Source organism: Mesoplodon bidens (assembly GCF_964165515.1).
Source record: "Mesoplodon bidens genome assembly, chromosome: X".
In the NCBI taxonomy this organism is placed as follows: Eukaryota; Metazoa; Chordata; class Mammalia; order Artiodactyla; family Ziphiidae; genus Mesoplodon; species Mesoplodon bidens.
This window is the reverse complement of record NC_138163.1, coordinates 47,373,861-47,445,949: the sequence shown is the minus strand read 5'-3', so window position 1 is coordinate 47,445,949 and position 72,089 is coordinate 47,373,861. Positions and strand designations below refer to the sequence as shown.

At 47.6% G+C, this 72,089-nt stretch overlaps 1 protein-coding gene across 1 annotated transcript; it reads left to right on the top strand.

The window, feature by feature from the left end:
- Positions 1–13,394: 13,394 nt before the first annotated feature.
- Positions 13,395–50,114, top strand: FRMPD3 (FERM and PDZ domain containing 3; the record flags this gene model as incomplete). The annotated part of the gene is made up of 10 exons (XM_081222482.1): positions 13,395–13,502; positions 16,296–16,427; positions 18,151–18,270; positions 21,911–22,047; positions 22,382–22,508; positions 24,541–24,630; positions 26,454–26,633; positions 33,991–34,135; positions 44,773–45,594; positions 47,170–50,114. The coding sequence occupies exons 1-10, from the start codon at positions 13,398–13,400 to the stop codon at positions 50,112–50,114; spliced, it is 4,803 nt and encodes a 1,600-aa protein (XP_081078608.1). The 5' UTR covers positions 13,395–13,397.
- Between the last annotated feature and the right edge of the window lie 21,975 nt (positions 50,115–72,089).

The following is a 72,089-nucleotide window of genomic DNA, read 5'->3' as shown; positions in this document are numbered from 1 at the left end:
CTTGCCTGATCATAATAGTCACCAGGACTGTTTATTAAAAGTGAAAGTCCCCAGACCCTTCTTCTCAAAAGTTGAAATCAGAAGGCACAGTGTCCATTACTAGGTCACATCCTTGTAGTCATCTTAACTCAAATTCACACACCCAGGTGCAAAACTTCAGCATGCAAAACTCAGAGCCCTCCTCCCACCATCAGCCTAGTTGTCCCTTTCCAGTGTCCCCAACTCTACCCTGCACCCCAGCACTTATGTCCCAACCCCATCCCATAGCCACGGGGGAGGCCACATCTGTTGGGGATGGGAGACATGAAATCAGGGGAGACTTCACAGAGGAGGCTGCACCTGAGCTCTACCTTGAGAGATGGGGCAGAATTTCCCAGGCACAGATGGAGGGAAAGATTATCCAGAGAGAGATGACATTTCTGTGCAAAGCGAGGGGCAGCGCATAGATGCAAGGCATGGGCTCACGAGTCTGGAAGACGGGGTTCAAATCAAACTCTGGCATTTACTGCCTCTCCTCATGGCCCCCAGCCATCTTCTGTGTCAATGTGAACCACACACACAAACACACACACACACACGCGTGCGCACACACACACACACACACACACACACGCTTCCTGGTATTTAGGCCTTTCTCAATTCCAATTCTCCTGTCTCAGGGCTTGCAAGCTCCACCCCTCAGTGGGTGTTACCAATAGGCCCCTCCCTCCCCACCTTACTGCACATGATTAGTTGCCTAGTGAGCAGTGGGCAGTCAGCCCTCACTCCCCAATCACCTGCCATGAAAATGGCTACCAGTTCCCCCCCAGAATGATGCTTGTGGCATGGTTGGAATTTACCTCTCTGATCAGAGACCCATTGTGGGTTACTTTGTTAGTCAGGTCTCCTCAAATGTCACTTCCTTGTAGAAGCCTTCCTGGACTATCCTTTCTAAGATAGAATCTACCTGCCACTATCTCCTGATACTGCTTAATTTTCCCAGCAGAGCTGAAATATTATATTTTTTAACTTTTTGTTTTGAAATCATTGTAGATTCACAGGAAGTTGCAAAGCTAGTACAGTGACATCCTTTACCATGTTTCTCCCAGTGGCTACATGTTAAATACCTACAGTACCATATCAGAACTGAGGCACTGATGTCAGTACAATGTGTGCGTAAGTTTCAGTGTCACTCTATCACATGTGTGGCTTCATGTGTCAACACAGTCAAGATACTGGACAGTTCTATCACTGAAAGGATCCCTCATGTTGCCCTTTTATGGTGCCCCTACTCACCACCCTCAATCCCTGTCAACCACTAGTCTGTTTTCCATTTCTGTAATTTCATCCTTTCAAGAATATTATATAAATGGAATCATAGAGTATGTAACCTTTGGTGGTCGGCTTTTTTCACTCAGCACAATGCCCTTGAGATTCATCCAAGCCATTGCTTGTATTAATAGTTTGCTCCTTTTTATTGCTGAATAGTATTCCATGGTATGGATGTACCACTGTTTGGTCATCCACCCACTGAAGGACATTGGGGTTGCTTCCAGACTTTGGCTAGCCCAGTTAAAGCTGCTACAAACATTCATGTACAGGTTTTTTTGTGTATGAGCATTAAGTTTTCATTTCTCTGGAACAAATGCCCAAAAGTGTGATTGTTCAGTCATATATTAAATGTATGTTTAATTTATTAAGAAACTGCCAGGCTACTTTCCAGAGTGGCTGTATCATTTTTACATTCCCATGAAATATTATACTTATAGGTATTTATTGTCTGTCTCTCTCAATAGAATGTCAGCTCCACGAGGGTAGAGGCTGTGGTTCACTGCTGTATCCCCAGCGCCTGGAACAGCACCTGGCATAGAATAGGCACTCAATAAGTATTTGTTGGAGGAATGAAGGAAATGCAACTTCCAGCCATCACGGCAACGTAAACTAAAACTAAACTAAACTCAAGTGTCCAAACTTAGGTGCAGAATGAAGAGCCTAACACCCCCCCTGCATCTCTGTCCCAACTCTCATCCCAGTGCCCCCAACACCCCTTTGTCCCCCAGTTCTTATGCCCCCACTGCCCATCCCATGGCCTCTTTGCCGTGGCCAGGCTGCTTTCCTTCTCTCCTTTCTACGTGTCTTAGTTCTCACTGCCCTGCAGACTTCTGTCCTTGTCCTAGTCCACGTCTCTTCTAACACATGGCTGTTTCCTTGAAGACCTGGCTTGAGACTTATGTCTTCCAAACACCTTTGCCTGACTAACCTCAATGAGAGTTTCTAGTTCATTCATTTGTTCACCAAACATTTACTGAATGCTTACTATTCTAGGCACTCTTCCAGGCTGGGAATATGGCAGTGCACAGGACAGACATGGTTCCTCCTCTCAGAGAGCTTACATTCTAGCTCTTGGCCTTGTGCTCTCTAAACCCTAGAAACATTGAAAAGTGGGTGAGCACATATACACAGGAGTGTATATGTAAAACAAGAGTGATAGGTAAAACAATTAGCAACCTGTACAGTAGGGGCCTTCCAATCAAAATGTAAGCCAGCCACAGGCACTGGAGCATAGTCTTGCAGGCCGCCTAACTGTGCCAGGTGTTAACCCTTTAGGTGATCTTTTACAGAGAGGGCCCAGGGGAGAGGTCAGGTGGCACCCAGGAAGCTTAGGGCACTGACTACTTACCAACCAGTGGGAGAGAATCCCTCAATATTTTACAACAGGTATGGCCATACCAGTGCATCCCAACCAAATGTCAGCCTTGCATACACGTACAGTCGATCCTCAGTATTCACAGATTCCGTATTTGCAAGTTCGTCCACTGCCTAAAATTTATTTGTGACTCCACAATCCATACTCACGGCAGTTTCCTGGTCATTTGCTGACATGCACACAGCGTGAACATTTTGAGTCTCCCAATGCACATTCCCAGCTGAGGTCAAACAAGACGATGCTCTGTCTTCTTGTTTTAGCTGTCATGCAGAGCCGTCCAGAGGATGGAGATGGTAGGGGGCAGTGCAGTGTAGTGCAGGAAGCTCCAGCTCTGGGGACAGTTGGATGGGGTTTGAATGCCAACTCTGTTAATGGGGCAGCTTCAGGCAAGTCACAACACTTCAGAACCTCATTTTCTACTGGTGAAATAAAGAAAATTGAATCTACCAGAATGAGTTGTTTTTAGAATTTAAGATTATAATCTATGTGAGATACACACACACACACACACACATTTCCCCCAGGAACAGGAACAACTGTTCAGTATTCATTAGTTCAGTGCTCACACAACTATGAATAGCAGAAATCAACCGAGAGAATCTTCTTTTGCGTTAAGGTGAAAGCTTCTTGAAGCCCCCCAGCACGTGCTCACTGTTACAGCTCCTACATCACAGAACATGGTAGTACTTGGCATCTCATGGGTGTCTCTTACCAGACTCTCATGTTCAAGCTTGACAGTCTCCAGAAGAAAATCTCCTGATAGCCAGGTTGTGGCCCAAGAATCTGTACTTTTTTTTTTTTTTTTTTTGCGGTACGCGGGCCTCTCACTGTTGTGGCCTCTCCCGTTGCGGAGCACAGGCTCCGGATGCACAGGCTCAGCGGCCATGGCTCACGGGCCCAGCTGCTCCGCGGCATGTGGGATCTTCCCGGACCGGGGCACGAACCCGTGTCCCCTGCATCGGCAGGCGGACTCTCAACCACTGCGCCACCAGGGAAGCCCAGAATCTGTACTTTTAATAAGAGCCACAAGTAATTCTGATGCTCAGTAGAATTTGGGAAACATTGAACCAGATAGTCTTTAAGGCCCCTGCCACTCCTACATTCTGTGGCTGACAATGGTCTAATTCAGTGGTTCTCTAGTGGTTATACATTTTTTTTTTTTTACATCTTCACTGGAGTACAATTGCCTTACGATGGTGTGCTAGTCCCTGCTCCACAACAAAGTGAATCAGCCACACATATACATATGCTCCCACATCTCCTCCCTCCCGCATCTCCCTCCCTCCCACCCTCCCCATCCCACCCATCCAGGTGGTCACAAAGCACCGAGCTGATCTCCCTGTGCCATGCGGCTGCTTCCCACCAGCCATCCACTTCATGCTTGGTAGTGTATACATGTCCATGCCACCCTCCCACCCCGCCACAGCCCACGCCTCCCCCTCCCCATATCCCCAAGTCCATTCCCCAGTAGTTCTGTGTCTTTATTCCCATCTTACCCCTAGGTTCTTTATGACATTTTTTTCTTAGATTCCATATATATGTGTTAGCATTTGGTATTTGTCTTTCTCTTTCTGACTTACTTCACTCTGTATGACAGACTCTAGGTCTATCCACCTCATTACAAATAGCTCTATTTCGTTTCTTTTTATGGCTGAGTAATATTCCATTGTATATATGTGCCACATCTTCTTTATCCATTCATCCGATGATGGACATTTAGGTTGTTTCCATCTCCTGGCTATTGTAAATAGAGCTGCAATGAAAACTGTGGTACATGACTCTACTGGTTATACATTTGAACCTCCTGAGAAGCTCTTAAACATATTGATCCTTGGGCTCTAGCCTCGGACCAATTGAATTAGAAGCTCTGGGGATGGAGCCCAGGTATTGATCTTTTGAAAACTCTCCGCAAATGATTCTGATATGTAGCCAGGGTACACGGTCTAATGTGTAGTCTCTTTCTGATGGAATTGTCCTTTTAAAGGAGTGACTGTTACCATGGCAGATCACTGGGGAGTATTTTGGGCAGTCATAGGGATCCTTTCCCAGGGACCCTCAAACCATACTGCATAGATAGCCACTTATTAAGTCTATGTATTTAAGAGTGTTCTTTAATCTTTGAGTGACCAACTATTCCCCGTGATTGACTGAATATGTATTCATTTTGGTACCCTTAGACCTTGTCACATCGTACGCCCTCAATAAATATTTTAAAATAAAGTACTGGCTTGTGACCTAGAATAGCCCTGGCAAAGCAAGCAGACAGTCCCTTCAAATGAAACCCTAGTTTTCTGGTTTTGAAAACTTAGCCTGTACCCAAAGAGCCTCAGTCCCCTCTGCCTGGAACCACCTGTCCAGAAAAAAAAAAAGCCAAAATAATGGGAACCACCGCAGAAGAATTAGTTTCCACAGAGCTTCTTCAGTATACTGCTTGGCAGAGAGTAGGTACTCAAACCCTATCTGCTGAATTGATGAAGTAATTTGATATTAACCCTAGCAATCAACTACTGCCTTCTATTTGCCTACTCTGTGCTTGGTGCTAGGGGAAGACACAGCAATATAAAATGTCATCTCTTCTTTTACAGCCTGGTTAGGGAGATGAGCAATGGTGGTGTGGATTCACAAGGAGTATTACAGGAAATCCAGGGAGGGGAATGACGAGGTTGGGGAAGGGTTCAGGACCAAGGTAGAGTTTGAGCTGGGTTTTAGAGGTGGCATTTAGCTGAGCAAAAGGGACGCTGGGGGCCCTGAAGGGTGGGGATGGTGAAGAGATAGCGTGAGGTAGGCACAGAAGTGGGAAGAAGCCCCATGTGTCCAGGGAGCTGTGGGTAGAACACCCAACTAGGCGATAGATGGGGAGTGAGGGTTATGTGTGGTTTGTGGGAGACCTTGGAAGCCGGGGAGAGGACATGTTCCTCTCTAGGCAGTCTTGAATGCAGAAAGGAAAGACCCCTGGGTCCCTTATCAGTGGGCCCCTGACACCAGGATGGCCCTCCATTGTCTACGGCTCCCACAGTGGTTGCTATGGGAACTGCTTATAAGTAAGCTCAGGTGTCAAAGAAAATGAGGCAGCAGAAAGGGGAATCAGGAGGCTGTCAAAGCTTCAGGAACCTGAGCTCCATGTTCTTCAAATCCTTTCACAATTAGCAAAGTGCGGCCCTGTCATACACTAAAACGTTTGGCCGTATACCTGTCTTTGGCCAAGGTGTAAGTGAACACAACCCTGAAATCTGTACTAATAGAGCCACCAAATTAAAAAATGGTCAAAGAATCACCAGCTGCTTAATTCTGTCCTGAGGGAAAAGGCAGCCTCTCTCTTCTGTTGCTTATTCCACGGAGCCGCTGGCTTCCTATTTACTTCAAGGGGCTTGCAATGGCCCCAGAGGTACTTGGCAATTCTAGTCCCGTGCTTCAGGCCAAAATTCATTTCAGCCAGAAAGGGTGCCCATTGCAAAATGAGACTCCCAGCTGCTTGGAGGAAAAATGGGGTCAGTCAGGAGCTCAGATGTCCCAGCTTTAAGGCACTCAGTCCATGCTTAGTGCGTTAGGACATTTCCAACAATTCCTGGGCACTGCCCTCTCAGAGATTCTGACTTCCGAAGTCTGGTGTAGGCCTAGAAATCTCTGTTCTAACGAGCATTTCCCAGTGATTCTTATCATCAGGTGAGTTTTAGACATAGTGGGTGAGTGCATGCTAATGAGTTAGTGCAGGACTCTGTGAATTTCTTCTGTAAAGGGCCATATAGTAAATACTTTAGGCTTTGTAGGCCATACGTGGTAGCACAAAAGCAGCCATAGGCAATGCATAAATGAAGAGAATGGCTGTGTTCCAGTAAAGCTTTATTTACTAAAATATGTGGCGGGCAGGAGCTGGCCCACACAGGCCCATAGTCTGCTGGCCCCTGAAGTGGGTTCATTACTCCTTCTAGGTACCACATTTGAATGTTGACCAGGGCCTTCCCAATTCTCAATGCTTTAATTCAAATGAGCGACTCTAGTATCAAGAACCTCAGGCCCCATATTTGCACTTTGAAGATGCTTTGGGACAGGGCGACCTTTGAGAGCCCCTTAAGTCACACTGCAAGGTAGGCGTCTCCTGTGCCGCAGCATAAAGCTAGACATGACTCCATGACATGTAGCAGAGACCAGCTGGCAACGAGTGAGTCACCATCAGTGATCGAGGCTGAAGACCGAGAATAGGATGGAGTCTTAGAAACCAACAGGACAAGGGTCGATGAGGAATGAGGCACAAACAAGCTGAAAACAGCTGTACAACAGACACTGGAAATGACTATAATCCTTGAGGATAGCAAGGAGGCTGTCCCCTCTCCATATGTGATGCATAAGAGGGTACCAGTTAGGGTTCTTCATTTGTTCATATCCATTCACTAGGACCAAGGTAGAACCAGAGCAGTGAACGGAAGACCAGGAATGGACTTCCAGGTTCAGTCTGCTGTGGGGAATGATGGCTAATCCAAGACTCAGAAAATCTGGGTTCTGCTTTTTGCTCCGCTACTCAGTTATTTTGATGCATTGAGTAAACCGTATCCTCTTCCCTGGCCTCCGTTTCCTATGTAAAAATGAAGGGTGGACTAAATGGCCCATTCAGGTCTCTAGAGATGCCTCATTCCACACTGTGCATGAGGGCATTCGATGACGGATGACCACAGAGAAAAGAGAGAGTGGCTGTCAGGTAGAACAAAGAGTTCACCTACCTTGTGTCTGGCACCTCCGGTGGAGATGTGACTACTGTGGAGACGGAGTTAAGCAGAGCTGCCTGAACAGAAGTACAGGTCCTTCTATCTTGCCCCCTCCCTTTGCTCCTGCCGCAGCCCACAGCCTCCACCCAAGATTTGAGCACCAAGCTGTGCAACACAAAGGCATTTCTCGACTTGCATGAACAATCAATACTGTAATCACTTTCTGCAATGATCTCCAGCCCTGGATTTCCTTGTGCTATGTTGTCTGCTGCCAACAGATTGTCTCTGTGGCTCAGGATGAGAAGCCTAAGGTTCCTTTAGCTCAGTGGTTCCCAACCTTAGCTGCATTTTGAAATCATCAGAAGCTTAAAGATACCAATACCTGGGCCCCATCCCCAGGAATTAAAAAAAAATTTTAAAAACCCGGTTTTTTTTTTAAAGCTCCTCCCTCTGGTGTTTCTGCCCTCTAGCCAGCACTGAGACGCACTGCCTGACATTCTGCTGGACTCAGTGGCTTTCTGCAGTCTGCCCTCTGTGGGGAGTGAGATTGTTGGCTCCGGAAGAGAACACAGCTGGGACCAGGGCCCAAGAGCTGACGAGGACGTTTGTTGCTGGTGTGTCTTTATCTTAGGGCCCTGCCCTCCTGTGGCTGATCTAGTAAATGAATCCCAACCGCAGCGTTAATGGCAGAAAATAGCTTAATGTATTGCCTTCCCAGCTGGTGGGGACCCTTCAGGGCCTTAACACAAAGGAATGCTTGATTGTAGGGCTCGCAGGCTCCATGGCAAGGCTGGTAGGGGAGACGGTTTGAAGGGGCCCCAAGCCTGATTTCCCCCTTCCTCATCTCAGTAAATGGCATCTCCATTCTTCCAGCTGACTCCTCTGTCTCACCTCCCACAACCAGTCGGTCAACATAGCATCTTGGTTCTATCTTCAGAATCTAGCCAGAATCCACTCACTTGGGATCATAGCGCCATTATTACCATCCTGGCCCAAGCCTCCATCATATTTTAAACTGTATTCCTGCAGTAGACTCCGAACGGGTCTCCCTCCTCTGGCTGCCACCCTCCTGTACTATTTTCCACACAGCAGACAGAGGCATCCGTTTTAAATGCAACTCAGACCCTGTCTGCTCAAAACCCTCTGGTGGAGCAAAATCCAAAGTTCCTGACACGGCTTACAAGGCCCTACGTGATCCAGCCCCCAGACTCCTCTCCGGCTCCCCACTCAGTCATTCCGCTCTGGCCACACTGGGCTTCCTGGCTGTTCCCCACGCACCCCAGTCCTCCTCCCACCTCAGAGACTTTCTTGTTCTTTCTTCCTGGAAGGCTCTTGCTCCAGATATCCTCATGGCGGTCTCAACCTCACTTCCTTCAGGCCTCACTTAAATGTCACCTCCTGAAAGAGGTCTTCCCTGACCGTCCCGTCTAAAATAACACCCCGGCCGCTCCCCACCCTCACGGCCTCAGTCTCTGCTGTAGTCCCTCACTCTGCTCGATTTGTCCTCATGTCCTTATTTGCTACCTAAGAGATATTTCTGTGTTTATTGTCTGTCTGTCTGTCCCTGCTAGGATGGGCGCTCCTTGAGGCCAGGGAGTTTTGCCCATCTTGTTCACTGCTGAATCCCTCATCCTCTAGAACTGTGCCTGGCACAGAGTGGGCCCTCCCTAAATTTGTCACACGGATGAATAAATGCCCCCAAAGACATGAGGGTGCCCCTCACCAGGACTCCTGCATTTCCTCAAATCCACGGCCCATCCAGGAAAGACTTAGTTTCCAGCATTTGCTAACCACGCGTCCTGCTGAATTTGTGGGAGTTTTCGAAAACTGGAGAGCCTAGCTGATTGAGCATTTCTTATAGAATTGGATGAACAAAGTAGTGGAGAGCCCAGAACTAGGAAGCCGGGACACCTGGGTAAAATCCCTAATGTCTCTACTCCCAAATAGTGTAGAAATTGTGGAGAAATCCTTTTGGAGGGCTAGGCCTCCTTTCTTCCACATCTAAAATAATATTTTCTATGAGCCTCCATCCTAGGGGCAGGGCATATCTTTGAAGTGAATAAGATTATTTCTGTACATCCTTTGTGATGTTCATATTCAGATGTAATAAAAACCACCATTTAGGTATATCTCACATTAAGGAAATCAAATATATAAAACTTCAGTGCATGTTATTACAAAGAATTTTTGCAAACTCCCCTAAGCCTTGAGCATTAATAATGGGATTCAACTTACTCCAATTCGATTCATGCCCAGCTTACACAGAACATACCAATCACCTAAGGAAGCACTTAGCACATTGCCTTGCACCTAGTAGGGAATCAATACTTATTTATTGGCTTACTGATCAGCAAGGCAAAGGGTACCCATACGGAGACATCTTAAGTCCCATGCAACAAAGGTCAGGTTTTTCCCAGGGATGAAGAACTCACCAGCCCTCTCTGTTCTTTTTCCAGTCCCCCAAATCTGCCTTCATCAGTGCTGCGAAGAAGGCCAAGCTGAGATCCAATCCCGTGAAGGTCCGATTTTCTGAGCAGGTGGCAATTGGAGAAACAGATGCAGTAAGTGCAGCTTCAGGCTCCTCCCCTCGGCCCTTGGCCAGAGTTGGCCTGGCCATCGAGGTCTTGCTCTGGGCCAGTTGCTCATCTGCTGCTCCTCAGAATGGACAGCATTATGAAGGGGTTGGAGGGGGGACCTCGGGGCTCTGGGTGGGTATTGAGTGAGGGGTATGTGGCATCCAGAGAAGCCCTGGGCATTGTGGGAAGAAGGAATATGTATCAGTACACTCAGAATCCTCACGGTGCTTCAAGAAATTTCCATCTCTAGCACAGTGCTCCATAAACATCGTTTGGCTGCTTAAAGAAAGAAATAGTGGTTTTCTGAAGATGAGGTGACATTGAGCTCTCTTCACGTTGAAGTGATCCCACAGCTCCAGGTCTTAATTGGAGAAGACTGTGCATGAAGGGTGAAGCAGCCTGGGGGAAATGGTATAGACTCATTAAGTCACAGAGCTTTTATTAGGCACTGGCTGTGTTCCCAGCGTTACAAGGAATGCAAAATAAATGCCTGTTCCCTGCCTCTGGATACCTCTCAGTGATGTTGGGAGTACAAGTGGCTCAGACTGAGACAGTATAGAATCCACCGCAGGGTGGTATGATTTCGAGGAGCAGGTGACGCTTGACCGCCCATGCCATGCAGCGGCCAGTCTGGGGGGGGGGTCATGGCCAGCCCACTCTTTCTCACTGCTTTGTGGGGTTAACGTGAACTGAGCCATCTGTTCCAGATAAGCAAACGAGAAGAGGTGGGTGGAGCGCAGAAAGATGTGTATTAAGCGGCCATGAATGACAGCTCCGAGTCCTCTAGGAATCCGCAGAAGTTGGTGATATCCCATGGGGGTGGGTGAGGGAAGGACAGCCGGAGCTAACAGGCACTGTGTGCTTTTACAGGCTGTCCTGGGCTGGGCTCTCGGGAGGCCCGTGGCATTTCTGTAGAGAGGAACAGCTGCAGCTGAGACAAGCTAGGAGGCCCAGCCTGAGTGGAGAAATCAGTGGGGCGCCAGGCACCCCTGTAGTTCTTTGAGGCAGAGCCACCCAGACGAAGGGATGGATAGAGGACAGAGGTGTCTTCCCTCTCCATTTCCCTGACTCTCATACCCAAACTCCACCTAGGCCCTCCTCCATCCCTGTTCAAGGAAGGCTGTGAAGCCCAAGTGACAACTGGGCCCCATTGGCTAAGCCGTCGGAATCATTGGTGGCTGGGCTCCGTGTCAGTCACAGAAGAAGAGGTTGAAGAGAAGCCAGGGCCAGTGAGCAGAGAGGAAAGGGAGCAGTGTGGAGTCCTTGTGGATCAGAGTAAAGCAGACCCTGAGGTCCAAGTCACTAAGGGGACATTTGTGTCCTGAGCCCTTGAACACCCAGAGGAAGTGAGGCTTGAATTTGGAGAGTACAGATAGGTACAACCTATCCCGTCTCGGCATCACCGAGTAAGCCACCAAGGCCAGGCCACCCAGTGAAGAATCCCTCCTCTCCTCCCTCTCCCCCTCTTTCCCTCCTTTTTCCTCCTCTCTCTTCCCCTCCCTTCCCCACTCCCCCTTCCTCCCTCATGATTCCCCCCTCCACATGTCACATCTAGCCACAGGCAGAAGGCGGCCCCCACTGCAGACCAATCTGCACATAAATGCCCCAGAGTAGCTAGAAGCCCCCCAGGGTTACTCTGTCGCTCCCGGACAGGCTCCCAGACAGGCCACCAAGCATGGTGGAGGCTTTTGTCTGGGAGAGACACAGGGATCAACCTTCTCACTCTCGCTGTGCTCAGGAAATGATGTCACAATACACTCCCACCACCACCATCCCAGTGTGGACTGTAGCAGCTCCACCACTGGTCAGGTCCCGGGGGAGTCCAGGCCCAGGTGACTCCCAGCTACCCTATCACCCCTTTCTCTTGGTGTTCCAGGGCTTTATTAAGCAGCCAGAGCAAAAATAAATCCTGTGGGTGTTCCTTGCCAGCTCTATTTTTAAGCAAAATCAATTAAGTAATTATCTGAGTCCAACCCAGTGTGCTAAATAAAACCAGCCACCGCTGAGCATCATCAGCCTGGGAATCCAGGGCCTCTGGGCTTGGCGGGAGCGAGGTGTCTTGGGATCAGGGAGAGAACCGGGGAGTCACTTTTCCAACTTTAGATCCCATCACTCCCCACTGTGGCTTGACTCCATCACGAAATGATCTGATGTCACAATAGCACTACCCCCCTCCTCCTACCACACCCTGACCCAGGAGGACTTGCCTATGTTTTCATACTTTGTTCGTGACAGTCCCTAGATCTGGAGTGTTCTTGTCTGGGCTCTCTAATAGTCCACACCTGCCACTTCCTTTAAAATCAAAATCCAATTCACCTCATCTAGGAAACCTTAGCTATCTTATACCTGTTGGTTTGATTTGGTGTTATTGTTGTTCTCTACTGGATTTGTGTATGTGTGCCAGGTCACTACTAGTGTAAGGCTAGACCCCGGTCCTCTGTGCTTGCTGTAGCCCCAGGTATTCGAAAATGAGCTTTGGGGGCTTCCCTGGTGGTCCGGTGGCTAACATTCTGTGCTCCCAATCCAGGGGGCCTGGGTTCGATCCCTGGTCAGGGAAGTAGATCCCACATGCCGTAACTAAATGATCCCGCATGCCGCAATGAAGATCCCACACGCGGTGATGAAGATCCTGTGTGCCGCAACTAAGACCCAGTGCAGCCAAATAAATAAATTAATTAAATATATTTTTTAATGGGCTTTGCCAGTGGTTCTCAATCAGCGTCAGTACCACCCACTCTCAGAAAGCTTTTCTGAACGTCTGAGGGTGTTTGGGGTCATCCCAACGATTTGGCATGTTATTGACATTTATTGTCTCAGAGTCAGAGATGCTAAATGTCCTGCAGGGAGTGTGGCAGTCCCTGAATGATGAGTTGTTAGAGGTATGCAGGCATGAAAGAGCACTGTGGGTACCGGGAATGGTAAGATATGACTCTGGAGAAGTAGGCAGGGGCCAGGTCACAGAAGACCTAGGATGCTTTGAGGGAGGGAGACTGGCAGAGCAAAGGCATGGACATGGAAGTGATCTCGATGTGTGAAAGGCCAGGTGGAAAGGCAGGAGTCAGGAGATAGGAGCAGGTGAGTGAGGCAGGCTCCTAAGGCCTTCCATCAGCCCTTCAGAGTGTGGTGGTCTCTATGGGCCAAGCCCCCTCTGAGCTGTGGAGCTTTGAGCCACAGTAGACTGTGGATGTGCTGTGACGTCGAATGAAGGGTGAGCTTTGGATATGGCCCAGTGTCTTCTTGGAGAATTCGGTTCTGGTCTCCACATTAACATTATCATTGATGGGTTCTTTCCTCTGTATCTCTGTCCTTCCATACCTTTGGCTCCCTGTCTCCTTCACTCACTCCTTTCTCTTCCTTTCCATGCCCCTCCTCTGGCTTCCCTCCTCCCTCTACATGAGTCCCCCTCCTTGTCCTTTCCCTGCCTGTTCACAGAAGATGATGAAGAAAGAAGCTCTTCTCCTCATCCCCAATGTCCTGAAGGTTTTCTTAGAAAATGGGCAGATCAAGTCATTCACGTTTGATGGCCGGACCACTGTTAAGGTACCCACAGGGTCTCCTCTCCTGGATTGGTGTTGTCCTCTCTTAGGAGGCGCTCTCCTCTGGAGCACACACCACTGCTGGTCCTTGGGTTCCTCTGAGTCTGCACCAAGCCACTTGCTACCAGAGCAAGGTGGTCTTGGCCTTTGAACTCCTGCTTCAGGGAAGCACCCTGTTTCAAAAACATACAGTCCTCGGATGACTGTGGTGAGGGAAAGTTGAATGCCCAACTATGTGCTAGCGACTGTGTGTGTGTGTGTGTGTGTGTGTGTATGCGTACACGCATGTACATGTGCATGCATGTGTGTATGCATGCGTGTGTGCACACATCTGCTAACTGTTTCGTGTCCGTGTTACACTGCGTCCTTCAAGACTCTTAGGAGCTAAGGAGTGTGAAGATCATTAAACCATTTATAAAGCAAAAGTGACTTAAATTGATAAAATAACACCTACGCAAGTTTACACACAGAAATCAACAAACCATCTCTCAGGAGATTAGCTTAGCCATGGCTTGCTTTTTAAATACCAACCAGCTCTTAAGCACTGAATCAAGATTTGAGAAGTCCACCAACAGCCCCTTTGGCTATTCCTTTCGCAGGAAGAGCAATTAATGAGCTCTGATTCTTAACGGCTCAGCCGGGCGTCTAGAAGTTGTAGTTATTCCCTTAGTTCTGAGGAGGAGAGGTGATGTACCATTAACCCCCAGGTTTAGCTCTGCTCTGGGATAGAAATATCTGCTCCTGCTTCTTCTGGATTCTTTCCAGAAAGAGAATTCCATCCCCAGAATGAATGTTTTCATGCAATCAGTGCTGCCTGCCCAGAAAACCCACCTTGGCCCACGAGTATCCTGAGGTTCCCCTGCTGGGGCTAAGACAACCCTATAAATAAAGCAAGCCCGGGGCCAGGAAACTTTCCCTAAGAGGAGTTATCAGGTGTTCAGAATTGGCCTTGCCAGTGGTTCTCAGCCAGGGTTGGCACGGCCCCCTCCCAGGTAGTTTTGGGGAATGTCTGAGGGTATTTGGGGTCATCCCCATGGTTTGGCATGCTACTGGCATTTAGTGTCTCAGGGTCAGAGATGCTAAATGTCCTGCAAGGAATGGGACAGTCCCCGAATGATGAATTGTCCTGTCCAAAGTGCCAGTAGCGCCCGAGTTGCAAAAGCCTGGGCCTCACCCGTGTTGATTGACCCGAGAGTTTCTTTGGAAGGTTTAGGCCTGGGTGGGTCCCCCAGGGGACTTAGGATCAAAACACACTCCTTAGGGTGCCCCAGAATGGTCTCTTGACTATTGAAGTTTTCCGTCTATGGGAGGGACATTGAAACTAGGCCACCCAGGGGTGTCTAAGTTCCCCTCCTCCAGATGTGGGCATCTCTCTGTGTCAGAATCCTCCTTTGTGTTAAATCATGGACCGGTATGTCCGTTGTCGATCTGTCTCCACACCGGAGCATTTACTCCTCTCTTTGCCCGTGGAGGCTCCTCTGAGCGTCCTCCCACCTCGCAGTGTCACCGCCGTTAGTGCTTCCAGGTGGCCCCAGCCTTCCAGGACAGCAGCGTCCCCTGGCTTGTGACCTTACCATGACTTCAGGGAGGGTGCACTGGCTGTTCATTGGAACTTGGACAGGCTGCCAGGCCGCTTGTCCCAGAGAGGTACCTGGGTGAATTGACAGCCTGGCATGGGAGCTGTTAGACTTGTAACACCGGTTGGCAATCACCAGCTTGGCCCTCCACAGTCCCAAAGCAGCTGAACTGCAGAGAAAACCTCATCTCTCCCTGCCAGCACTTCAGCAACACTGGCGCCTCTGTGACTACTTGGATAATACAAAGAGATATTCTCAAGTACCCACCAATTTCCAGCCTAACATTTGAATAGCTAAACGGCTGTCAGTGTTCACTGAGGGGCTTGTTTGGCAGCCCTGGCTGGAAGGGAGCTTCGCGTTCCCAAGCCTGCTTCTTCCCGGCCTTCGGGGGCTGAGCGATGCCAATGCTACGAACACACACGCTGGAGGCCGGTGTATGCTGAAGTCACAGCAAATAGATGGTAGAAGTCTCAAAACTGACATGTGGGCAGCCCCCATGGATCTGCTTCCAGACACCCTAATATTAAAAGTAGGGCAGCAGAGCAGACAGAGTGCAGAAGTAGTCAAATTCATGACTGTACATAAAACACATGACATTGTTCCTCTGCATGGATGCATTTTTCAAGTTGCTAAATTGATCGTCTCTAAAAGCCAGCTAGATCAAAGATGAACATTTTGCCAGTAACTCTAGTCATTCAATTTAGGTTATGAATCCAGAAATCGTCTACTTTTAATCATGTAATTGTGGCTTTGGCTTCTGTTAATTCCTAAGTAAAGACTTGCCGGACAAACCAGAGTGAACATTCTGACTTATGTGAGAAGCTGAGGGAAGAACCAACACAGTGCCTGGCACTTAGGACACACTCAGGAGACAATTTGTTGAATGAAAAGAGAGAGAGGGGGAGGGAGGGCCATGACCTTCTTTTGCCATATGCCTGGCCCGGCCAACTTCAGAAACACCTCCCTCCACCCCCTGCACCTGTGGTGTGCCCCAGGGCCCAGGCCTCTGAACAGCACTCCTGGCTCATTCTCATCATCCTGGAGCACCATGCCTGGGCCACCATAAAGGCCAGTGTCTCTGTCTGGCCCACTTTCCCAGCCTCAGCCTTCTCCCCAGGACTACCTTTCTTAATGTTCAGTCCCCTTTTCCCATTTTGGGTGCTTAGAGTATCTTAGAGCTGGAAGGGATCTCTCTCTCAAGGCTCTTTTGTCTTCCACAGGATGTCATGGTGACATTACAGGACCGGCTTTCCCTGAGGTACATTGAGCACTTTGCCCTTGTCCTTGAGTATGCCGGGCCAGAACAGAACCACAAGTTCCTGCTTCTCCAGGACAAGCAGCCCCTGGCTTATGTAAGTAACTCCTTTGTCCTGGCCTGATAGCTTTGCAGATGGCCTTTAGTAGAGAAGAGGCCACCAGGTACTCTCCTTCTGGAAAATTCATCATGATATGCTCAGCCAGCTCCCAGAAGTCCCAATTCTCAATCAAGATCTTTATGACTCACCCACAGAGGCCTTTGAAAATGTCTCTTGGGAATTCCCTGGAGGTCCAGTGGTTAGGACTCTGTGCTTTCACTGCCAAGGGCCCAGGTTCAATCCCTGGTCGGGGAACTAAGTTCCCACAAGCCACACAGCACCGCCAAATAAAACTCTGTAAAATGTCTCTTGTGACCTAAGAAAGGCATGACAGTTGTTAGTCTTGGCGGTCACTAGTGGGGAAAGCATGGGGTGGTGATTTACTGCGTGCAAGACTGAATTGAGCAGTGTCAACTCCACTGTCTCCTGGAGGCCCTGCTAGACTTTTCCTCCTGCGAGGGGAAACTTTACCTTCAGGTGAAGGCTGTAATATGGAAGGGTCAGCGAGTGGAGTCTAGTGAGACCCCTGAGGCTAGGACACATGTGGGCTGGGAACGGGCTGAGTGGGACCAAGCACGGACAGCACGTCACCCGTGTCAAGTTCCAAAGTAGAGTAGGAGAAAGTGTCTTATCTTCCCAGCCTCTGGAAAAAGGCCAAGGAAATCCAGGATTTCTGGATAGTATTTCACCAGTGGTGATGCACCATGGAGGGTAAGAGAGGCAACCAGGGCCAATCAATGTACCCAGGGAGTGGGGACTTCCTTCCCTGGTGGTCCAGTCATTGAGACTCCGCACCTCTAATACAGGGGACGGGGGTTCAGTCCCCGGTCAGGGAACTAAGATCCCACATGCCGCATGGCACGGCCAAATAAATAAATAATTTCTCAGTTGCTTTAAAAAAAATATTCCCAGAGAGGGAGGGAAGGAGTTGGAGAGGGACGGCTGGGAAGAAATGTCTAAAGGAAGCGAAACAAAAACTGAAATCAGACACACAAAAATGAAAGGATTTAGGAAAGAAGAATTCTTCAAGTTTAGCTCTCAGCCAGATGCAGTCCAGAGACTCACAGGTTCCCACCTGTGAAGGAAAGGTGGGTGTCCTGCCTGGAGGGAGGCCTAAGCACCTCCCCGCCCCTCAAGGGGCCTTGTGGATCCAACTGGTCTCTTGTTCCAAATGGGATTTTTAAGCATTTTTATTACAAAAAAAATCTCAAATATACACCAAAGTAGAAGGAATTGGATAATGAACCCTCATTACCCATCCCAGCTTCAGCAGTTACTGGTATATTGCCAGCTTGTTTCAGCTACACCTCCAAATGGGATTTTAAGTCTTTGATTTGGTTGCTCATAAGCAACTTCCTTTGCTTGAGGCTGAGCCCCTCTGCAAGGCAAAGGCCTTAGCCCCACAGCAAGAAGAGCCAGAGAAGTTGCCAGGAGCCCTTGCTTCCTACCTCATGTCCTGGGCCTTAGGTTGCTGATAAAGGCCAAGGCGTGATAAGCGGTTCGAAAATTCTAGTCACTTGGGGTCAGAAGGGCAGAAAAGACTTAGCTCCTCATCACTTTCCCCAATGGTAATTGGAATCAGCCAGGCGGAAGACAGAATAGGAAGCAGCACCCTAGCTCTGCCTCAGGCCCTGCCTTGAAGAGCCGCCGAGCTGACTCCTGGCACCCAGCCATTGATCCCAGCTCTCTTTTCCTCCCACCTCTCACCCCTGGGATTCAGGTAGTGCAGCGGACACACTATCATGGAATGAAATGCCTCTTCCGGATAAGTTTCTTTCCCAAAGACCCGGTGGAGCTGCTGCGTCGGGATCCTGCTGCTTTCGAGTACCTGTACATCCAGGTAGAGTCTGGCTTGGGGATACACAGACAGACAGACCAATGGACAAACAAGCTGGCAGGCTGTTCTGCCATCACAATGAAGTCGCTATGTAAGTTTTTCCAACCTTCAGGTAGCTCTGAAGGCTCTCTCATTTTCTGCTACCACTGTAGGCCATGGTCAAGTTGGTTGGCCTGGCAACCTGAGCTGGCTCTGGCTCCAAGTCCTGTCTGTTTGTCTAGACAGATCTTATCAGTTTTCAGGAGGAAGCAACCCCAGTAACTCTGGCATCTTCACAGCATACCCTGGTTTAACAAGTGCATTGGAGTAACAGGAGGTCCCAATGCCCAATCCCGAGCTCCACTAAGGAGATGGTTCCCAATTCAGTTCATCCAGAAACATATGCTGAGCGCTTACTCTGGGCCAGGCCCTGTGCTAGGTGCTGGCAATCAAGGTGGTCAAAGAACTATCCTAGATCGCTAGAGCTCATAGGCAGATATGTGCACAAATAAAGACAGGGTGACAGGCATTATGAGGATGGCAGGGTACAATATCAGTAGGGGCACTCAGGAAGCAATTTGCCAACTCTCCCTGGGAGGGGCACAATGCAGGCTTCACAGAGGAAGTGATACATGCATGCTCTTAGCCTTGAAAGATGAGTGGATGTTTGCTGTGTGCAGAGATGGATGTTTAGTTCAAATAGTTTGGAATTTGGTGACAAGACCTTGTCCACCCTCTCTCTCCCCTTTGTGATGATGTGTTCAGCTGTATTCCTTTTTTATACTGAACAGCTTTAGTGAGGTCTAATTGACACACGGCAAACTGCACATATTTAAAATGGCAGTTTGATAAGTTTTGACATATGTTTATATCCATGAAACCATCACCACACTCAAGATATTAAACACATCCAACACCCCCAAAAGCCTCCCCAGGCTCCTTTGTAACTCATACTCCCATCTCCAGGCAGCCACTGACCTGCTTTCTGTCACTGTAGATTAGTTTGCATTTTCTACAGTTTTATACAAACGAAATCATACGGTATGAACACTTACTTTGATCTCACTTCTTTCACTCAGCATAATGATTTTGAGGTCCACCCATGTTGTTGTGTGTATCAGTAGTTCATTCCTTTTCATTGTTGAGTAGTGTTTTATGGTATGGATGTATAAAAATTTACCAGTTCACCTGCTGATGGACATTTGGGTTGTCTCCATGTTTTGGCTACTACAAATAAAACTTCTATGAACATTCACGTACAAGTCTTTGTATGACATATGCTTTCTTTTCTCTTGGGTAAATACCTAAGAATGGAATGGCTTGATCATACAATAGATCTATCTTTCTTTAATTTCTTGAAGAAACTCTAATGCTGTTTTCCAAGGTGGCTGTACCATTTTATATAAGCCCCAGCCGTGTGTTAGAGCCCCAGTTTCCCCACATCCTCATCAGCACTTGGAGTTAGCAGTATTTTTTATTTTTATTTTTATTTATTTATTTTTTGCAGTGCGCGGGCCTCTCAGTGTTGTGGCCTCTCCCATTGCGGAGCACAGGCTCCGGACGCGCAGGCTCAGCAACCATGGCTCACGGGCCCAGCCGCTCCGCAGCATATGGGATCTTCCCAGACCGGGGCACGAACCCGTATCCCCTGCATCAGCAGGCGGACTCTCAACCACTGAGCCACCAGGGAAGCCCAGCAGTATTTTTTAAATTTCCGTCATTCTAATAGCATGCAGGGGTATCTCATTCTCATTTTCATTTGCATTTCCCTAATGACTGATGATGTTGAACACCTTTTCATGTGCCTCCTTGTCATCATGCAGCTTTTTTGGTGAAGTGTCTATTCAAATCTTTTGCCCACTTTTTAAATTGGGGTTGTTTGTTTACTTATTATTGAGTTTTGAGAGTTATTTGTGTATTCTGGATACAAGTCTTTTGTATGTTATTTGCAATTATTTTCTCCCAGTCTCTAACTTGTCTTTCCAGTCTCCAAACAATGTCTTTCACAGAGCAGAAGTTTGAATTCTGATGAAGTCCAATTTGTCAATTTGTTCTTTTATGGATTGTGCTTATGATGTCATATCTAAGAAGTCTTTGCCTAACCCAAGGTCACAAAGATTTTGCTCTTATTTTTTTCTAGAAGTATTATCATTTTAGGTTCTACATTTAGGTCTGTGGTCCATTTTGAGTTAACTTTTATATGTGGTACAAGGTATTGACCAAAGTTCTTCTTTTTTCCATATGGATATCCAATTGTTCCAGCACCATTTATTGAAAAGACCATCCTTTCTCCATTTAGTTGCCTTTGCGCCTTTGTGAAAAATCAGTTGTCTGTGTATGTGTGGGTCATTACTGAACTCTCCATTCTATTCCATTGATCTATTTGTCTATCTTTATGCCAACATCACACTCTTTTGATTACTGTAGCTTTATAATAAGTCTTAAAATCAGGTAGTGTTTGTTCTCCAACTTTGTTCTTTTTCAAAGTTGTTTTGGCCATTCTAGGTCCTTTGCATTTCTATGTGAATTTTAGAATTAGTTTGTTCATTTCTACCAAAAACCTGCCATGATTCTGATTGGGATTGTGTTTGAGTCTTCCAACCCATGAACACAATATATATATCTATTTAGGTCTTCTCTAATTTTTCTCAGCAGTGTTTTCTACTTTTCAATGTACAGGTCTTTCACATGTTTTGACAGATTTATCCTTAATTATTTCATTTTTTGATGCTATTGTAAATGGTTTTGATTTTAACTTTAATTTCTGATTTTTGCAAGCATGTAGAAATACAGTTGGTTTTGTATATTGATCTTATATCCTGCAACCTTGCTAACTCATTAGTTCTAGTAGTTTTTTTTTTGTAGATTCCATTGGATTTTCTGCATAGATGATCACTGATGGAGCATTCCTTTTACACTCTCTCCTATGCTGTAGTGATACCACTGCGGCTCTCTAGCCTCTTAGCTCATCCTGGTTTCACCTCAGCACAATGGGCAACTGGTCTAACCAAGGCTGAATCCTTGATAGCTGGGATTCTGACCTTCAGGGTTTGGGGGTTGACATACCTTGGGCCAGTAGTTCCAGGAGACCCTTTTAAGGATAGCATAGGGAAGACTGACTCATCACTGCTTTGATCTTCAGACCCCAAGGAAAGAATATCTGCCCCATCCGTGCAATCCGTCTCTCACTGTGGGCTTCTGGGCCAGAGACCTGTAGAGAATCCCTCCCAGTGTCTCTCTTCCTTTGTTCCCATCTGAGCTGGTAGAGGAGCCTCCGATGGCTGGGACTGGGGGGCGGTGAGTATAGGCCCCAGAGAAAAGGCAGAAAGGTTTCTTGTAACAGGAGGAAAGAAAGGGAGTGGTGCCATGTCTCACTTTTGCAGTGCCCTAGATGTTCTGACCATTTGTGCCTTGCCATTGTGTGGACCTGTCACTGAGAAGGGGGCTGTCCAATATCTGCTGAATGAAGCAAATGGTGTCTCTGAGACCTGAGGTTCCTCTGTTACCTCTTCCCCAAGGGCAGAATCTTCCTCTTCCGCTTGATCTAGGATGCTTATTTACACCACGAGTTTCTTCTAGGATATAAGGGAGTCCGTGGGGGGGTGGGGGGGTGGGGAGGGAACGTCTCCTTTAACTGACGGGTTTGGACTGCCCTCTCTCACAGAGTCGGAACGATGTCATCCGAGAACGCTTTGGAATGGACCCCAAGCCAGAGATGCTTTTGGGCCTTGCTGCCCTCCACATCTATATCACTGTCTCAGCTACTCGACCTAGTCAGAAGATCTCACTCAAGAATGTGGAGTGAGTTGCGCCAGGGCCCTTCAGGATGGGGGCAAATAGCTGTGTAGGGAGAAGGTGCAGTGGTTGAGCTGTGCTCTGCTTTTTAGGAATGTGGGCCTGGGATGGGAGTGAGAATTGGAATTCCTCACACCTAGACCAGGATGCCCTTGAGCTACAGCTTCTACTAGAGAACTGTGGCCAATGTTACTCGCCTGCCTCCGGCCCCTCTCTGTCTCTCTCTCCTAATCTCCATTCCTCCATCTCTGTCTCAGATTTCAGCTAGTTTCTGTCTTACCATTTTGCTTTCTCTGTCTCACCTTGTCTCTCTAATTTCTTACTTTTCTTCTGCTTTTAGGAAGGAGTGGGGCCTGGAACCCTTTCTTCCCCCCTCCCTCCTACAGGGCATCAAAGAGAAGAACCTCCGGAAATCTCTCTCTCAGCAGCTGAAGGCGCACCAAACACATCCTTCCAGCAGCACCAAGGTATCCAGAGTAGGCCACCGGGCACCCTGCTCAGGCACTAGTGGCCCTGGGGGACTCCTGTGTGGTTTCCCAGCAGGTGTGGTCTTCTGGGGAACCCTCCCCACTGTTTTTGACTTGGATACACATCTAGCTTGGCCAGATATGGGGCATGATTGTGGAGAGGGGTTTTCCCCAAGCCTGAGACACCCCCAGAGACTGCTCAGTGGCAAGTCACTGGGAGAGCCCAGGGTCCTCAAAGCAAAGGGACAAAGGTGCAGGAGGAGAATATTCTTGGGTCGTTCCACCCATTTAGTCAGTGCTGATGAAGCACTTGTCGTGTGGACAGCACTGGACCCTGGGGAGACATGTTTCCCGTGGAAACGACTGCTCTGTCCCTCATCAGCTTTCTAATTCATCAGCCCTGGTACAGGGAATTCTGGGAGATAAAAGCCCAGCCCCATGGGACAAGGCCTGACCTGGAGAATGGGTCGCCGGGTGGCAGGTGGAGGACTCAGGTCACTGCTGTGCTCTCCTGCACTTTCCCACTCCCTGCCTTCCCAGCCCCGCAGGCCCTTCTCAGGCTTGCAAGGCTCAGTCTACTTGCCTAGGAGGCAGGCGGGTGGTGAGGGGCACCAGAATCCACATGCAGATGGAGACACTGGACACAGTTGCCCCCTTATATTCCACCCATGCCAGATTCCCTGCATTACCAACTAGCTTCTCTTTTAAGATGCAGATTTCCCCGGAGAGTTAAGCCATTCCTACCTTGCTGTGCATATTTAATCAGATTGTTTTCTTCCCAGCTGAGAGCTTCAGGGCTCCCAACCATCTCCTCAGCAAACACTTTTTCTGAGCGCCCCCCACCCCCAGTGCTTGGGCTGGAGATACAAAGATGAAGAAGGCCCGGTCTCTGCCCTCAAGTCAGGCACAGGCGGTGGGGAAACAAGAGGCAGTCACAACACAGTGCGACCAGTGCAGGTGCCCTGGAAGCGTGGAGGAACAGCAGCCAGCCCAGTCTGAAGGAGATGGAAAAGGCCAGGAATCGGTGCATTTGATGCCAGAGTTGGGTCTTAAGGGACAGATAGACGTTTGTCTAGATGAGTTGCAGGGAGGAAGACTTTCCCAGGCAGGGAGATCCAAAGAGATCAGCATAAACCAGCGCGGAGGGTTCAAGGAAGCTGCCTGAGTGGGGTGCGGGCAAGAGAGGAGGCCAAAGAGGTTGGCAGGAACCTGTTCACGGAGGGCCTCGTGTGCTGTGGAAAGGGGTTATCCTTCACCCTGTAGGCAGCACGGAGCCACTGAAGGGTTTAAGCGGCCAGTGGTGTGATTATGTTTTAGGCTGCTCCCTCTAACTGCAAATGCGGAGGGGTGGAGGGAAAGGAGTGTTAGTACTGAAGGTAACCCGGCTGCCACCATGATGCAAGTGGGGGACATCCAGGCAATGACCGTGGGGCTAGAGAAGAGGGATGGGTAGGGTGGAGAGGGAATTAGGAGGTAGAATCAAGATGATCTGGTGACTGGTGGCCCTCAGGTGAGAGGCTGAGGGAGGAGTCCAGTGTGACTCACAGGTTTCTGGCTCAAGTGCCCAGGGGATGCGGGTACCACTGATGGAGACTTTTCTGCCAGAAGAAGAGCAGGCTCGAGACTTAGAGGTGCTCAGGATAAAGGTACTGAGTGCGACCCCTAGTTGGGGAGGGCCAGTACCTAGTGGCCATCAGGGATCTCAGGAGAGAGGTATAGATGTTGTGGGGTGTTGGAGTTGGGGAAAGGCGTCGAAATGAACCGAGGAACAAAATGAGTAAGCTGGGTTCTTCAGGAATGAGGATCAGGGGATAGGAGGAGGGTTTAGGAAGGGAGATGGGATGCTAGAGTCTGGCAAGAGCTGTCCAAACTGGAACCTTCCTGTGGTTCTCCCGAGTGTCCCACAGTGGGGCTTGCTGACTGGTCTGACTAGTGCCTGTCCTAAGCTGTTGACCCTCCTTCCTGCGAACATGGGTTTGCTTTTCCTGTGCACCTCAACTTTCTCATACTTCTGAGTCGGTTGTTTCCACAGGGCTCTGCAATTCAGGCCAAACTCCAGTATCTTCGAATCCTGAATGAACTTCCGACGTTCACGGGCGTTTTGTTCAACACTGTGGGCCTGGTCAGTGAGGGCAGTGAGGGGGAGGGAGCCCTTCGGGGGTGCTTGTCCTTGGCTGGGGGGACAGGAGGGACTCCACTGGATCTTTCATGCTCTGTCCTTTTCCTCCTTCTTCTCCCTCTTCCCTCCCGTGGTGCTCTGGTCCCGCCTCTGGTTAAATGGTTAAAGTAGGAGGCAAAAAAATAAAATAAAAAATTTTAGGAATTCCCCGGCGGTCCAGTGACTAGGACTCCGCGCCATTACTGCCCAGGGCCCGGGTTCGATCCCTGGTTGGGGAATTAAGATCCCGCAAGCTGCGTGCAATGCGGACAAAAAGAAAAGATAAAATGTAAAGTAGGAGGTTATGTTTGTTTACAGTATCCCTCTAGGCTCTTTTGTGCCCCCTTTTCTCAATTTCAGAGGTTAGCAAACTTTTTTTATAAAGGGCCAGATAAGTGAATAGTTTAGGCTTGGCCGGCAGGCCATGAAGGTCCCTGTTGCAACTACTCAGCCCTGCCATTGCAGCATGAAAGCAGCCGTCGACAACGCATAGACAAATGGGCCTGGCTGTGTTCCAATATCTCTTTGTTTACCGACACTGAAATGTGAATTTCGTGTGATTTTCACATGTCACAAAATACGGTTCTTTTGAATTTTTATCAAGCATTTAAAAATGTATAAAACCGTTCTTGGTCCGTGAGCTGAACAAAAACTGGCAGAGGGCTGGATTTGGCCTGTGCACCAGAGTTTGCCAACCCCTGCCCTGTTTCATTGCTCTTACCCATATTCCCTCAATCCCCTAGCCCAGATGTCCCCCCTCCCTGCCAGGGCCTTCACTATAGCAATGCTCCTCTCCAGCGGGGCACAAGTGGTCCCCCTAAGACTGTGCCCCAGGCTAGTTTACCCTAGTGAGCTTTGGTGAAAGGAAATTCAAATCATCTTGCCGACTGGATCCAGGTGCTTGTCATTCTCTGGGGAACACGCTGTCATGCTCGTGGGGCAACTGATGGAAAGCCGCTTATCGAAGTATCTAGAGCAGATGGAATAGGTTCCTCGGGATGATGTCAATGCCAGGGAATGGGCCAGCAGAGGGCTCAGGCTTGATGGCGCCAAGGAGCCTGTCACGACCACTTAAGGGAATCCAGTCCATCAGGCGCAGAGGTGGCCATTTACATACTGGGATTTGAGGATTACGGAAAGCCCACTGCTGAAATTCTTATAGGTCATTCCTATGGGGTAAGACTGCTGTAGTGCCTATTAAAGGGCACATATCTTCTTAGGGAGGGAGGTCCCCCTCCACCCCTCCAGTCATTAAGTGTTAACCAGTCAACCTTTAACACCTTGGGCAGAGTTACTTTGTCACTTCAGCTTTTAGCACCAGGTGAGAAGTGCAAGTTCAAGTGGCTGTTGGTGAGGGAGGGTAAAGACCAAACACAGGATGCCACCTGTTCAGACAGAGCACCAGGTGGGAGACTTGAGTGGCCCAAGGCAACAAATGGAAAATCCCTGGGGCTTGGTAGGAAGAGGGTGCTTCAGAGGCACCAAAATAAACCTATTTGACGATTTTGCTAGAACCAGCCCTGCTGCTGCCCTCTTCAATCTCCCTTCTGCTGAGGCTAATGTGTCCATCTGGACCGATGATCCGGGGCCCTGGCCTGAGAACAGGGGCATCCCAGACCATTTTCCCCTCGAGGTTGTCCTCTGGCCCTGGCACTGAGCTCCAGATGTTTCCAGACCTTCCAGCAGAACCGGTCCAATGCCTGTTTTCTATTTCCTCCTCCCGCCTCCTCTCCTCACTTCCTCTGCCCTTCTTTCTTTGAATGCTGCCCGCCACGCCGGGGCACCAGGATGAGAAGCAGTCGGCCACCACCCTCCTAGTGGGACCCCGTCACGGCATCAGCCATGTTATTGACCTCAAAACCAACCTCACCACTGTGCTGTCCGAGTTCAGCAAGATCAGCAAGATCCAGCTGTTCCGGGAGAACCAGGGCGTGGCCCGGGTGGAGACCAGCATCATGGATGCCAAGGTAAGCGTGGCTTCGAGGGGGCTACTTCTTGCCAGGAACAGGCCTTGGGAACAGAGGAAGAAGTAAACTTGAGAAACAGAGTGTCAACCCATTAGGTGAAGTTCAGTGATTCTGAAGTGGTTCAGACCCTGGGCCTTTGGGGGCTCATCTTTCTTTCTGTTCTCAACCCTCTGGGACACTGTCTTGACCCCATATTAAGGTCAGGCGGTGCTAGGGAAGGCTAGAAAATGTCTGATCAACCTGCGACAGGTTTTCAGCAATGGGCAGGGGGATTGGGGAACTTGGAGCTACCTCCCAGTCCATTGCTTCCCAATCTTTCTCGTGTCACAGCACACAGAGAAAATTATATTCAGGCGGGACACTGGGTTAAATGGACCAGCTCCGGGGACTCTGGCCACCCCAGGCCCCGCCTGGCTGCCCCCGAGGCTGAAGGGATATGTGCACGTCAGCTAGGGAGCCCTGCCGTAGGCGTGCACACTTGGATCCATGGAGGAGAGGGTGTCTGAGTATGTGAACAGAACCAAGGGGGCCTGGGGAGACGGAGCAGGCAGAACCTCGTCCCCATTTCACCTCCCAGAGTCCAGCTCTTCTCGAATCTTAGAACCTTTCCCATAGATCAGCTCATTCAGACTGGCAAGCAGCTGTCGCCTGTGCAGAGTCTGACAGCCGTGGTCAGCCGCCTCCTCCATGGCTCTCCTGTTTGAACACCCAGTGACCAGTGTGGGTGGCGGAAGGCCTGCCTGCCAGCTGGCGGATGCTCTTAGAGGAGGTGCAAGTTTCCTTTCTTAAAGGATTTCCCAGGGGGAGATATTGTTAGCAGATTAACAGGTGGAATGTTTGCTGTTTCTAAAAGAGCAAATTATTTATTTGTGTCTTTGTGAAACCCAGGAAGCTTTAATATGTTAAGTTTTCCACCTGTGATTCACAGGCTTCCCATTGGTTTAGGAACCTGCCTGGAGCTGGTATTTAATTGGCTTGTGGCCACTTCCTCAACCAATGATTGCTGCCCTCCTCAGATGTTGCCGGGTAAGAAGCCAAACGGACAGGTAGGGAAGCGTGGGAGGAAAGACAAGACATGCAGGGGAGATATGGCTTCCTGAGAAATAAAAAGGGTTTAAAACTGAGAAACAGCTTTCCAACCAAGTCTCCTATGTTCTACGAGTGATTCTCAATGTCGGCTACACAATAGAATTTCCTTGAGAGCTTTTAAAAAATACAGATGACTGGACCCTACTCCCAGAGATTGTGATTTAATTGGTCAGGTGCAGCCTGAGCGTCAGGATTTAGTTCTTTTTCAGTTCCCAGGTGATTCTGTAGTACAGCCAGGTTTGAGAACCACTGACCTCTGGGTCCAAAGCTCTGGGAGGAACCAGCCCAAGCAGGGTCAGTGGATGTTGCCTGAGTGAGGAACACTATTCTCATTTCTAGGAGTGATCTGGCCACAGTTGTGGACATGAATGCTGCCCAGGAGGGGTCTCACTCTTATTGGGGAGACTCACAAAGGCACGTGGCCTGCCTTAATCACACCACATTGGAACATGTATGGAGTTCTGGAATCAGACAGACCAGGTTCAAATCCCAGCTCTACCACTTCCTAGCTGTGTGGCCTTGAAAAGGTGTCTTAACTTCTCTGAACTCTGATTTCCTCAACTGCAAAATGGAGTGCCTTCCTCCAAAGGTTGTCGTTCAGGATTAAATGAGAAAATGTAGGTAAAACGTCTTAGGACACTGCCTGACACAGAGTAAGTAGTCAACAAACGAGACCTGTTATTTTTGCCAAAGCAAAACAACAATGAGGAGAAGTTCATATGAAGTAAAATTTTGTAGGTAAGTGTGGTGTGGAACATGGAACAAAAGAAGATGAAGGGGTTAACCAGAACTGGCTTCCCACAAGAGGATATTTGAAGCTGGATCTTGAAGTGATAGGCATGGATTAGCAGAGAGAAGTGGGACGTGTTCACAGGAAGAGAGTAAGCACAGAAATAAGTAAGCCATATGTGCAGGTCGATAAGCATAGTTGCTTGGCTGGAGAGGAGAATAATGAGAAAAGAGATTGGAGAGAGATTGGCAGTGGGCAGAACAAGCTGGTGAAAAGCTTCGAAGGCCAGTCCGAGGAATTGAGATTCAATGTGATAGAATAGTGGGAATCCACTGTAGGCCCTCGAAGAGGGGAGTGACAGGATGAAAGCTGACTGGGACCAGTGTACCAGGTGGATGTTTGCAAGGCTAGTGCCAAGCCAGGGAGGCGGGGAGGGGATCGTAGTGCTAGTACAGGAGTGAAGTGACAAGGGCAGGGCCTGTGCTGGAGGAATAGCAGTGGTAATGGAAAAGAAAGAGTGAGGATGAAACATAGAGTCACTAAGAGTGCATGCGTATCCCCTTACACATTCCTGTCTTGCACACACAAAGCACAAGTCATACCTAACCCTTACTGCCTGCTGCCTATATCCTGAGTGCACTGAACAACAGTGCTGTGCACACAGCACACGGACGGTCCAAATCGTGGGTGGGTGAAGAGGTGAGAGCCTACATCGCAGGATGAACAGGACATCGTGTTGGTGCATGGAGGGGGCTACGAGAAGGTTGCACTTTGCTGAGTGAGTGCTGTGGAGGCAAGAACTCAAAGGTACTGGTCCCCTGGGACTCAAGGACGGTCATCTTGTACCCTTACTCCTCCAGGCCCCCGGATTCCGAATTTTTTCTCCTGTTTTCAGGGACGCTAGCATGAGGTAAGGCTACCCCAAAGCCAGTCCCCTCCCTAGCTGGCATCCCAAAGTGCTGGCTGCTTTTGAGCTCCCAGGGCACCCCAGGAAGGAGATGGGGCTAGAGCATGTCAAATTAATGCCTGCTGTACCTTCTCAGGGCTGGCCATGCCTCCAACTCCATTCTCCTTTTCTCCTTTTCCATTTGAAGATGGCCTGGGCATATTTAGTTACAGTTTTCACTCAGCTTACTTGCTCTTAGTGGGGCAAACATGTGGTAGCATGCACATATCTTTCTTCAGGAGACAGCACAGTCTGGGACTGAGACAGCTCTGGGCCATTACCGTACCCCATTACCACAGAAGCCCGTAAGGGGGGAAAAGAAACCATCAAAGGAAAGTCCCAAGGGATCTCTTGCGGGCCAGTGTGTCTCCTCTTCTCGTGTTTGAGCCTTATTGCTCTCGTGCTTTCTGTCGGGAGAAGCATTACATTAGACGTCATGATCATTAAAATTCTATTTAAAATAAAATGTTGTTTTTGAAGGTTTCTAAGAAAACCTATCCGGTCTCTTTGCTTGCCTGCCTTTGATTTGATTTTTACCCTTGCTGGCAAAAATTGCTTCTGTGTCCCTTTTGCCACCTGCATTTGGCCAGTGCTGGGGCCCAGTGGGCTGTGGGTGGATGCAGACGAGAGGCTGCTGATGTGCTGTGCTGAACCAGTTCGGGCTGTGTTCAGCCCTCTCTGGGCACAAGGTTTTGCCTTCATGCTGTTTTTTCACCAACATTGGGCCGTATTTGGGGTAAGAGAGAAGAGGGGAAATTGAAGGCAGACAGTGAAGTCAATCAGCCAGTTAGGCACTCAGCCTCTGATCTGTCCATCGGCCAGCAGACCAGGCAGCCAGGCAGCTAACCAGTCAGGATGTCAGGCTGGTAGGCATTCTGCCTCTCCTGCAGACAGCTCGTCAGCCAGGACATCAGTGAGTCAGGCTACTCTGCAGCCAGCTAGTCTGTCAGTCTGTCCATCAGTCAGTCAGCCAGTCAGCCTGTGCTTTGGTCCAGTGGTCTCTCATTCTGTTTGTCAGCCAATGCCATTTCCTCAAAGAAGCTCCCTCCAGCTTCTGAAACCAAAGTAGTCACACATGCACACATTCACACCCACCCATCCACCCATACCCCAGTCCAGGATATTCTCTGTTCTGGTAGGTCTCTCTACTTTTCCTTCATAGTGCTTATCATACCTTGTAATTATATTCCTCTGTGTGATTATTTCATTTATGTCTTTTTTTTTTTGGCTACACCACGAGGCTTGTGGGATCTTAGTTCCCCGACCAGGGATTGAACCCAGGCCACCACAGTGAAAGCGCTGAGCCCTAACCACTGGACTGCCAGGAAAGTCCCTTCATTATGTCTTATTTCTTGATGGTTTATAAACTCCACGAGGGCAGGACCCTTGTTGGCCCCATTCTGGGATGCACAGCTGCATCTCTCAACGGGTTGCGTGGTCCATGAGCCATCTAGCCAGTGCGTGGCAGCTTGCTGGGTGTACAGAGTGGGGCACGGGAGCATTTCAGTCAGAGGGAACAACATAGGTTAAGGTATGAATGCGTAAAACAACAAGGCCTCTCTAGCACCCTGTAAATGATGTGGTGTTGCTGGACATATGGTGAGGGACAGTGGAAGGAGGAGGGCAGAGTTAGTGGGAGATATGCTTGGAGCTATAGGTTGAGTCACAAGAGGCTTTGTATGACGTTGGAAGGCAGTGGGTTTTAGGTGATGGGCTATTAAAGATTTTAAGTGAGAGTTGTGTTTCAGGAAGACACTCAGGCAGCAGTATGGAGGGGAAGTGGGTAGAGCCTAGAAGCAGAGAGGCCGATCAGGAGGCTATTGAAGGTCTTGAGGTTAGTGTGTCCCCACCTTTTCCATATCATGAAAATACCACAATTTGTACGGCCCACTGGAATAAACAGATGAGGCACCTTGTGGCCAGAGGCAACAGGACCCAGAGGCTGAGGGGCTCAGGATCTCAGCACACTTGTGACCCACTCACATATACCTTGAGAAGTTTTGGCCTTGGAGGAAGACATTGAGGGTCCGAAATAAAGCAGTGGCAGTGGGGACGGCCATGATGTCTGTGAATGCTCTGGAGGCCAGCTTAGCAGGTCTTGGGACCTCATAGTAATGGTGGTAGCAGCTATCCGCACCCAAACCTCTGTCATTGGTGGTAGGGGGTGAGGCAGAAAGGAAGGGCATCTTATTCTCCCCCCACCCCCATTCTATTCCCCTTCTGTCTCTATTTTGTTGTACCCAGAGTTGACCATTCTGTTGTGATTGAGAAGCATGCGTTAACTGGAGGTACAAACATCCCCTGTGCCCCTTCCAAATGATGACCCAAAGGTAACATCTCATCCCTGGTCCCTTTCTCACTGGAGAAAGGAGCCATTGCCCTTCCGAGTACGGATGGTTCCTTTTTCTTCCTGATGGTATTGAATGAGTTCCATACGAGCATCACTAACTCATTGCCTGTGGGGCAGAATCCGAATGCCTTACCGTGGTGTGCTGTATAATTGGATGAACAATAACTATTAAACAACTCAAGATAGGATTCGATCCAGCACGAGATTGTATGATATAGACCCAGCACTGTACGAGCTCTGAGATAGGAAGAGTTCAAGGGGGAAATAGACTAGAGATGGTGACTTTGGGATCCCCAGCTCAAAAGTGAAAGTTGATGCCCTCGTGGAGAACTGAGGGCTGAGCACTGAGCCTGGGACATCGGGTGGGGAGGTTGCAGAAGAAGAGAGAGAGATGGAGGTGGTCAGAGATTATAGAACCAGAGCACAGTGTCACCTCTCAGAAACAGAAGCCAAGAGAAGAATTTCCAGTGGACAAGGAGATCACTGTTGACAAATGAAACAAGCTGAGAGGTGTGAAAATGAATACAGACAATTGTATTTAACTGGAAAGAAGCTTTTCTCTTAGATCAGGTGGCAAACTATGGCCCATGAACCAAACCTGACCCGCCACTGCTTATTTCTGGAAACAGTTTTCTTAGAATATACCATCACATCCATTTGTTTAGCTTACAGATGATCTATGGCTTTTCTCACACTACAATAGCAGAGGTCTTGCAGCACAGCCTGTGTGGCCCACAAGGCCTAAAATATTTACCATCTAGCCCTTTGCAGAAAAAGTTTGCCAACCCCTGGTCTATATAAACTGAAAATATTCAACTCCAGCTATGTGTCAGGATCCTGAGAGATAGCAAAGAAAACTGGTACAACTTTAGCTAAAAGCTGAGCTGGTTTGGATTCAGAATTGTTCGCAAGGTGATGATCCGGCCAAAGAAGGCTAGCTAGTCTAGTTGGTGACCAAGTTCCATCAAGTCTTCATTATGTCCCTTTTTACTGTCAGTACCCTAGTGGGGGCCCTAATCACTCCTCACCCCTCACTAGTCAGAGAAGAGACTCATTCCCTGCTCTTAATTCTTTTAGCTCTTAATGCCTGGTCCGAGAACCCTCAAAAGATGAGATGACCCACAACCCCATGGCTCCCTCTTCAGCCAGTCTTCAGTGGTCTTTATCTGGAGGCCACTGCCCTATGGCAGGGAGAATACTCTCATAGCTGACTTCAGTCTGACCCAGTTTTATTTTCAAACCATAAAATTACAATGCAGATATTGGGAAGGTTTCTTAAAAAGCTGCTGATTTTTTTGGGTATATCATTGCCAGGTCTCTGAAGCAGTCAACTAGCTAACACCAAGATTAATTTGACTGATTTAGGGTCAGGAACAGAAGTCAACAGGGTATGCTAGTATTTTCCAACGTGGGTTAAACAAAACAAAACAGAAAAAGCAACCCTACTACCATGAGATGTTCTATGAAAATAGATTTTTCCATCAAATAATTGAAAAAAGTTGGAATACTAAAGCCCTCTTGAAGTTTCACAGTGCACGTTAATATATTAAAGGATCTGAGAATTCCCATAAGTATAACTATCTGCATAGCTTTGTTTAACTCAGCGTTTCACCACATATTTGACCAAGGAACTCTTTTAAGGAGCACCAGTTAACATCGTGAGAGAACTTTGGGAAACAGAGGAAAACGGGGAGAGCATGAAGGTCTGAGCAGGACTGCAGACCATAAAGACTTTGTGGCCCAGAAGACACAGTGAGAACCAGATTGCACAGTGTCCATGTCTGGGGAGCTGTTCTGGGTACCATAGCGGGTTATAGCGATGAGCAAGAGATAGTTTGTGCACTTGAGGAACTTCCTGTCAAGGATGTTCCCCAACCTAGCCTAGACTCCCAGGTTCAGCCCTGCTCTCCTGGCAGGCCTGCACATCTGCTGAGCCCCCAGAAACCCAAACAGCCACACAGCAGTCATGTGATGCTATATTATTTTAGTCTTTTTCAGTAAAAGTGGTTCATTAAATGTGTAATTAAAGGTTGATTTAGTTTTGATACCTGGGTAAGAGTTTACTATAAATAAATTCTCAAATCAGAAGAAATTATTTGTCAGGCTATGTGCCTTAATTTGGGGTTCAGAAAGTATGTTCTCATAACTATGCAAGTCATCTTGCCTTTGCTGTTGTTCTCCTGGACACGCACCTGCTCCGCTCCTTCCTGTGTCCTCACATTTGGTCCCATGTCTCCCCCAGCCTCTGGTGCTGTTGATGGAGTGGCCCGAAGCCACCAACTTTGCCTGCCTGATTGCGGGGTACTGCCGCCTCCTGCTGGATTCCAGGAAGATGGTCTTCTCCAGGCCCGCTAGCCAGCCTCTTCCACCTCCAATGATCAAGGCAGGTAGGGCTCAGTCTCGGTTTTCAGTGTAACAGAGGCCCTTTGGACCCTGGAGACATGGAGGAATGCTCACCCCATTCTGCCAGCGCCTGGTTTACCCATGCTGTACCACTGCGTCCTACGTGGCACAAGACAGTGGAAAAGACAGCTGGCCTTCAGATGGGCCTGTCCCACAAAGGATGCCTGTGACAATACCTTGTGTCTGAGTTGATCAAGGAACGTAAGATAAAAATAGCAAATGAGCAATACATAGAGCCAATGCGAGAATTGCATTGGATCTATGGCAAAGCTTTAGAGCTACAGTGATCTAAGAGAGATGCACGGGTGTTCTGGCTTAGTTGAAAGTGGAGGTGGAAAATGAAGCTAAAACCTTTCTTTGTCCATCAGAGTCGGCATTGACAGAGCTGCCTGAAGTAAGAGGCCAAGGAAGGCTGGGGTAGGAAAGGCTGTGCAGGCCCAGAATGCAGTCCAGCAGGAGGCTTGGAGATAGGAGGGGACGATCACTAAGAACAGGGTCAAGTGCTGCCCCCAAACAGAAGGCTTCCCAGTTAGGCAACTCAGTACAGCCACCCGTCAGGGCTGTCCTGGTGATGACACAAACAGGGGCCTCAGGACAAATCGGCCCAGTCCAGATGCTGCTGCCCCGAACCAAAGTAGGAGGAGAAGGGGGAGACCCAAAGAACAGGTACTCTACATATTAGATCCGAGGCTTTCCCCATCCCTGCACCCAAACATCACGGGCGGAAGCTGAGACTGACCACCCAGGAGTCACCCTCCTCACGTGCTGATGGCTCCATCCACTTGCCTTGCCGCTTGACTCTTTCTTCTCTCTTCAAGGCTGTCTTGGTTTACGGCGTAGTCACATGTGATCTAGAGCGAGGAGTTTGAGAGTAGAAACACTCCTTTTTTTTTTTTTTTTTGTTTTGGTTGTTGGGGGCATGCTGCACAGCTTGCAAGATCTTAGTTCCCCGACCAGGGATCCACTGCAGGGCCCCCTGCAGTGGAAGCGCGGAGTCCTAACCACTGGACCACCAGGGAAGCCCCTAGAAACACACTCCTGATGGATGACCAGCACCCCGTGGGCCGTGTACCTACACCCACCCTCTCACCTCATGATCTCTTCATCACGAACGTCGTGACAGGCCCACGTTTACATCTCATCACGTCCACAGGAATTAGAAGGCAATCCACCACAGATGTGGGAAAGGATAGGCGGCCTCAAAGCATATGAAGGAGGCTCCACATAGAGAAGCAAAGGAACTGACTTAGAATAGAAGAAGCCCAGGGGCTGAGCTGCCACACGCCTCCAGGTGAATAGCTCTGAAGCAGGTGGCCATCTGTACTATCAAAGCTCTGATGGCCAAAGGAAGGCAAGGCCAGCACTAGCTTTGTCAGTGTCCCCTGTGGTCTTCCTCTCTGTCATCACACCCAATGATACCTCTTACTGAGCAGGATAGAGAGGGAGAAAGGGAAGAGGGAAGCTGTTCCAAAGGCAAATCGATTTCTCTTGGAGGTGTTGCAGCCTGGAAAGGAGACTTCTAGAAACGCTGGGCATGGCTTTAGAGCCCCTCTCTGATTCCTGAGAGCCCCCTTGGGCCTGCAGAGTGATGGGGGCTCAGGCTGCCTGTAGCACAAGGCTTCTCTGTCCATACAGGAGCCACATGGACAACAGTGGTGTCCCTGCTGTTTGCAGTGCTTCACTTCCCCAAGGCTCTGAGTCCACGCTTGGGGCCCAGATGTGTGGCATTTGGGACTGTTAGATGCTGGGTTCAACAGCAGCCACCCAGTGCTCTTGGCCAGTGGGACAGGGTGAGCCGCACAGCTCCGCTTCTCGGGGGCTGGTATGCACATCTTATCCCATGGCCCCAAGGACGGGCAAGGGGGACAGCAAGCAGCACCGCTGAGGAGACCTCTGCCCAGGCTACAGTGAGGGGCCATCAGTCCCTGGTACAAAGTGAGATGGGTTTCCTCCATTGGCCCGCCCTTTCATTTCAAAACAGAAGCCCCAGTGCTAACTGTTGTTCAGCAAAGGCCTATAGGGAACAGGAATCCTGCCAACCTCAGCTGGGCTTTTCCCTCGGGGGCCAAAACTCCAGCCTACTCAGGGCCTGGTCTCTCTGGCTGGCCCTCTACTCTCGTTCCTCTGCAGCTGCTGGCTGCCAGCTAGCCAACTCAGTGCTCAGCTGGCTGGGCCAAAAGGATGCTGTTAAACCCACAAGTGGAAAAAGGAAAGCATCACCTATCCTTTGAGGCCGGGAAAACAAAAGGAAAAGGGGGAAGTGGGAAGGAAGGGATTACCTCTTAGGCTTTATCAGTAGTTTCCCCACAGTAGGTATTTCATTTATTCACCCAGCAACTATTTCTCGAGTATTCATTATGTGCCAGGCATTGTGGATAGAGCCATGAGTAACAGGTGTGGTCCTTGCCCTCACCAAGCTTACAGTCTAGTGGGGGAATATGGACAGATGATTAAAGGGATAATGTCAATGCAGCAAGTACATTTGCATTTATTTAGGGGAAATTCAGCTGACACAACAGAACAACACCTGGGCTTGAGAAAGGCTCAGAGAAATACCAGTTCTCCAGCTGTACCACTGGTGGGAAGTCCAGAGGCAGCTACCATCTCTCCAGCCTTGAATTCGCTTGTGTCCTGGGGAAATCCAGGAAAATAAGGCTTTGGGGGCCCCAACTGGGACCACAGTTGGAGGAACGCACTCTACATTTTCTCCCATGGTTAGAAAACAGTTTGGTCTAGTGAATTGAATATTCTGGTTAAGGGCTACTACATAGCCCATGCATGGCTTACTGATTTTCATGAAGTTAAAACTCCACAACATGCAGAGTGCTAAAGCTAGACTGAACATAACAGACTCTTTTTTTTTTTAATGATGATTCAGAAAGAACATGAATGTATTCCAAGTCTTCTAGGTCATTATAACCAGTAATGATCATCGGACTATAGAATACAGCAAGGCCAAGTAATAGAAAGCTGGTTGGGTCAACATCGTGCTGTGTGTATGTGTGTGTGTGCATGTGTGTGTGTATGTGAGATATATATTTGAGCATATATATATGCTGATCTACTTGGATCACCGTCCTGTTTCTTTGCAAGCATTCCTTTTAAGTCAGCCTTCCGAGTGGTTGAGTACACAGCCACAGACTAGGGCATCCCTCTTGGGGAAAGCTGAGGAGCAATTTACAGCAGATTCACAATCTGAGAGGCACGCTGTCCCAGCCATCAGCCTACCACACCTGGCTTTACTGGCATTTCTAACCTGTCCAGAGGAGATTTGGGCTTTTCCAGGCACATTTTCTCCTCCACACAGCCCCATGCTGCTCCTTGGATCTGCAAATCACAGTACCGAGTGGCAGGCTGTGCATCACCTGGCCTTGATAACCTGATGTCGGGAGATGTTTCCATCTTGCAGGGAGGGAAGCCACCTTCAGACTTCTAGATCTTGTCTGAGAGAAGTCACCACCTGCTTATTGGACATGCCCCTGGGAGCCACCTCTGATGGCAGCTTATTGCCAGGCTGGCTATGCTGATTGTTCAGCTGTGTCACAGGGAGTTAGCACGGGTACATGGCCAGGACCCATGGACAGTGCCTGCGGGTAGAGACTTCCTGAACTGATAGTTTGTGCTCCTGGCTCAGTGCTCCCCTAGAGCACTTCTTACCTAAGGCACAGAGGTCATTACATACTACTCCTCCAGATGACCCAGAATTCCCTAGATACAGCCACTGTGATCTAAATTGAACCCACTCAATGTGGTTACATTGACTGTACAGAGAGGCAACATGGTTTATGGAAAACAGCAGGGGTTGGGATCTGAAATCAGAAAGACTTGGGTTCCAGTCCCTGCTCTGCCATATCCCAGCTGTGTGACCATGAGGATAATAATAGTTCCTACCTCATGAGGGATTGACAGGATCATGTGAGATAAACCCCATAAGGTCCTTTCAAGTACAGAGCACATTTTTGCTCTTTTTATAATGATTGGGAGTTCATCATGTACCCAGGGCTGTGCTTTTTTTTAATAAACAACTTTATTTAGACATAATTTCTAAGCCATAAAATTCACCCATTTAAAGCTCACAACTCAGTGTTTTTGAGTGTATTTAATATATTCACAGAGTTGTACAATCCTTGCCACAATTTTTTAAATAAATTTATTTATTTGTTTATTTTTCGCTGTGTTGGGTCACAGGCTTTCTCTAGTTGCGGCATTGCAGTTCATTGCAGTGCGCAGGCTTCTCATTGTAGTGGCTTCTCTTGTTGCGGAGCATGGGCTCTAGGTGCGCGGGCTTCAGTAGTTGTGGCTCGCTGGCTCCAGAGCGCAGGCTCAGTAGTTGTGGTGCACGGGCTTAGTTGCTCCGTGGCATGTGGGATCTTCCCGGACCAGATCTCGAACCCATGTCCCCTGCATTGGCAGGCAGATTCTCAGCCACTGAGCCACCAGGGAAGTCCCTTGACACAATTTAGTTTTAGAATGTTTTCACCCCTTCTAAAACAAACTCCGTACCCATTAGCACTCATTCCCCATTCCCCCACCCCCAAATCACCACCCAGCCCTAAGCAACCACTAATTGACTTTTCTGTCTCTATAGCTTTGCCTATTCTGGACATTTTGTATAAATGGAATCATATAATATATGGTCTTTTTGTAGCTTGGTTTTTTCACTTAGCATAATGTTTCAAGGGTCATCCATGTTGTAGCATGTATCAGTACTTCATTTCTTTTTGTTGACTAATAATATTCCTTTGTATGGATAGACCACATTTTGTTTATCCATTCATCAGCTGATGGACATTTGGGTTGTTTCCACCTTTTGGCTATTATAAACAATGATGTTATAAACATTGATGTACAAGTTTTTGTAGGGAAGCATTTTTTCATTCCTATTGGGTATTTATATCTAGAAGTAAGATTGCTGTTCTATGTTTAATTTTGAGAAACTGCCAAACTGTTTTCCAAAGTGACTGCATCATTTTACATTCCCATCAGAAATGTTGGAGGGTTACAATTTCAACATATCCTTGCCAACACTTGTATTGTTCATCTTTTTTATTATATCCATTGTAGCGGATGTGAAGTGGTATCTCACTGTAGTTTTGATTTGCATTTCCATAATAATTAGTGATGTTGAGCATCTTTTCGTGTGCTTATCGGCCATTTGCATATCTTTTTTGGTGAAATATCTATTCAAATCCTTTGCTCATTTTTAAATTGGGCTATTTGACCATAAAAGAGAGTTTATTTCTGGACTCTCAGTTCTACTCCATATAACCTATAATGTCTAAGCCTTATGCCAGTACCACAATTTTGATTACCATTGCTTCGTAGTTAAGTTTTAAAATTGGGAAGTATGAGTCCTCCTACTTTGTTCTTCTTTTTAAGATTGTTTTGGTTATTCTGGGTCTCTTGTGATTCCATGTGAATTTTTGAATTAGCTTATCAGTTTCTACAAAGTCAGCTGGGATTCTGATAGGGACTGTGTTGAATCTGTAGATCAATTTGGGAAGTATTGCCATCTTAGCCATATTAAGTCTTCCAGTCCATGAACATAGAGTGTCTTTCCATTTATTTAAATCTTCTTCAAATTTTTTTCACAAATGTTTTGTAGTTTCCAGTATACAAGTCTTGTACTTCTTTTATTAAATTTATACCTAAGTATTTTATTCTTTTTGATGCTATTATAAATAGAATTGTTTCCTAATTTTACTATTAGATTGTTTATTGCTAGTGCATAAAAATACAATTGATTTTTGTATATTAAGCTTTTATCCTGTAACCTTGCTGAGATTATTAGTTCTAATAGCTTATTAGTGGATTCCTTGGGATTTTTCTTTATATAAGATCATGTCATCTACAAATAGAGATAGTTTTACTTCTTCCTTTCCAGTCTGGATGACTGTATTTCATTTTACTGTCTAATTGTCCTGGCTAGAAATCCAAGTATGGTGTTGAATAGAAGTGGTGAAAATGGAAATTCTGGACTTTTCCTTATTTTAGAGGGAAAGCTTTCAGTCTTTCACCATCAAGTATGATGTTAGCTTTGTTTTTATTTACTTGTTTGTTTATTTATTTATGGCTGTTTTGGGTCTTCGTTGCTGTGCGCGGCCTTTCTCTAGTTGCGGTGAGCGGGGGCTACTCTTCGTTGAGGTGCACAGGCTTCTCATTGTGGTGGCTTCTCTTGTTGCGGAGCATGGTCTCTAGGTGCATGGGCTTCAGTAGTTGTGGCACATGGGCTCAATAGTTGTGGCTTGCAGGCTCTAGAGTGCAGGCTCAGTAGTTGTGGCACACGGGTTTAGTTGCTCTGCGGCATGTGGGATCTTCCCGGACCAGGGCTTGAACCCATGTCCCTGCATTGGCAGGTGGATTCTTAACCACTGCACCACCAGGGAAGCCCAGCTTAGGTTTTTTTATAGTTAACCTTTATCGTGTTGAGGAAGTTCCATTTTGTCGAGTTTTATCATGAAAGGTGTTGGACTTTGTCAAGTGATTTTTCTGTGTCTATTGAGATGATCATGTGGCTTTTGTCCTCTGTTCTATTAACATGGTGTATTACATTAATTGATTTTTGGATGTTAAATCAACCTTGCATTCCTGCAGTAAATCCCACTTGGTCATGGTGTATAATTCTTGTTATATGTTTCTGGATTCAGATTGCTAGTATTTTGTTGAGATCTATATTATATTTTGTATCTAAATTCATAAGAAATATTGGTCTGTAGTTTTCTTGTGATGTCTTTGTCTGGTTATGGTAGCAAGTTATGGCATCACAAAATGAGTTGAGAAGTATCCCTTCCTTTTCTATTTCTTGGAAGGGTTTTTGAAAAATTTCTATAAATGCTTCTTTGAGCATTTGACAAAATTCACCAGTGAAGCCATTTGGGCCTGGACTGACTGACTGACTGACCTGATTGATTTGGGGAGAGTTAATTACTAATTCAGTTTATCTTCCTGTTATTGGCCTATTCAGATTTTCTGTCTTCTTAAGTCAGTTTGGGTAATTTGTGTATTTCTAGGAATTTGTCCTTTTATCTCAGGTTATCTAATTTGTTGGCATAAGTTTATTCAAAATATTCACCTTATAAATGATTCCATACCTGTAGAGTCAGCAGTGATGTCCCTTCTTTCATTCCTGATTTTAGTAATTTGAATCTTCTCTTTTTTGCCTGGTCTGTACAGTTAAAGGTTTGTTATTATTACTGATTTTTTCAAAGAACCAACTTTTAGTTTCGTCGATTTTTCTCCATTTTTGTATCCTCTATACTTTATTATTTCTTTCCTTCTGCCTGTTCTGTTTTAGGTTTAGTTTGTTTTTTGTTTGCTTTGTTTTGTTTTGTTTTGGTTTTGGCTGTGCTGTGTGGCTTGCAGGATCTTAGTTCCCTGACCAGGGCTTGCACCTGAGCCACAGCACTGAGAGCGTGGAGTCCTAAGCACTGGACCACCAGGGAATTCCCATAGTTCGCTCTTCTTTTTCAAGTTTTGTAAGGTGGAAGGTCAGGTAATTGATGTGAAATCCTTCTTCTTTTTTAAATGTAGGTGTTTATAAATTTCCCTCTAAACCCTACATTAGTTAGATCTCATAAGTTTTCATATGCTGTCTTCATTTTCATTCATGTCCAAGTATTTTCGAATTTCCTTTGATTCCTCTTTTGACCCATTGGTTATTTAGGAATGTTTTATTTAATTTCCACACATATATGAATTTCCCAAATTTCCTTGTTATTAATTTCTAATTTAATTCTGTTGTGCTCAAAAAACATACGTTATATGATTTCATTCCTTTTAAATTCATTGAAGTCTATTTTATGACCTAACATATGGTCTGTCCTGGAGAATGTTTCAGCTGAATGTACATTCTGCTACTGTTAGGTGACATATTCTATAGATTTCTATTAGGTCTAGTTGGTTTATAGTGCTGTTCAGGTCCTCTATTTCCTTGTTGATCTTCTGCCTAGTTGTTCTATCCATTATTGAAAGTAGGGTATTGAAGAATCCAACTGTTGCCGTTGACTTGTGTATTTCTCCTTTCAATTCGACTTGTGTATTTCTCCTTTCAATTCAGTCAGGTTTTGCTTCGTGTATTTCAGGGCTCTATTGTTAAGTGACAGCACCATGCTTTTGTGATGGCTGTAAGCACTAATGAAAAGCAACACTGACACATTGACCCTGTCCAGCTGGAATTTGAAGGGCATTTGAGATTTTTTTCCCAGCATCTTGAGAACCATGATGAACTATAGGGTAATGGTTAAAAAACATGGGCGTTGCATAAAAAGAAACGAAATTAAGTTATTTGTGGTGAGGTGGATGGACCTAGAGTCTGTCATACAGAGTGAAGCAAGTCAGAAAGAGAAAAACAAATACCGTATTCTAACACATATATACGGAATTTAAAAAAATGGTCATGAAGAACCTAGGGGCAAGACGGGAGTAAAGACACAGACCTACTAGAGAATGGACTTGAGGACACGGGGAGGGGGAGGGGTAAGCTGGGACAAAGTGAGAGAGTGGCATGGACATATATACACTACCAAACGTAAAATAGATGGCTAGTGGGAAGCGGCCGCATAGCACAGGGAGATCAGCTCGGTGCTTTGTGACCACCTAGAGGGGTGGGATAGGGAGTGTGGGAGGGAGGGAGATGCAAAAGGGAGGAGATATGGGAACATATGTATATGTATAACTGATTCACTTTGTTATAAAGCAGAAACTAACACACCATTGTAAAGCAATTATACTCCAATAAAGATGTAAAAACAAAGAATGCATATTTCAAAAAAAAATACACTGTATATAACCTAGGAAATGAGAGAAAGGCCCCCAGGGTATGGTTGCGCTTGTTTTTCTCTGTTGTTGTTTTTTTTTTTTACACTCGCCCACACAGCTTTACAAATGAATCCAGAAATAGGCACCTGGCTCCCTTTTATCTTCTACAAATGCTGATTCTTGTCTTCTGAGGAAGTAGTGCCTACTTCCTTCATAAACAATAAATCAAAGCCCTAAAATTCACTTGAAAGACAGCAAGTTTTGCACTTGGTTAATTTCTTATTTCACCTTGTTATTACTTAAGGCCCAAAGCATGTGGTGTGTTTCAGCAATTATACTCCAATAAAGATGTTTAAGAAAAAAAAAACAAAACAACATGGGCTTTGTAGACCCTCAAACCTGGGCTCATATCCAGACTGCCAGGGCATTCCCTGGCAGTCCAGTGATTACGACTCTGTGCTTTCACTGCCGAGGGCCCAGGTTCAATCCCTGGTCAGGAAAGTAAGACCCCACAAGCCACGTGGCGTGGCCAAAAAAAAAATTAAAAAAGAATCCATACTGCCATTTACAACTCATGCGACCTTGTGTAAGTCACAAAACGAATGGATCAGTTTCTTTGTCTGTAAAATGGGGATAATGATAGCACCTACCTCACTGCCTTGTTGTGAGGATTAAATAGGATCATGTGTATGACCTTAGCCTAAGTTAATGCCTGCCATCTGTCTGTCTGTCTGCTGATAGCAAAGGGAATTGGCATTGTCTGAGTATATTCTCACAGATAACATGGGAAGGGGTCCCCAAAACAGACTAAAAGAGAGAAACCAGAAAGAAAGCATTTGTTATGGATAATTCTCAGATGCACACACTTACCACTGTTTAAAACTGTTGACTAGAACATTTTGCTACATGTATGTAGAGCAGGCAGGCTAGCCCTGTATGAATACAGAGAAATGCTATGAATTGAGGAATTGACAAAAATGCTCCCCCCACCCTCCTCCCACATCCCAGCGTATCCCTCATATGCTTTACACATTCAGATGCACTGAATTTTACTAGTAGAGCTCTATTCTTTTTTTTTTTTTTTTTTTTTTTTTTTTGCTCTACGCGGGCCTCTCACTGCTGTGGCCTCCCCCGTTGCAGAGCACAGGCTCCGGACGTGCAGGCTCAGCGGCCATGGCTCATGGGCTCAGCCGCTCCGCGGCATGTGGGATCCTCCCGGACCGGGGCATGAACTCGTGTCCCCTGCATCGGCAGGCGGACTCTCAACCACTGGGCCACCAGGGAAGCCCGAGCTCTATTCTTTTAGCGTCCCTCCATCGAAAATCCTCTTTGGAATACACACTCTTGGGATTGTACTAGCCTATTTTACACTTGCCCACTGAACCACTACTAACCTGTCAGATTCATTTCCTTCTGCCTCAAGAGATCCAGCATAACACGAGTGTAACAGAGCACTGGGGGTGGGACAGATTCTGAATAGAGTGGGGTTTGAGACAGGGACAGTTCCAGGGGGGACATAAAACAAACCTCACCCTAGAGCTGACTCTCAGACCAGACATACCCGTGTAAGTGTCCAGCTGTGCCCAGATACCAAGGTGTTCACCCCCACCCCAGCCCATGCCTTTTCCCATTTCACCGGTGATGAGGCTATTAGCAGCCCAGGCCATTTGATTCTACTCACTTTACTTTCAGGGGCAACAGCAGCATGGCTGCCCCTTCCCCTCCTCTCTAGCAGCCAGATAATGCTCCCTCTCAGTACCTACCACCCAACTGGGCACCAGAGACCCAGGCCCGAGACTCCAAGGAAACTCAGCCACAGTCCTCAGCACCAGGGCTCATGTGTTGATTCTCTTTCTGGGTTTAGATTACATGCACAGCGCCCACCGCCCTGTCACTGGGGGCCACCTGGGGAAAAAGGAGAGTAGTTATGTGGGCAGCATGGGCACCAGCCCCAGGAAGTCGAGCCGCTGCACGCCCCCGCCTGCCGACTCTGAGCTTGTCAGCTTTTGCTACCTCCACATGCGGGAACAAAGGAAGGATCAGGAAAGCCGGACAGATGTCAATGAGAACTTAATCTTCTTTGAGGAGACCAGGCCCCGGACCAAGTCTGACCCCACGTCCAAGAGTTCTGGCCAAGGTTATGATGTGATCCCTGATGACTTTGATGCAGCTAGCCTAGACCATGAGCCTTGTGCCAGCAGGGCCCGGTCCTACACTTTGGAAAATTCCCTTGGGGCTGAAGCCCTGAATTTCTACTGTGACTCTTGCAAAGCCAAACTCCAGGAGCATCTGGGCCCTCGCAAAGGTGGGAGGTCTGGCTCCTCTCGTGACAATATGGTAGACTTGATGTCCCTCCCACCCCCCGGGAGTGAGGAGGAGGAAGAGGAGGAAGATGAGAGCACTTCGCTGTTGCCTTCCATTGCTGCCCCACCTCCTGGTTTCCGAGACAACAGTTCTGATGAAGAGGACCCCAAGCGCCGGGCCGTCCAGAGCCAGGAGCAAGGACGCCACCTGCGTGGGCTCCTGTATGATGAGATTCCGGTGACACTGATTGACAGCGTGCAGACCCGGACAGTCCGAGATCATGCCCAGGAGCTAGATGATGCCCTGGTGTCCACTCTGCAGGCTCTGGAAGCCCTGGCAGCCTCAGAGGATGGACCACACCCCCCAGCCCCTCAGACTGCAGGTAACAGCGCGTTCCTCCTCCCTCTTGCCTCCCTTTCCTTCTCCTGGCCAGGCAGGCCCAGCAGGTGACATTTCTTCTTCCCAAGCAGAGGTCAAAGTCAGCGTGGTGTGTCAGGGCAGTGCATGGGCCAGAGGCAGTTTAGGTAGGGTCGGGGGATCGACGAAGCTGCGGCAGGGATCTGCTGCTCAGCCCCCGCTAGAGCTCTGGCTCTCACCATTCCATCACTTTGGAAATGTCTTGCCGATGGACCCCAGGCACTGGGGCTGTGACAGCTACGGAGCCAGGCCAGGATGGAGGATCAGAGCAAGATTGTGAGAGATATAGAAGACAGGCAAAGAACATCCAGCATGCATATGACTGGAAGAAAAACAAAATGACCAACTAACCACCTAGGGACCTGGGATCAGGGGAGCCAGGAGCCCGCACCGCTCAGGGCTGAGGCCTTTATCCGCCTAAGAGCTTTGGCTCTCAGTCAGACGCATCCAAGTCCTGGCTTCTTCAACACTTTCAGTGTCACCTTTGCTTTGGCACTTAACCCTCTCTGAGCCTCACTTTTGTCATCTTAAATGGATTTGAGAACAATAGTCCTATCACGTAGGGTTGTTGTGAGGATTAAATGAGATCATTCATGCAAAGTACATAAACACTTCCTAGCACATAGTAGGGACTCAGTAAGTGGTAGCCACTATTATTATTATTTGGTGGGCAAACTATACAGCATGCATGCTATTCCCTGTTATAGACCCACGTACATCCATCTTGTAGACAAACACAGATGTCAGACATGCACCCATAGTCACACATACATCCTTCCACACACATACGCCTTCAAACAAAGAGGTCAGTGATACAGTGACAGGAAGGAAATTGGGAGGAATAAGGCATATGAGAAAGCCTGTGAGGCGAGGGCAAGTGGGGACAGAGAGGGTGAAGCAATTGGGGTCAGAGGGAGCCTCGCTGACCAGGGCGAGTACCTGCCTTTTCTGTATGTGAGCGCATCCTTGGTGTCGGGCAGCCCCCATGTGTTCGGCCCCCAGACCTGGCATTTCTCTTTGCTCAGAGTCTGGAGCTCCAAGCACTGGCTGCTCCCAGGCTAGAGGCCCATGTGATAGCCAGAGAGAGGCCACGCTCAGCTAAATGGCCTCAGCTGCAGGGACTGTAGGCAGGCCTGGCCAGATGAGGAGGGCCAGAGAGAGAGGGAGCTCTCTTTGCTGGCTCTCTTCAGGACAATTAACAAAAATTTCCTAGCTGTTGAATCTAAAAATAGTGATGATTAGCATATTGTTTTGCCTATGATTTGCATGTTAATTTGCCATCAAACTGCCCAGATCTTCTCTAGGCCTCTTTTGTTTCTCTTTCGGATTCCAGCCCTTCATCACCCCTCTCCCGGCTTGCCTTTCTTTGTCCCCTCCCCTCCCGACCTCCCACCCTCAGCCCTGCAGGCCCCCCAGGCCTGACTGGTTTTCTCCAGCTTGAAATCCTGCTGACTAACCTCGACCCTCATAGACTCTCTACATATGGTTGGAAAGGACTTGACATGAGTAAATGCTGCAGACCCTATCCCTGTCCCTCCAGGTCTGATTGTGCTGGCCACAATCACCCCTGAATCATCGCTGGACTCAGGCCACGAAACCAACTCTTCGGAGCTCACGGACATGTCGGAGGTGATGTCAGCCATGAAGCAACACCAGAATACCACCTACTTCCTGGCCCAGCATCTCAACAAGGACAGCCTCCTGGCCCGCAAGGACCTGCCCTTCCGGATCCAGAGCTGTGCAGCCCAGGCCGTTCTCACGGCCCCTTACTCTCTCGGGCGCCCAGATCCCAACCCATCCCTCCAGCCAGCTGTCACAGGCCAGAGTCCTGGCACCCCTGGTGCTCGGAGGAAGGTGCCCCCGTCTGAGGCGCAGCCACAGCACGAGCAAACGTACGCTCTGGCTGTGCACCCAGCACTGTCCCCTCAGCTGAGTGAGCAGAAGAATCTGAGCCTGCTGTCCCCAGTTCCTGAGGACAAAGGGCCTGGCCACACTCGGGCAGGCCTAGAGATGTCACTGAGGGTGGCCACACCGTCCCTCAGTGAAGAGCAGGTCCCTGAGCTAAGGGAGAGCCTGCCCAAGGAGGTCAGGTTGAGCCCCAAGCTTATCCTGGACCCAAAGGGCAGTGTGACCCCAGCCATCATCTCGGCCACCCTACAGCAGGTGGTTCATACTAAGAGTCTATCTACCCCTGGCGGGGCCTTAGGGAGCCCCCCCAACAGTGGGGAGAGGTTAGAGGCCAGCATGGGGAGGTCAGAGGTCAGTATGGGAAGGCCAGAAGTTAGCATGATGAGCGGCAGTGCCAATAAGAATCTTAAGTTCAAAATGAGTCCCAGTGCTCCAGAGGCCTCACGGAATTCCCAGCCGCAGCTGAGCCCAGAGGTCTCTTCCAGCTCCAGAGCACCCACAGGCAGCCGAGCTGATAGCCTGCACCTCTCCTCACAAGAGGACAGGCTGCTTATTCAAAGTTTCCCTCCCAAAAGCTATCTTTCTCGAGCGAGTCGAGAGTCAATGGGCAAGCAAGGTACTGGGGAGGTGGCAGGCAAGGGTGGGCCTGAGGGTGCTAAGCCTTCCCTGCACAAGCAGGGCACCATCTCCGGCCAGGGGGAGAAGGGGCAGCTGGAGAGCACCCCCCAAAGCAGCAAGCTTGAAGACACCAGCCTGGTCCCCCGAGCCGGCTACCCCATGGTTCTGCAGAGCCCCAGCTGCCCGCCGCGAGGCCAGAGCCCCAGCTGTCAGCAGCGAGGCCAGAGCCCACTGAGGCCTCAGGCTGCCAGCCGGCAGGTGAGCACCATGCCCTCCAGAAAGATCGAAACGACCCTGGATGGAGCCCACTTGGCCTCCGAAGGCCCCACCAAACCCAAATCGTCCCGGGGTCCTTTCCGGCTCCGCAACTTATTCTCTGCCACCTTCCCAACCCGCCAGAAGAAGGAGACCGATGAGCGGCAGGCCCAGCTGCAGAAGGTGAAGCAGTATGAGCTGGAGTTCCTTGAGGAACTTCTCAAGCCACCAAGCCAGGGGGAGCTGTCGGGCACCGAGTACCTGCAACCCCCAGCTCCAGGCCGCTGCAGCTGCCAGCTCCGCAGCAGCCCCGTGCAGCAGGGGCCTGGCATGTCCCGAGAGCAGAGGCGCAGCTGTGATTGCAAGCGCATGTGCCGGGGGGCCCGGCCTCAGGCCCCCCAGACGCCGGTGCCTGGCCTCGGGGGGAGGGAGAGGGACAGGGTCCCCCCTACCCAGAGGCAGCCAGAGGCCGGCCCAGGCTTGAGCCTCGGCAGCCCCACCAGTGTCCGGCGCATCCGCTCCACCAGCCTGGAATCCCGAGAGTGCCGATCGGACCCTGAGAGCGGGGTTTCATGCCTGACCACATGTGCCTCGGGGGGCGAGTGTCTAGGAGCTCCCAACTACAGGAAGCTGATGCGCCGCTACAGCATCAGTGAGCTGGACCAGGGCGACAGGGCCTCGCTGACCTCGGATGTCTACCCGCACCCACCTCTGGGCATGCTGCCCAGGGAGGCCAAGGAGGTAGAGGCAGGCCACCCCCTAGGCGTGGGTCCCAAAAGCAAGTCGCTGGAATCCCCGACCCTGGGAGACCCCTCCTACGTCCACGTTGCCCCTGAGACCAAAGGCCCCAGACAGATGGCCGTGTTCTCACTGCCGGAAGAGGTGTACCGGAAGCCCGTGGAGCTGGACGAGGACAGCGAGAGCAGCAAGTGCTGCTCCATCCGCTACTGCTTCTACTACCGCAAGTGTGACATGGCGGATGACACCAGCGACGGCAAGGACGAGCTCTCCTACTCCATCCCCATGAAGATCCTGCCCGGCATGAAGCTGGACGAGCAGGTGGTGCCCGTGGTGAGCAGGACCCTGCAGGTGCTGGATGCCGCCACCTGCAGCAGCCCGGAGGCCTCCCGCACCCAGGAGATCGACCTGCGGGTGTCCACCTTCGAGGGGAGCCTGGCCAAGATCCACGCCCTGCGGGCCCATGCCTACGGCCTGCCTGACGGCTTCCTGGCCGCCCGGCTGGACACCAACGAGCTGCTGACGGTCCTGCGGCAGTGCGTGGCCAGCCCCGAGGCCCGCGCCCCCAAGCCCTATGTCTCCCAGATCTCTGAGTACAAGCTCGAGCTGGCTCTCAAGTTCAAGGAGCTCCGGGCCTCCTGCCGCCGTGTGGCCAACGTGGACAAGAGCCCCACTCACATGCTGGCGGCCATCACGGGCAGCTTCCAGGTGCTGAGCAGCCTCATTGAGACATTCGTGCGGCTGGTGTTCATCGTGCGCTCTGAGGCCCAGCGCCAAGAGCTGCTGGCCAAGGTGGAAGAGGTGGTGAGGAACTACACCTTCCTGCTGCGCGCAGCCGAGGAGTCCACCGCCCGGAGCCTTAAGCAGCAGCAGCAGGCAGTGGCCGCGGGTCACACACCGGGCTCCCCCGCTTCAGCGACTGTTATGAGCACATTCACCCGCTCCTTAAAAACCCTTATTAAGTAGGCCATCTGCCCGGGCCTGCCCCCCTTCCCCAACTGTGGCCCCAGGTTTGAGCTTTGTGGTCTTTGCATCTTGTGGTGAGTATAGGTGTCTGCTGGGCCAGTCAGGGTCCCAGAGCCCTCAGTCTCCAGGGAGTGACAGCTCTGTGCATTGAGGCAGTCCCTGAGGGCTCCCGGCACCCGCCACCCTGGGTATCCTCACCCCTTCCCTGGCCTCTGGGCGTCACTGTGAGGGCCAAGGCCCCCCCCCCGACCCCGGTCACTACGCCTGCCACAGAGCTGTATTGCCTCTCTTCTCTAGGGCTGAGACGTGACATCAGGTCCGCTTCCTGCTCCATCGTGGGAGCCGGACGGAGGCGGGCCTAAAGCAGGAGGCCTGTGGGCCCTGAGCTCCTCTTGGCTCCTGTGCCTCTCTGGGGAGCAGTGGCAGTAGCAGCAGGCCACAGCGCCGAGCGAGCGGAGAGGCTCGGGCACACAGTCCAGACGTGCCCGCCCACCCTGGGCTCACACTCACTAGGCAGGAGCCACCCCGGAGGGCCTGTGCCCGGGTAGTGGGTCTGCAGAAAACAGCCACGCTCAGCTGTTTGTGGCCGGCCCAGCAGGCTGGCAGCCTCGGGGAGCGCTCACCCCCGGGCCCAGTAGCTCCACACCAGCCATCCCCAAAGTGCCCTGCCCCTCGCTGACAGGCAGGGCGGCTCAGTCCACTAGGGAACAAGCATCTGGGATCATCCCGCTCGTTCTGGGTAAGGTACCTGGTGAACACGTCTGCCCTGGGGAGACCCAGCGCAGGCCTCAGAGCCCACCTGGCCCGGCCCAGCGCAGGGGCTGTTGCTGCCAGCGTGTGGCTTCTCTCAACATCTCTCTACCAGATAGACTGTCCTTAGGAGTCCGACTTAGCTACAGATGGGGGGTGGGGGGTGGGGGGTGGGGGGGAGGGGTCGGGGGAGCTGTTGATGACTATATCTTAAACTTCTGGAAGCTAGCGTGTTATGTTAACCCTGAGTATATGCTTTTGGCTGTGTATTGACCCTGTGGATTTGTCTCTCTAAGAAAAGAAGCTGAGCGCCTTACCTGGTGCAGTCTGGCACCTGTCTCTCTCTCTCTCTCTCTCTCTCTCTCTCTCCCCCCACCCCCACTCCCCCGGAGTCATCTGGAAGGGAATCCACACTGTTTAGCATCCTCCTTGACACACATCTGCTGCCGTCACCGCCCCCACTACAACGTTCCTGGGAGTGAAGACACGGAGTCCCTACTAATTGCCCATTGTAGGGAACAAAGAAAGCCAATGTTTCTTCTGTATAGATTGCTTCTCATCCACCTCTTCTCTCCATACCCCCCATTTCCCACAAGCTCGTGCCCTGTGTCTGCCTCTCTTTCATCATTCCGTGAGAGGCTCACGTGAAACCTCCCATTCTTATGTGAGTTTTATAAAGATGTACACTGTGCTTCACCCCCCCATCCTTGGTATCCCCGAGTGCGATAAAGGACCCCCTGAGTGGCGATTCCTTCCGGCAAGGATTAGGGGAGCTCCTTCTGCAAAAGCCAGCCCCCCTCTTCCTTGCCTCTCGTCCCACAGGACCAAGTTGTTTAATGGGCCAGAGATGCAGCCAGTGGGGAACCATTGCCCCCCGTGACCACCACGAGCCTGCCTGCTGACATGGTCTGCCTCTTCTCCCAACTTCTTGATCCTGCCCCTTCACCACTCAGGCCCCGCCTGTGTCATTCATTCCACCGCCATCCTTCACCTCTCCCTCGGCTTCACGGAGAGAACATATTTTCTAATGTCTGTATATACTATATATACTACATAAAATATATAAATTCTATATATATACTAATTTATGTCTTGTTTTTCAAACAAGAATGATTAAATCTATTCATCTTACTATCCCAATAAGTCTTTGCAGTGCCTCTGTGTGGGTGTCCTTGTGTCCTCGAATTGTTGGTTGCTGAGTGCTCCCCCGGGCCTCTGCGCCCATCTACCTGGGCTCCGGTGGTTGAGGAGAGATGAGGACCCTGCTCCTCCCGCCTCCCCTTTGCCCCTCTTAGAAATCTCCTGTTGGTCATGGGACTTGGATACTGTCTACTTCTTTCTCTTGACCTTGGGTCCTTTGGCTTACCTGGCCACCATGGCTGTGACCTCAGAGCTGATGGGGCGGGCTGGGCACATAAAAACAATGTGCTCCTCAGCACCAGACAGCCTGGGAATTGGGAAATAAGGATTCAGGTCAGTTCTCAAGTTGCTTTGGGAAATGGGGCCTCTCCCTCTGAAACGTGCCCCGTCACAACAGAACGTAGCTTGACTGCCTTGTAGCTCAGGCTAGCCAATCCCTTGCAATGGCCTCTGGTGATTTCTTGGGAGAGGTGTATTTCCATACAATAGAAGCAGCAGGACCCTAAGCAGAGCTGACTTCTCTGGCTTTTCAGGGAGTTACCTAATGGTGGGCGATGATTCTATTTCTCCTGTTCTAGGTCCTTCTGGTAATCACAGGTCTCCTCTAGCCTATGAGATGCCTTTGTGCCAACTAGAAAAAGATTCTCCCTGCTGCACCTAACCACCATGATGAATTAGAAAACAGCAACAACAAAAAAAGAAACAGTACTCTGGGTGGTGCTAGACCTGTGGGCACACAGGTAATTGGTAATTTCAGCCCCACTTACTTTGATGGCCGGTTGTACAAACTATACAACCATTTACAGGAGCCCTGATGAGTCACTTCCTTCCACAGCTTTGGCACAGATGCTTTTTCTCATGTTTGCAAAAGTCGTGGCTAAAGTGGTTTGGGAGAGGGCAGATGGCAGAAGCAAGAAGAGCTACAATTCTGCAGCCTGTGGAAGGAAAACCACATTCACAGAAAGATAGACAAAGTGAAAAGGCAGAGGACTTTGTACCAGATGAAGGAACAAGATAAAACCCCAGAAAAACAATTAACTGGGGCTTCCCTGGTGGCACAGTGGTTAAGCTGTGACAAAGCGAAAGAGAGGCATGGACATATATACAGTACCAAACGTAAGGTAGATAGCCAGTGGGAAGCAGCCGCATAGCACAGGGAGATCAGCTCGGTGCTTTGTGACCGCCTGGAGGGGTGGGATGGGGAGGGTGGGAGGGAGGGAGATGCAGAAGGGAAGGGATGTGGGAACAGATGTATATGTATGACTGATTCACTTTGTTATAAAGCAGAAACTAATAAAAATAAAAAAATAAAATAAATAAAATGGAGAAGTGGTGATATAAAGGAGATTAGAAGATTACAACAAGCAAAAATATAGAAAAGCTATATAATAGCAAGTCTTAAAAAGGAATATTGAAGTAATTAGTAACATTGACTCAGAAAAGTTAATAATAGATTTGCATGTTACATTAGTCAAGATTTTTTTAATTTGCAAACTAGAAAAAACGTAACTCAATTGTTATTAATTCTCTCTCCCAATTATACTTAAAGAGCTGATCTAAAGATTTAATCTGGAGAAGGATTTTTAAAAAAATCTGATTGAACCCCCTACATAACCACAATATGAAATGATTTGTGACTCTGCATTGTTACCACACTGATTGCTGATGTGAAAAACAGTGGGATGGTGCTTAATGAAATGTAGGTGGAGACTCTCTGGATCGCCTTTCCTTACTGAAAAAAGGATGGGGGTGGTGGGGGGGGAAGGAAGCAAATTACCTTTTTCATGTGTGTGGAAATTTCTCAAGGAAGGAAGAAAGGAAGGAAGTGGTGGGGGGGGAGTCAGACAGGCAAGAAAAGACAAGATTTGCCTCTCCCTTTCACTGACAGTTGAACCTAAAAGATACTCTAATAAGATTCAGTCTTTGGAATGTACTTGCTAAAATTGTACTGAGTTTGGTTATGTCTGAGGTCTGGACTCTATTGTTCCTAGAGAAGGAAGAATGAATATGTGTGGTATTTGTGAGTCACACCCTTTGGGAAAGTTCTGATAAGCTGAAAACTGTCCTTTGCAAATCACCCCATCTTTGGCATTGGCTGGAACCTGAAATTCCATGTGTTAAAAGTTACCCTTTTATTTAAAGCTCTTGCTCCTTTGTAAAACATAACTTCTCCTATGATGGAAATCACTTATAAAAAAAAAAAGAATCTGCCTGCCAGTGCAGGGGATGTGGGTTCGATCCCTGGTCCGGGAAGATCCCACATGCCACGGAGAAACTAACACCATGTGCCACAACTACTGAGCCTGCACTCTAGAGCCTGCAAGCCACAACTACTGAAGCCCACGTGCCTAAAGCCCGTGCTCTGCAACAACAGAAGCCACCTCAATGAGAAAGCCACACACCACAATGAAGAGTAGCCCCCACTCACTGCAACTAGAGAAAGCCCGCACGCAGCAATGAAGAGCCAATGCAGCCAAAAATAAATAAAATAAAATACATACATTTATATTAAAAGTTTTAAAAACAACTAAATGAAATGGAGATAGGCAAAATTCCAGAAAAAGAATTCAGAATAATGATAGTGAAGATGATCCAGGACCTCGGAAAAAGAATGGAGCCAAAGATCAAGAAGATGCAAGAAATGTTTAACATTGTTTAACAAAGACCTAGAATAATTAAAAAACAAACACCTAGAAGAATTAAAGAACAAACAAACAGATGAACAATACAATAACTGAAATGAAAAAAATACACTAGAAGGAATCAATAGCAGAATAACTGAGGCAGAAGAACGGATAAGTGACCTGGAAGACAGAATGCTGGAAATCACTGCCACAGAACTGAGTAAAGAGAAAAGAATGAAAAGAAATGAAGACAGCCTAAGAGACCTCTGGGACAAGTTTAAGCACAACAACATTCACATTATAGGGGTCCCAGAAGGAGAAGAGAGAGAGAAAGGACCCGAGAAAATATTTGAAGAGATTATAGTTGAAAAATTCCCTAACATGGGAAAGAAAATAGCCACCCAAGTCCAGGAAGCGCAGAGTCCCAGGCAGGATAAACCCAAGGAGAAACACGCCAAGACACGTAGCAATCAAACTGACAAAAATAAAAGACAAAGAAAAATTGTTGAAAGCAACAAGGAAAAAATGACAAATAACATACAAGAGAACTCCCATAAGGTTAACAGCTGATTTCTCAGCAGAAACTCCCCAAGACAGAAGGGAGCAGCACGATATATTTAAAGTGATGAAAGGAAAGGACCTACAACCAAGATTACTCTACCTGGCAAGGATCTCATTCAGATTTGACAGAGAAATCAAAAGCTTTAAGACAAGCAAAAGCTAAGAGAATTCAGCACCACCAAGCCAGCTCTACAACAAGTGCTAAAGGAACTTCTCTAAGTGGGAAACACAAAAGAAGGAAAGAACCTACAAAAACAAACCCATAACAATGAAGAAAATGGTCATAGGGACATACATATTGATAATTACCTTAAACGTGAATGGATTAAATGCTCCAACCAAAAGACACAGGCTCGCTGAATGGATACAAAAACAAGACCCATATATATGCTGTCTACAAGAGACCCACTTCAGACCTAGGGACACATACAAACTGAAAGTGAGGGGATGGAAAAAGATATGCCATGCAGATGGAAATCAAAAGAAAGCTGGAGTAGCTATACTCATATCAGATAAAATAGACTTTAAAATAAAGAATGTTACAAGAGACAAGGAAGGACACCACATAATGATCAAGGGATCAATCCAAGAAGAAGATATAACAATTATGAATATATATGCACCCAACATAGGAGCACCTGAATACATAAGGCAACAGTTAACAGCTATAAAAGAGGAAATCGACAGTAAGATAATAATAGTGGGGGACTTTAACACCTCACTTACACCAATGGACAGATCATCCAGAAAGAAAATTAATAAGGAAACACAAGCTTTAAATGACACAAGAGACCAGATAGATTTAAATGATATTTGTAGGACATTCCATCTAAAAACAGCAGATTACACTTTCTTCTCAAGTGCATGCAGAACATTCTCCAGGATGGATCACACCTTGGGTCCCAGATCAAGCCTCAGTAAATTTAAGAAAATTGAAATCATATCAAGCATCCTTTCTGACCACAGCGCTATGAGATTAGAAATCAATTACAGGGGGAAAAATGTATAAAACAAAAACATACGGAGGCTAAAAAATACGTTACTAAATAACCAAGAGATCACTGAAGAAATCCAAGAGGAAATCAAATAATACCTAGAGAAAAAGGACAGTGAAAACACGAAGATCCAAAACCTCTGGGATGCAGCAAAAGCAGTTCTAAGAGGGAAGTTTATAGCAATAAAAGCCTACCTCAAGAAAAAAGAAACATCTCAAATAAACAACTTAACCTTACACCTAAAGGAACTAGAGAACAAAGAATAAACAAAACCCAATGTTAGTAGAAGGAAAGAAATCATAAAGATCAGAGCAAATATAAATGAAATAGGAACAAAGAAAACAAATGCAAAGATCAATAAAACTAACAGATGGTTCTTTGAGAAGAAAAACAAAATTGGTAAACCTTTAGCCAGACTCATCAAGAAAAAGGGAGAGGACTCAAATCAATAAAATTAGAAATGAAAAAGGAGAAGTTACAACGGACACCACAGAAATACAAAATATCCTAGGAGACTACTACAAGCAACTCTGCCAATAAGACGGACAACCTGGAAGAAATAGACAAATTCTTAGAAAGGTATAACCTCCCAAGACTGAACGAGGTAGAAATAGAAAATATGAACAGACCAATCACAAGTAATGAAATTGAAACTGTGATTAAAAATCTTCCAACAAAGAGAAGTCCAGGACCAGATGTCTTCACGGGTGAATTCTATCAAACATTGGAGAAGAGCTAACACCCATCCTTCTGAAACTCTTCCAAAAAATGCAGAGAAAGGAACACCCCCAAACTCATTCTATGAGGCCACCATCACCTTGATACCAAAACCAGACAAAGATACTACAAAAAAAGAAAATTACAGACCAATATCATAGATGAATATAGATGCAAAAATCCTCAACAACATACTATCAAACAGAGTCCAATGACACATTAAAAGGCTCATACACCATGATCAAGTGGGATTTATCCCAGGGATGCAAGGATTCTTCAATATATGCAAATCAATCAATGTGATACACCATATTAACAAACTGAAGAATAAAATCCATATGATCATCTCAGTAGATGCAGAAAAAGCTTTTGACAAAATTCAACACCCACTTATGATAAAAACTCTCCAGAAAGTGGGCATAGAGGGAACCTCCCTCAACATAATAAAGGCCATATATGACAGACCCACAGCAAACATCATTCTCAGTGGTGAAAAACTGAAAGCATTTCCTCTAAGATCAGGAACAAGACAAGGATGTCCACTCTCACCACTATTATTCAACATAGTTTTGGAAGTCCTAGCCACGGCAATTAGAGAAGAAAAAGAAATAAAAGGAATACAAATTGGAAAAGAAGAAGTAAAACTGTCACTGCTTGCAGATGACATGATACTATCCATAGAGAATACTAAAGATGCCACCAGAAAACTACTAGAGCTAATCAATGAATTTGGTAAAGTAGCAGGATACAAAATTAATGCACAGAAATCTGTTGCATTCCTATACAGTAACAACAAAAGATCAGAAAGAGAAATTAAGGAAACAATCCCATTCACAACTGCAACAAAAAGATAAAATACCTAGGATTAGACCTACCTAAGGAGGTAAAAGACCTGTACTCAGAAAACTGTGACACTGATGAAAGAAATCAAAGATGACACAGATGGATAGATATACCATGTTCTTGGATTGGAAGAATCAATATTGTGAAAATGATTATACAACCCAAAGCAATGTACAGATTCAATGCAATCCCTATCAAATTACCAGTGACATTTTTTACAGAACTAGAACAAAAAATCTTAAAATTTGTATGGAGACACAAAATACCCCGAATAGCCAAAGCAATCTTGAGGGGAAAAAAACGGAGCTGGAGGAAACAGACTCCCTGACTTCAGACTGTACTGCAAAGCTACAGTAATCAAGACACTATGGTACTGGCACAGAAACAGAAATATAGATCCATGGAACAGGATAGAAAGCCCAGAGATAAACCCACGCACCTATAGTCAATTAATCTATGACAAAGGAGGCAAGGATATACAGTGGAGAAAAGACAGTCTCTTCAATAAGTGGTGCTGGGGAAACTGGACAGCTACATGTAAAAGAATGAAATTAGAACACTCCCTCACACCGTACACAAGAATAGACTCAAAATGGATTAGAGACCTAAATGTAAGACCAGACACTATAAAACTCTTAGAGGAAAACATAGGAAGAACACTCTTTGACATAAATCATAGCAAGATCTTTTTTGATCCACTTCCTAGAGTAAAGGAAATAAAAATAAAGAAATGGGACCTAATGAAACTTAAAAGCTTTTGCAAAGCAAAGGAAACTACGAGCAAGACGAAAAGACAACTCTCAGAATGGGAGAAAATATTTGCAAACGAATCAATGGACAAAGGATTAATCTCCAAAATATATAAACAGCTCATACAGCTCAATATTAAAGAAACAAACAACCCAATCAAAAAATGGGCAGAAGACCTAAATAGACATTTCTCCAAAGAAGACATACAGATGGCTAACAAACACATGAAAAGATGCTCAACATCACTATTATTAGAGAAACGCAAATCAAAACTACAATGAGGTATCACCTCACACTAGTTAGAATGGGCATTGTCAGAAAATCTGCAAACAACTAGTGCTGGAGAGGGTGTGGAGATAAGGGAACCCTCTTGCACTGTTGGTAGGAATGTAAATTGATACAGCCACTATGCAGAACAGTATGGAGGTTCCTTAAAAAACTAAAAATAGAATTACCATATGACCCAGCAATCCCACTACTGGACATATACCCTGAGAAAACCATAATTCAAAAAGAGGCATGTACCACAATGTTCATTGCAGCTCTATTTACAATAGCCAGGACACGGAAGCAACCTAAGTGTCCGTCGACAGATGAATGGGTAAAGAAGATGTGGTACATATATAGAATGCAATATTAGCCATAAAAAGGAACGAAATTGGGTCATTTTTAGAGATGTGGATGGATCTAGAGACTGTCATACAGAGTGAAGTAAGTCAAAGATAAAAACAAATATTGTATATTAATGCATATATGTGGAATCTCTAAAAATGGTACAGATGAAGCGGTTTGTAGGGCAGAAATAGAGACTCAGATGTAGAGAACAAACGTATGGACACCAAGGGGAGAAGGGGGGTGTTGGTGGTGGGATGAACTGGGAGATTGGGTTTGACATATGTACACTAATATGTATAAAATAGATAACTAATAAGAACCTGGTATATTAAAAAATGAATAAAATAAAATTCAAAAATTAAAAAAATTAAAAATAAATGAATGAATGAATAAATAAAATTTAAAAATAAAAAAATAAGTGGTTTGGAAGCCAAGCATGGAGGAGGAGCTGGAGACAACACAGTAAGACTGGGAGCTCCCCATCAGGGATGCTGCCCGCCACGGATACTGTCCCACAACATCACATTGGGACTCAGGAAGTTGGTGCCAGTGTAAAGTGAGGCCTGCCACCACTCAAGACGACCTGACTGGTCAGTCCAGAAACTTGGGCTCCTGAACTACACTGGTAACTCCTTAAAATCAGAAAGCATTCTTATTCGCTTCTATACTCTGGGTACCCACCCACCCGGTACCCACCCGGCACCTAGTAGTTCTTCAATAAGTATTTGTTGAATGCATGAGTGTTGAATGAGATTACTCCTGTGAGTGAGTCCTCCCAGAACTCTGTACCTCGTGAAGAGGGTCCTCTCTCCTCTGGGAATGACTAATCCAGGTCAGTGCAGTTGGACAGGGCCAGGCAGCCTGGCATCCTCCTATCAAAGATGAGGAGTCAGGTCCATCGCCCAGCGTCCCACGGACTCAGCTGAGTTTCACCAACTACTTTCCAAAAGCTTCACCAACTTCCGTGAAGTGATCAATGGGCTCCTTTTCTTTGGTCCCAGGGCCTTTCTCTGCAGAGCTGGGAGCCCTGAGTCGGGGCTGGCAGGGACATCTTCCCACCAGCATCTTGCTCACCAGCTTTGGCCTGAGCCGGAGCCTGAAGCTGATGCTCTCCAGCCATCCCGTACCTGACACAAGTCCTCAGAGCCTGACTCCTTCCTTTCCAACTTCAGTCCATTCAAGGAAAATGGGTTCATGCTATTGGTGTGGGCCCAGGATGCCTGTGGTGCTGGAACAGTCACATTTTTTCCAAGCTGTTGTCAAGGCACTGCGGATAATAGGCAATTTCATCAACAATGATTTGAAAGGACCTGCCTCAGCCAGTGCTTTACTACCAAAGGGGCGGGGAAGGATCAGCTGCCAGCACTGGGAAGAAGCATAAATTTAGCATAATGTCTTAGGATCAAATTCCTCCAAACAGCCACTAGAATGGCAGTAATAACTCCACCCCATGCCCCATCCTGTAGGCTGGAAGCCAGAGTGTGGGTGTGTGTCTGGAGCAAGGAGGAGGTCCTCCATGGAGTGGGAGGAAATGACCTCTGAGGGTTCAGTCTCGGGCCTGGGCAAAATGTTCTGGATTCCAGATGCCAGGCGGGTCTCTTAGTTTCAATGCCCTGACCTGCTGGAAGCCACCGTTAGGTGGAAATTATGGAGGCCTGCCTTCTCACAAGTACAGAACTGCTTGTTTCACTTTGGGTTTCTAGCAACTGCTTCCCACTCATGACCATGCACCCATGCATCACGGGGACATCCTCTGGCAACCTCGCTGACATTTCCAGCTGCAGGTTCTAGACCTACCACTTAGCAATGTGCTCAGTTTGAGCCTCCTTGCCCTCCTGTCTGTGATGTCCGTCCTTCTGTATGTTGACTCCTCATTCCTATGTTCACTGCTTCGGCTGAAAGGGATATGCGGCTGTAGTAGGTTCGGAGCCTTGCACAACACAGAAAACTTGACTGCTGCCCATAAATGTGCACAAACAACTGTCTACAAGCATTTACCCTATGCCAGGCACTGTTTTAAGTACTTTACATGCACAATCTCACTTTTTTAAAATTTATTTTATTTATTTTTATTTTTGGCTGTGTTGGGTCTTCGTTGCTGCGTGTGGGTTTTCTTTAGTTGCAGTGACCGGGGGCTACTCTTCATTGCAGTGTGTGGGCTTTTCACTGCAGTGGCTTCTCTTGTTGCAGAGCATGGGCTCTAGGCATGTGGGCTTCAGTAGTTGTGGCACACGGGCTCAGTAGTTGTGGCTCATGGGCTCTAGAGCACAGGCTCAGTAGTTGTGGCACACTGGCTTAGTTGCTCCGCGGCATGTGGGATCTTCCCGCACCAGGGCTTGAACCCGTGTCCCCTGCATTGGCAGGTGGATTCTTAACGACTGCACCACCAGGGAAGCCCCACAATCTCATTTTTTTCTAAGTTTTATTTCTTCTTCTTCTTCTTCTTTTTTTTTTTTTTTTTTTTTTTGGCCAGGCCAAGAGGCTTGCAGGATCTTAGTTCCCCGACCAGGGATTTAACCTGTGCCCTCAGCAGTAAAAAGAGGCCTAACCACTGGATTGCCAGGGAATTCCCCACGACCTCATTTAATCTCCTTAACAATCCTTTGAGAGAGATACTATGAGCATATCCACTTTTCTTAGGAGAAAGCTGAAGCCTAGAGAGGCTAAATCACTATCCTGAGGTCACACAGCTGGTAAGCGGTAAGCCAGTTGGTTTCCAAGCCCAGCCCAAGCTTTCACCTGCTACCCTGCAGTACTCAGCCCAGCACCGCCTCTGAAGCCCTTCCCCTGAAAACAGAGGCATGGATGCAGCCACACTCATCAGAGGATAACCTGTAATAGTTGCTCAGGGTACAGGCAGCGTGTGGGTAACCAGACATTGGTAACGTTGGGGTGTGAGGTGTGGGATACTGCAAGCCCACCTGACTCTCTTCGCCAGGCGGCCCCAGTGCCACATGCCTCTCGGAACCAGGGGGTGGCGTGGTATCTGTGTATGAAAATTTGTGGATAGAGCAGCTGTGTCCAAAAAGGCACCATCAAAATGAGGGGACCCCCCTGTGTTCCTCAAATCGGGGTCTGAGCTCCCAAGGCTGTGACCCATACTCCTTACGGATTTGCATTTTTCTCAAAGATTTTGGAGGCAAATATCACACAACTGATAGCTTCAATGTTTTTATGTAAAAATATGGAGAGGAATGCAGAAGTTGCACACCCTGTAAAGAAAACATATCATTTCAAAGACACTTGAGACTTGTGCCTGATACTTCTGGCTTCATTCCCATGTCCACCTTCCCAGCGTCCAGATTCACTCTCCTCTACCCCAGAGATGCTTTGGTGGAAAGCCTGGACACACTCAGGGTTCATCAGATGAACTAATTAGTGGTGTGGGCCCCAAGGGGAGGACATCTAGGACTGGCCTATTTCCATGGATCTGGGCATAGGTAGGGGTCAGGCACTTCTTTGGGGATGAGAGACCTGGCATGACCGGGTGCCAGGAAGGAGATGGGACAGCGTTATCAAAGCCTCCTTCTCAGTCCCAGTGTTGCCTCTTACACACTTTAGCACAGGGTCAGCTCCAGGCACAGACTGAGGGGAGCCAGATTCTGTGCCAGCCGAGATTTCCACATCTGTAATGAGCAAGCAAAGCAGGGAGGCCATGTGGGCTAAGGTGAGTGGTTCCCCCTAGAATCAGGGCTTGGTTCTATCTTCAGCCCAGCCGCTGACTTGCCATATGATGGGATACAAGTCATTTCACCTGTTTGGGTCTCTTTAAAATGAAGATGACTGAGTCTTCAGCCTCTCTCTGAGGCTCGGAGGATTAATGACGTGGTGCTGAATAAAACAGCTATAAAAATCCCAAATCCTAGCTGTATGAGCTTAACAAGTACAAATCGAACCACCCCGTTTGCAGCTGGTCCACAGAAACTAATTAAGCTTGCACCCAGAGCCCAGCACTAGAAAACTGGGTGTCTGTTTCCTTCAAATATCCATTATTTTCCGTCAAAACCACCTTCCCCTAAAAAAGGCATATATGAGGCCTGCCTCCTCCCCCTTGGGCCTTTCTTTTGAAATTGGGAAGCCCACCTGTTACCTCAGTAGAGACCCACGTCCTGGAGTGGACACAGTCAGGCAGACCCAAGGCTCTTCTTGGCCTTTGGCCAATATCCCAGCTTGTTTCTCTGACACCCTCCTCTCCTCTCTTCATTCTCATCCTCTTCGCTAGAAGCAGCTATAATTCAAGGAGGCTTGAACTTCTCATTTTTTTTTTCATCATTTAGGCTTAGGTCACAGGAAACGGCTCTCAACTCCAAACTCTTAGCCAGCTTCCCGGTGACAGCTTCGAGTTCTAGCTACCGTGCCCAGTGTTTAGTTCCCGTGCATCCCACTCCCATCCTAGTGGTTTGCCAACCTATGGCAGCATGCCAAGGGCAGCAGGAGAAACGATTTTTGAAGACCCATGGCAAGGGACAGGGGTAGTTCAGTTCTCAGATCATGGCAAGATGGCTTAGATGGCAAAGCTGGCTTCGATTCCCACCTCCTGGTTCCTTCCCTAACCCTTGTTCTCGCCAGGATGCCCTGGGCCCTCAAGCATTCTTCTGGCTTCTCAATGCCCTACATGGTAATAACCCTCTAGGCCTGTTCTCCCTTCAAAATGACCTCTTCCTCCTCTTCCTCTCCCCAAGTAAAAACTGGTATTATGGGCATATGTTTGGTTTTGAGCCATCTGATTAACACACAGAGCAATTTTTATGCTGTGCCTCAGGGCTTCCTACAAAGTTAGATTTAGTCATATCCAATGCAGGACGCAATGAATCTGATATTTTAATTGGTATGCATGCCTGTGACCTTGGTAACGTGGCTGCTGGAAATCCCTTCTCTCAGTTATGGGATTATGCCAGTGGGGAGGGTCTAAGCCATCAAGGCAAACAGTGTTCTCTTTGCCTTCTCTAGAACCCTAATCACTCAATCCCTCAGCCTGCCCACTTGTAAACTCAGAAGCCCACCTGTCTCTCCCTACCTCATATAAAAAATAATTTTTTTTGGCCAAGCCACAAAGCATACAGGATCTCAGTTCCCCAACCAGGGATCAAACCCATGCCCCCTGCAGTGGAAGTGCAGAGTCCTAATCACTGGTCTGCCAGGGAATTCCCCTCATTTAAATTTGAAGCTAAATCTGCAGTATGGGCAAGCTGTTTTGCAGTTTCTTGGAGGTAACTACAATTCCTGCTTCCTAGTACAGTTTATAGGAAAAAAGGGGGAAAATGCTATATGGCAATGGCATGACTCTTGGCCCCCAAGGACAGGGGAATTGCTAGGAAAGCGAGGCAAAGACAAGCATTCCTGCCCCTTTTCTAACCTGGTACAGCAGGCATGTATGCCTCCAGGGACCTGGAAAAATTCAAAGAGCCAACTCGAAAACGGACATATGTTCCCCCTGCTGAACAATGGAAGAGGCTTTGATCTGACTTGCAGTTTCTGCAGCCCTGAGCCCACGCTAGCTTGACTCTGTTAACAGAGCTGCATTAGGTGCCAGGAGATTTTGGTTCTACCTGCAGCTCTTCCAAGAACTAGCTGTGTGACCTTGGGCATTCACTTCCCTTCTCTGAGTATCAGTGTCTTGCCATATAAAAGGAGTGGGTTGAACTAGAGGGTCTTTTAGCTTTAAAAAAGCACATTTTCTCTACATTAAACATCTTTTGGACAAAGGCAAGTACTTCTAGCATCACCCAAACACTCCTCAGATCAGAAATTAAACTGGGAGAACTCCCCAACTCATAAAAGCACCAGAACAGACCACAGAGCCTGCTTGACCCTGCTGCTTTCATCTAATTCCCTTCTGTCAAGGGGGGCTAAAATCTCCCATCTCTTTTAAATCCCCAGATGATTCTAACTCACTGGGATACTGAACTTGTACAATAAAGCCTATATTCACAGGAAATCAACTCACAGGAACCCTAGGAGAGTGAAATGCATCTAAAGGGTCCAGGCAAATCCTAAGGTAAAACAGCAAACTTTGTTTTATGAGATAAATCTTCTGGAACAGGCAGGGCTGCTTTTAAGATAGACTTTTGTTGGGAATTCCCTGGTGGTCCAGTGGTTAGGACTCTGCATTCTCACTGCCAAGGGCCTTGGTCAGGGAACTAAAAATCCCACAAGCCACGCCACGCAGCACACACAAAAAAGATACACGTTTGTTAATAAAACCATGATTTACATGTGTGCCCTTTGCTCTTTCAAAGGACTCCTAAAGTGAATCCTTTTGAAAAGCCATTAATACTCACCTCCTAATATATCTTTGATGTCAATCCAGTTTTTCAGTTCAAATCCTTAAGCGTTTAAAATACATCCAAGGGGACTTCCCTGGTGGCACAGTGGTTAAGACTCCGAGCTCCCAATTCAGGGGGCCAGGGTTCGATCCCTGATCAGAGAACTAGATCCCACATGCATGCTGCAACTAAGAGTTTGCATGCCACAACTAAGGAGCCCACATGCTGCAACTAAGACCCAGCACAACCAAAAATAAATAAATAAATATTTTAAAAAAAATAAATAAAATAAATAAAATAAAAAGCATCCAGGGACTTCCCTGTTAAAAAATAAAATAAAATAAATTAAATTTTAAAAAAAGCATCCAGGTACTTCCCTGGCAGTCCAGTGGTTAAGACTTCACCTTCCAATGCAAGGGGTGTGGGTTCGATACCTGGTGAGGGAGCTAAGATCACACATGCCTTGTGGCCAAAAAAACAAAACATAAAACAGAAGCAATATTGTAATGAATTCAATAAAGACTTTAAAAATGGTCCACATCAAAAAAAAAAAACCTTTAAAAAAACTCCCACAAGTGAAAATAAATAAATAAAATAAAATAAAATGCATCTACTCTGAGGGTCTGTGCGAGAGGCTATGGGAAATGCAGGGTCTCTGGCCTCAAAGAGCTTGCATGCTTGCTGAAGACACAGAGAACATAAGTTTGGGAGTCCAGGGCCTAATGGAAGGGCTGACTCCTGAGAGCTGGTGCTCTCAGCGTGGGCTGCAGCACACTGGGCTGTCTCTACAGATGTGATGTGCTTTCTGGTGGCCTGAAAGCCCTCTGATGTGCTTACAAAAGAGAGACGCCCACCTGCCATCAATTTGGCATTGAATTAGGTGTTGGCTGAAAATTCGAAGCTGAGGATATGAACAATGACAGGCCACACTGGCCTCGAGAGGGAGAAATCTGAACATAGGCAGTAGACAGAAAAGAGAAAATGTCTTGAAAGAAATGCCAATACCCAGAAGGAGCAGGAAAGGTTGCTTGAAGATGACAAGGAGGTCCAGCTAGTCAAAGGTGACGCTAGAAGGAGCCTTGCGTGAACTTCCCTGGTGGTCCGGTGGTTGACTCCCCGCTTCCCCTGCAGGGGGCGAGGGTTCAGTCCCTGGTCGGGGAAGATCCCACAAGCCCGCATGGTGCAGCCAAAAAAAAAAGCCTGAGCTCTGGGATTGAAGTGGCAGACCCAGGAAAGAGAGATTCTGCTGCAATTGCTTCCTTCTAGTCCTACAGGGGGAATTCTTTCTCTCTGCCTGGTGTTAAAGTAGTCATTTATGAGTCTGTAAAGCTTCTCAAGGAAAAGGTCGTGTTTTATTCATTCTTGTAATCCAAAGGCTGAGCACTGTTATTTTGCCCATAGTTGCTGCCGAAGAAATACCTGCAGAAGTGACTGATTGAATAAATGGATGAATTTAGACCCCCCTATAATGCCTAGAATCTCAGAAGGAAGCAAAGCCATACCTGCCCTATGTGGGGAGGGGAAGGGAGGGGGCCCTTCCAAGGAGGTGGGTGTTTACAAAATTCTCCCAGTGGTCTGAGCTTTGGAGTTAGTTGGAAATGTGAAATATGGACAAGAGGGCATTCCTCAGCCTTTTCTAGAACAAAATAGTCTGTGCTCCTGCTCCTCCCTTCCTCTCCAATTTGGGGATCAGGATTCCAGCCCTTTTCCTTCAGCACCGGGAAACTGGTATTCAAAGCTCTCCACAAGGCTTTCCTGGTGGCGCAGTGGTTGAGAGTCCGCCTGCCGATGCAGGGGACACGGGTTCGTGCCCCGGTCTGGGAAGATCCCACATGCCGTGGAGCAGCTGGGCTCGTGAGCCATGGCCGCTGAGCCTGCGCGTCCGGAGCCTGTGCTCCGCAACGGGAGAGGCCACAACAGTGAGAGACCCGCGTACCGCAAAAAAAAAAAAAAAAAAAAAGCTCTCCACAATCTGGTTTTGTATAGGTCAGGGTCAACCAGAGAAAAAGACCCAGTAGGAAGTGTACATTAAGGGATTTCTTGTAAGGAACTGGCTTATACCTATGTGGGGCTGGCTCAGCAAGTCTGAAATCTGTGGGCAGGCCATCAGGAAGGGCAGGCTGCAATTCCTTTTTCCTCAGAAAAACTGCAGTTCTGCTCTTAAGACCTTTCAACTGATTGAATCAGACCCACCCAAACTGTCTAGGAAAATCTCCTCTACTTAAAGACAACCATTAGGAATATTAAGCACATCTACAAAATACCGGGACTTCCCCGGTGGTCCAGTGGTTAGAAATCCACCTTCCAACGCAGGTTCGATCCCTGGTCGGGGAACTAAGATCCCACATGCCTCGGGGCAAATATAAGCCCACGCACCGCAACTACTGAGTGTGCTGTAGAGCCCATGTGCCTCAACTAGAGAAGCCACAATGAAGACCCAGCGCAGCCAAAATTTTTTAAAAAGTACCTTCACAGCAACCCCCAGATTAGTGTTTGATTCAGGAGCTGGGACCACAGCCTAGACAAGTTGATATGTAAAACTGACCATCATAGGCTTCTAGTTGCCTTTCTTGCCTCAGCTCCCAACACACCTTCCCTCACCTCACCTCACCCCACTTGTGCATTCGCCTGCCCCAGGGCCTTTGATAAACCTGAGTCAGGAAGGGGGCAGGGCACAACCTTTAAAAGAACGACATAGCCATTGAGGACACAACATAAACTGGTTAGAACCAACTAGGCCCAAGATGGTGGAAGATTTGATTTCCACTAGAAGTTGAGCCTCATTATATGCTCATTGTAATATGTCAGCATGCTAAATGACACACCCAGGAATTCCCTGGCAGTCCAGTGTTTAGGACTCCACGTTTCCATTGCAGGGGGCACGGTTCAATCCCTGGTTGGGGAAGTAAGATCCTGCATGATCCCTCTTGTTGTGCAGTGCTGCCAAAAAAAAAAAAAATAGACACACCCACCAGCACCATGACAGTTCCGGGGCTAACCATAAGAGACCAAAAATGGGAAGTGACCCAATTCCTGGAAATCTCCACCCTTTCCCCAAAATAGTTGGAAAAATTCTCCCACTCATTAGCCTAGAAATTACCCAGCCCATAAAACTAACCACCCCATATTTCAGGGCCCACACTCTGTCTGTCAAGTATGTTTCTTCCAAGGCTGCTCTCACTTTCTGAGACGGGCTGCATTCTGTCAATGTGTTTCTCTCTAAATAAACCTGCTTTCACTTTACTATGGCTTGAATTCTTTCCTGCGCAAAGCCAAGAACCCACACTTGGCAGCTCATCCCAGGGATTCACCTGAGACCTGGGATGACATGACCATCCTTTTGCACCCCTTCTTTCTCTGCAACAACCCTCTTCTCAAGGTTGCAATCCTTGGTCTTAGGAGGCCCATTTCCTGCAAGACCCTTCGCACATCCTCTCAATTTGATTGCATTTCTCACGCCCCACCCCCCATACTTAACCTTATTTCTGTAACTATCTGTCTTGCCTGCTAGGGGGAAAAGATTGTGTACTGTTCATTCTCTGTATACCCGCCCTCCAGAGGCCCTGGCATATAGAAGGATCTCAGCACATTTCTTTTTTTAAATAAATTTATTTATTTAATTTATTTATTTTTGGCTGTATTGGGTCTGCGTTGCTGCACGCAGGGTTTCTCTAGTTGCAGCGAGCGGGGGCTACTCTTCCTTGCAGTGCGCGGGCTTCTCATTCCAGTGGCCTCTCTCATTGTGGAGCACGGGCTCTAGGCACGCAGGTTTCAGTAGTTGTGGCATGTGGGCTCTAGAGCACAGGCTCAGTAGTTGTGGTTCACGGGCTTTAGAGCTCAGTCTCAGGAGTTGTGGCGCACGGACTTAGTTACCCCGCGGCATGTGGGATCTTCTGGACCAGGGCTCGAACCCGTATCCCCTGCATTGGCAGGTGGGTTCTTAACCACTGCACCACCAGGGAAGCCCCACAGCATATTTCTTTTGAATGATATCAAACTTCCAGAACCCATCACCATTTACATATAACTCAGCATACTCTTTTCAAAACCTCACATCTTAGGATCCTTATGCCAGCCTCGCACACATTGTTCCTATTCTGATGGCCTAATTTGTCCACATTCATCCATCCCTAAAGGTCTGAGGACATTTTTTTCCTAGATGACTTTAACTCAAGTCTCCTTTAAACTTTCTCCTCAGAACTACCTTACCTTAGCTGTGGACTAAGACACCCATCTCCCGTGCCCTAACATTGTTTACCTTTCTAGACAGAGACAAAAGGAACAAACACAACAGCATTTTTCCCACATACATTTATATTCTGGAATTCTCTGATTAGATTACTTAGTTTTTGCCCTAATGGGATTATTAGTTTTAATCTAATGAGCGCAGGGCTCTTTGATCATTTATCTGGAGAGAAGGTCCCTTGTGTTCATAAAGTTCTCAAAGGGGTCCATGATTTCCAAAAGGTTGAGATTCACATCTCTCATCCCTCTTCTTAAACCCTACAGCTACTGGCCCAATTAAGGACGTTACTAACTTACTCTCCCAACCTGATTTGACTGCCTCCAATCTCTTCCCTATTATTAATTCACACAGTTAAATTTACCAAAAGCACAATTATGATCATGTCATTCCCTTATTCCAGAATAGTCAGCGACTTCCCACCACGGGCAGAATAAAATCTCAACGTGGTACCTGATACTCCAGCCAAAGCAGACTACATCCCTTTCCTCAAAAGCTCTACTTCTTCACCTTTGCTTCCTGCCAGGGGAGAACCACCTTCCGCCAATCATTGCCTGTTGTCAAAAAATATTAATCGATCTAAGAAAGAAATGGAAAACTTTATTCAAACCAACCCGAGGATTATAATGTGGGAGACAATATTTCAGAAAGCTATGAGGACTGTTCAGTCCATTAAAGGTCAAAGCACAGTTATATATAAGTTTTTGAGACATAGGGTTATACATCAAATCATATATTGACAGTTTACATAATCCTGATCTGTGCATACAAAGTGAGTAGTGGGTCATGGTGACCCCTTACAAGACTGAAAAGGAAGGTTATTTCCTAGGGAGGTCTGCTTAGTGCAGATACACAATACACACTAAAGGGGAGGGAGGAGGCCCAAACAGGCAGAGAAACATTTTGTCTTGCCACAATATATGAATTTTATTTCATCACTGTCAAAACCCTGCCCATCCTTCAAGGCCTAGCTCATGTGCTTCCACTGCCAGAAATACCTCCAAGATGTCTGGACAGGATGTCCAATACTGCCAGGATGTCCCAGGCAGAGGTGATTTTTTGTGTGTGTGTGTGGTACGCGGGCCTCTCACTGCTGTGACCTCTCCCGTTGCGGAGCACAGGCTCCAGACGCGCAGGCTCAGCGGCCATGGCTCACGGGCCCAGCCGCTCCATGGCATGTGGAATCTTCCCGGACCGGGGCGCAAACCCGTATCCCGTGCATTGGCAGGCAGACTCTCAACCACTGCGCCACCAGGGAAGCCCCCAGAGGTGATATTTTTTACTGCTGGGTCTGCATATGACTTTGTTTGGGTAGGATATCTAGCTGTACCTCCAAAATCCCTTTTTCCTCTGCATCCTGAGTACAGGGCCACCTAACAAGACATTTCATAGTGTTTCCTGCAGGTAGGTGTGACTTGCAACTAAGGTCTTGCCACGGTGACTAAGCTCATTCCAAAGGGATGTGATGGAAAATGAATTGAGCAAATTCCACGTGACTTGTTTAAAAAGAAATCCCTTGCCTCTTCTCTTTCCTCCTTCCCATGGGCTGGAACCTGGATGTGCTCATGACCTAGCATTGAACAGAATTGTCCCATTGGCCTGGGAGCATGTTATGCAAGAGAGAAATAATCTGTGTTATTTGAGCCACTGTGTTTTAGGCTCTGTGTTACAGCAGCTTACCCTTTACCCAAACACAGGGTTCTCTATGGTAGTGTATGAAATTGTGCCATGTCTTATAAATATTTGTATAAATGTCTCATCTCTACTAGGAAGCCATCTCCTAATTGGTCTCTCTGCTTCTTATCTTGCTGCTTGCGCTCTATTCCTTTTAAGAGAGCAGTCAGATCATGTCATTCTTTGGTAAATACCCTTACTCAGTAATAGCAAAACTCCTTAAAATGACCTACAAGGTCCTGCATGGTTGGCACCTTCCCACCACTTGCTCTTAGTTCACTGATCTTATGTTTTCTTACTGGTGTGCACTACCCCTTTGGCCCCAACACTCACTCTGCACCAGACACATCAACCTCCTTACTATTCCTCAAACAAGTTAGATGCACTCCTGTCCTAGGGCTTTTGCAGTGCCCTCTGCTTGTCCCAGGTATCAACATGGCTCATTCCTTTAACTCCTTGAGGTCTTTGCTCAAATGTCACCTTCCCGGATAGGCCTTCTCTGACTACACCCTACTTAAAATTAGACTCCTCCCCTCCACCACCATCATGGCACATGTTCCTACTTCCTTGCTTGATTTTTCTCCACATCGCTTATCACCACTGGATATATTATACAATTTCTTCGTTTACATGTTTATTGTTTGAGAATATAAACTCTATGAGAGCAGGGGTTTCTGATTGTTTACTGCTGTATTCTCAGTGCCCAGAACATGGCCCGGTGCATTAGAAGTATTCAATAAATATTTCAATAAATATTGAAAGAACAAATTCCTTGGAGGCAAATACTTTATAGTCCC